Below are 71,610 nucleotides of genomic sequence, written 5' to 3'. Positions count from 1 at the left end.
TATTTAAGCTGCCCGCTGATTGAAGAAAAAAACTAGAATATAAAAAACTGAATTTCAGCACAAACACATTAGAATCTTGTGGACGTATGCCTTTTACATGTTGGTAAAATGTTTAGGGTGAGATGGAGATATAACACTCATGCACCCTGAAAATTATGAAGGTCTAAATATGTATCAAAGGGACTCACTGAACATCAGTGGATTTCTATGGGGCAAAGGTACTTAAACCAGCCACTGTGACCATTGCTACAGAGCAGAATGAAGAATACTGATGGGGACTGTGAGGGTTTGTAGTTAAATTCCTGCTCTTACAGCATCAGTGAGTGTCTGTTTAAAGAATATTATCATACTTTTACATCACTATGGAACACCAGCATTTCTGCAGAGGACAGAACCACCTGCTTTAAACTACCATGATGCTCTGTGTTGTGTTGTCATGGCAATATGAAGTCAAATAAATACAAATGTAGAAAAATGCACATTTGAAGGAGGACAAGAAGACAGGCAACTGGAAGAGCTTTTGAAACAGGAAAACTTTTTGGGATTTCTCTTAATTTACCTGGAAATTTTGCTAATACAAGTCAAGGAGGAAACAAGGAGGCAGGTTGGATTATATTTGAGGACAGGACGCATGAAGGAGAAGCATGAGGAGAGAGAAAACAGCAGAGCGACGGTGAAGAGCTAATCATGGATCAAGTCAAAGAAGCAAGCATCAAAACTGTGAGTAAACATAACACACAAAAATTTAAAAATTACTGTGCTGATTAAGGAAACATTACATTTGGTTAGTTTGGGGTCTCGAGCTTCAGGTTTGTGGGTTCAGTTGCTCTCAAAATTGAGGAAAGACAAAAAATGTTTCTTTTGAAAGGTTGTTGGGGGATTCTTACTGTAAGAAATATCTGGGTGTGCATTTGCTTTTATTTTAAAAAAAAAAAAGTTGAATTTTATTTAGTCACATTGAAAAGGGAAAATTGGAGGATCAGGACAATAATGTAGCCAAATTTACTGTTTCCTTAATCAGAACAATAATTTTAATCTGAACTAGAAATGTTGAAATGGGTTGTTTTCTTTCTTCTCTACTGATCACTGTGTTACATGTTTAGTTACTTGTCAGTCTACATGGTTAATGGTACTTTTAAAAAATGCAGTTTATTCGTAATTTTGTAGAAAAAGGCTCTGCACCTGTGAAAAACAAATCCAAACCCCCAAAATCACTGTAGATCAGAGTAGCTAAGCTCTGGTTAACTGCAATTATATTACAGGAGATTAAAAATATTAGAATGATTGAAAGAAACAAAGATTGCTTTAAGGTCTGAAGATTTGACTTTCTTATTGAAAGAGACGAAAACTAATCCATGTGTGACACTGAGAAAAAACTGAAAGCTAAAAATATCTGGAGGTCCAACTGTTGTTATACAAATGTGCAAACTTGATTCAATGATATTAGAAAGCAAATCAGATGTTTAAAAAGGTAATATATAAAAATGATTTTTATATTACTTGAAAAATGATGTTGGTTAGTGCAGCTGTATTTGGAAAAAGTGCTGGGTCACTAGTAAGATGAGATTTAATGTGATAAACTGAGGGAAGGTAATATAATCTGCACACTCGCTATTATTGTTGTAATCCACACACCACCATTATTGTTGCATCCATACACCAGCTAATATTTTATCAAACATTAATCATAATTGGTGATCAATGCAAGTTTTAAGCAATTATATTTATTTGCATTCAAAACATATTTACAAAATATGAAAAGGAATCTTGTTTTTTTTTAAAGACAAAAGGACGTTTCTAACTGACTTCAGTTAGCTGAGCTGTGGAGGAGATTGATGAGCACGCAATAAAGTGAACTTGTTAGGGACAGTTTACCATCAGCCTGGATAAAGTTTAACTTCATTTGTATTGAAAGACAGACTTGAAAGAAGATTCTTAATTGAAACTGGTGATAAAATCCAGGTCAGATACAGTTACATACAAGCATACAGTACACACTACTGCTCAAAGGTCAGAGGTCAGTTAGAAAAGACCCTGATTTTAATAGAAAATTGGCGTTAATGCAAAATCACATCAAGGTTATCAGTAATGTTTCACAGCTTTTAATCAAATCCTTCATCATCCATTTATTGTTTCTTTAATCACCACAATAGTTTCAGTTTGTGCAAAAATCTCTTAAAAAGCTGTTTTGAGTGATAAGTTAGGCTTTAATGTGTTAAGCTTGCATTAGATAAGACAATGTATCACTGAACACAGGAGGGATTATTGCTGAAAATGGGTCTCTGAACACCTCTGTAGATATTCTATTAAAATCATTCATGATTTGTGATCAGTGTTAATATTAAGCATTTATATGATTATTTTGATAAATTGCTGTGATTCAATCGGAAACCAAATTTGAGTCTATTCTGAAAACAAGACATTTCTAATTCACCTCAGACCTTTGAGCTGTAGTCTACATTGTAATGATAGTGTATGGTTATTGATTAGAGCAGATGATATGAGACTATCAGGAGAGACTGTTAAAAAGTTATGAGCTGTCTTGATGCAGAGAAAGTGGAGTTTGTCATCCTGGAGCTGCTGCCAAGATTGAATGATGCTCTGCCTCTGTGGTCAAGTTCAGACATAGGCTTTAAGCAACCATGAGCCACTGATAAGCGTGATAGATTAATAAGCATGTATAAAGTGGACTGTTGAACAGCTCTGATAGGAGAAAGTCAATGAGCACGCAATAAAGTGGACTTGTTAGGGCCAGTTTACCATCAGCCTTGATAAAGTTTAACTTCATTTGTATTGAAAGACAGACTTTAAAGAAGATTCTTATTTGAAACTGGTGATAAAATCCAGGTCAGATACAGTTACATACAAGCATACAGTACACAGTACCGCTCAAAGGTCAGAGGTCAGTTAGAAAAGTCCCTGATTTTAACAGAAAATTGGCTTTAATGCAACATCACATGAAGGTTATCAGTAATGTTTCACAGCTTTAATCAAATCCTTCATCATCCATAAGTTGTGATGGAAAAATGTCTGCAAGCGTGCAGGAGCCCATTTTTAGAGACAATCACTCCTGTGTTATAATGTTCATTGAAGTTTATCAGGTCAGACGACCAACAGATGATAAGAAATATAATCTTACTAATTATTAGAGTCACAAGTACTTTGCTAAGCAAAATTCAATGAGGTTAGGCTGGAGATTGAGACGTTAACATAAAAGGTTCAGTTGGTGATGCATGAAAGAAAATAATTTTCTTCTAAAAATCTGTTGGAGAATTCTGATTGTAAGAAATAAAAAATATTAAAAGAGTGAAAATGTTTCACACAGTAGAAATTTGTATTCATCGTTTATATTGTTTTTTTCTGATTTTAGTGTTTATTTGTGAGTGTAGTTTTTATTTGCATGATTTTATTCTGTTTGTATCACATTGTTTCAGTGTGTTATTTTACATTGTTTTAATCCACTGTGAATTGGCTGGCAATGGGACAAATTAGCTGATAGTGATCACATGTTGAGGCATGGGTGTGTCCAGAGGTGTCCTTTCAGCTGTTTAAAGATTGTATTAAAAGGAAGCAAGCTGAGCACTGGAAGGAGAGAGGCCCTAGATTGGAAGAGGAACGCATGAAGGCCAGGTAGAAAAGTGGGAGCCGCTGCGTGATCGTGGGGGGTGCAATGCCTCGTCTGGAGACCGGTCAGCGTGATGTGGTGACCCAGTTCCGACAGCAGGAACGGTGACAGTAGGAGACAACGTGTGTGATTGACATCAGGGCAGATGTATACCACTGCCTGCATTTGTGAGTAGTGTCTCACTGTTGTTCACTGGGTGCAGCCGTGTTGGGAGAGGGTCGCAATGGCTATAAGCCAGGGCAGCTTCTGGGATGATGGTTCTGGCTCCTATTTGTTTTTACTTACAAGTGATGACGTGAGGGGAGCCGCGGTGGTATCGAGTGACAGACTCCAATGCAGAATGCGAACTGGGCTGGGATGTGATGGGCCCAGTGGACGGACGAGACTGGGACAGGAGGCTCCTCGTCTTCCTGATACGAGGCTGGCATGGACCCCGCTCAGCAAGAGGAATTTCTGTCCAGCTCAAGAACACACAAGGAATATTTGTCCTGGGTTGTGGGACTGGGTGGGGTTTCTGTGCATGAAGAGAATTGTATTTTGACCAGTTTTAGAATAATCTTATCCAGTCTCAGTGGGAATTTTAGCATATCGAGAAAATTTCATTGTATACTTTATTTCTTAGTATCTGGCTTGTTTTATTCCTGCTGTCCACCTCGTGGAATAAACATGAATGAAACAATACTTTCCTGTCAAAAACAATATTTTAGTCAGGGCTAGCGAAAGGTTTCCTATATATCATGAACATCTTTCCTCTTTGTCTTCCTGTAGTTTAGTTTCATTTTCTTTCCCCAACCGGTGGAGGCAGATGGCCCCTCCCTGATTCTGGTTCTGCTGAAAATGGAGTTTTTCCTTCCCACTGTTGCCAAGTTCTTGCTCATAGGGGGTCATTTGATTGTTGGGGCTTTCTCTGTATTATTGCACAACCTTTATCTTACCATATATTTCAAGTTTATATGTTGTGAATTGGCTTGATTTAAATCAAATTGAACTCATTCAATTAAAATCAAATATAACTTGTAATCGAATCAATTCAAATGTAAAGTCATCTCACTCAATTTGGACAACTAGCACTGAAACATACACTGACATCCTCTGCTTCCCAATTAGCAGATCATAGGTTGCTGTTTTATTCATGACTCAATACTTGAATGGTTTTAATAAACATTTAAAAAGGACATTGCTTCATTGTCTGATTAATTCTTTGTCTGTGTCAGTCCTTAATACACACACATGTATACAATAATTCTAGTTGCCACAGTCTCCGGAGATCCTATGCTCCGTTTTCTCATACTTTTCTTCACTGTTTACCTCATTTTGCCCAATAAAATGTACTAATTTTTGTAAACAATGACTTGTTTTATGCCATTAAAAAAAACTGTCTCCATATGAGGACGTACTTGAAGAGAAAAAGTCACCACTTTGCATTTTACAAATCAAGTAAACAAACACGGGCTATTTATCATATAATTAACTTTAGGTCTGTGGGATGGAAGGATGGGAGCTTTAAATGTTGTGCCTCCATAATTATTCTAGAGTCTTTACAGTGTTCAGCCCCTGCTGTGATTTGGTGCTACATACATAAACTTGAAATGAATTAATCCACCTGTTCACAGGAGATCACAGGAAGATGACACCAAACATCAGAAGATCTTATTGTGCGCCACAGTAAAAGGGTGGTTTCTTGGGGCTAAAAGCACATAATAAACTACAGCAGAAGCTCACATAAAGCAGGAAATAAGCAGGCACCACTTGATCTGCTAATGCACGTTTCCCACTTTTATTGTTGCCTCATTCACTAACAGTTCAATGGTGCAAGATTACCATACACAGACTTAGGATATCTGCATGACACATCTGGGGTTAACTGATATTAATTGTCAGAGGGGGGAAATATCATGGCTAGTTTTGTTTGAAAGGCATTAACAGAAAAACAAACACACACAGAAAAAAGTGATGAGGTGAAGAAAGACACAATAAGTCTGCTGTCTTTGTTTTAGATGTCACCAGCTACTTTGTATAGTCCTATATCTCTGATATTAGAAAAAAGTTAAATGAGTTAAAATACACCTTTATTTTGATAGAGTTCAGATGGATGCCTTGCATGACTAATAAGTAGATCTCCTCCAAAAAAATAACAGACTTCTAATTCACTCAAACCGCTTTCTAATAAAGAGGAAGCACTAATGTAACTCACCTCCTCAGTCGAGCTGCAGGGGTTACATTTTAAGTCTCCTTTTCCTTTTTCCACCTCTCTCTTACATTCAAACCCTCTCTTAGTTCACACTAGAACAGGCTGCCACACCATCATTTGGTTTAATATGAGTGGAACAACTAAACTGCACTGACTTTATTTGAGCAGTTAGTTCAACCTTTTAATAATATCAGGGTTCATACACATCTTTCAGGGTCAAATTCAAGCACTGTTTAAGCACATTCAAGGTCCATTTTCAAGCTTTTCCAGCACATTACCAAAAAAGAAGAAAGCATGTTTCACTTTGCATCACCTCAGTAAGACCATGTAGAAATTTAAACAAATCATCTTAGGTCGACTTAAATGTCTTTTATGTCTGTTTTTTTGTTAAAACAGAGGAAAATGCACCTCACAAAATACTGAAAAAGGAAACGTTGCCTTACATGCATATAGTGTACAAACTCAACAAACACATTCCTCTTAAAAATTAAGATGTGCAAATGTGAACAAATCAACTTGTTAGAGATCTTCATCTCCACTGTAAATAAACAACAACCCAGAAAACAAGAAAACTGCACCAAACACCAACAAATGAATGTCTTCTCATCAGATATTGAAGCTTCTTTCCTGTGTGGTGTTTGTTTGTTTTTTTGTTCTTTTTAACTAGTTAAGCACCCACACCCAGAAAAATGGGGACATTTCATTTTCGAGCAGGAAGCTCCCCCTTTTTGTTACCCTTTAGATGAATAGAGTTTTTTAATTAAATGCATATTCTGTAATAAATGTTATGTTTTATAAAAAGTAGGATAATTTTAAAAAAAAAAACTTGTATTATAGTTCTATTGCGTAGAAAAAAAACTGTCTTGTTTTCTGTTGTCTGTTATATAATATTAGGGATGTTTGTGACAATTAATTTCTTAATGGACTAAACTAACCAATAGTCCACAACTAGGAAACACTGAAATTTTAAGTTAAGTTTGAAAACAGTTTAAAAAAAAACGCCGCCTCTCCTTCCTGGTGTGGCCGGCCAATTTCCCCAAATGGCGTCTCATCCTTCCAAAGGGCATTAGAGGAGAGTAGGAAGGAAAACTACCATCTCCAGAAAAAAATGCAACAAATTGAAGAAGAGAAACTTCAACTGGAGGACAAGTGTAGACGAATGGAAGCCCCAAATAAAGAGCTGGAAGACAGACAACAGCGCCAGCCGGACATAAAAATTATTAATGAGGGCTGGGGAATCAAGTTTGCTCAGACCCGAGAGCAAATTGTGCACCTCATTAAAGAAAACAAGCAAAAGAGTGCAGAACTAAAACAAATGACCAACCAGCTCCAAGACAAGAAAACGATGACTGATAAGATACAATGGGATCTCCAATACATGGACCGAAGGAATCAGCTCCTCCAAAGACAGCTCCATGAAGCTGTGGAAGAAAAGAAAGAAATCCTCCAACAGAAGGAAGAGCATGACAAAAAGCAAAGAGACATGCAGCACGAACTGAAGAGCATGCAGGAAAAATACCGAATGCTGAAAGAAAGCCTGGATGAAACACTGCGCCAAAATGAAGACCTTCTTCAACAGAAAGAGCAACAACAAGAAAGACTGAAAGAAGGAAAACATATTGTCCAGGACTTTGAGTCTAAAAATCTAAAACTGCAAGAGTTTTGTAATCAGCTGGAGGACAAAGCAACTAAAGTGGAAGAAGAAAAGGACAAACTGGAGAAATGGTGCTCACAGATACAGAAAAGGATCGAGCAAAATGCGAGAAACAACTCCGAGCTCGTTAAGGGGATTTTGGTGGAATTCAATAACTTGAAGCGTGAAAACACTCAAATGCAGGCGCAAAAACAACAACAAGACAAAATACATGAAGACCTGCAGCTCACGCTCCAAGAAATCCAGAAAAGAACTGAGCACTTAGAAGACAAGCACAAAGAAGTACAACAGAGAAATGCAGACATGCACAAGGACAAGCTGATACAAGAGGCAACATCCAAACAACTCAAAGACAAGCTTGAAGAACAACAAGCAACATTAGAAGAGGTGGAACAAAGATGTAAGAAACTTGAAAAGCAAAACACAGAAACAATTGATGAGTTGAGAAATCTCATCCTGGAGAAAAAAGCGCTCGTGGAAAAGTGCATGAAAACAAAGAAAAAATGGTTCCACTTGTTCCGGAGGAGAGACGCTACTGCTTCCTCACCTGATGTAGCCTCGTCTTGCTCCACCTCTGTTAACCCCCCCAACCAGTCCCGGCAGTTGACTGTCCCCTCCTGAGCCTGGTTCTCCCGGAGGTTTCTGCCCGTTTAAAGGCAGTTTTTCCTCCCCACTGTCGCCTAGTGCTTGCTCAGAGGGGATTGTTGGGGTTTTCTCTCCTCTACCTTTTTTCTTCATTTACTTGTTTAACTTTTTTCATTATTACTCCATTTTACCTTGTTTCTTTATTTGCTTGCTTGTTTAACTTTTTTTTCAACTTATCTAAAAAATAAACCAATTGAATTTATCCTTTGAGTATTTTTCATCTCATCTTTACAGAATTTCTCCAAAACATTTTCAAACATTCAGATCTGTCTTTTATTTTCTTCTTGAAACCTCATGAATGGTGAACTAAAAACCCAGGAATATGGTTTGAAACATTGTTTCAGCTGAAACTGGCATAACATGCTTGAGTGTGTGTGTGTGTGTGTGTGTGTGTGTGTGTGTGTGTGTGTGTGTGTGTGTGTGTGTGTGTGACAGGTGACAGGGTATCAAAAGGTCAGAAATATAAGTGCCAACATGAGCAGTGTCCACAGAAACCTCTGAATCTCAGCTCAAAGCTCAAATAAACCATTTCTACAACCACCAAACAAAGCAAAGATACCAAACAGTTAAAAGAGCAGTGACGTCACCACGAATCTGTGGTCAGGTAATATCCATATTTTGATTGATGATTTTCTGGAGTTAAATGTGAACCGAAGCATATTTTCAAAGGTGTTATATGCTATGAAATACTTTTAAATAAAATAATCTCTAATTAATTAGGTGTGGGAAATAAAAGAAAATCTAATTTTTCTATGTTTGAGTCACAGTAACTTCACTGGGCTCACATTTTACTGATTCCATTCTTTACTCGCAGGTTTTAAACGCTTAAAGCACTTTCACAGGTTTTTATATTCTTTTGAAAATTCATGTGAACTCAAGCTGTCAGCTTTGATAATTGTCCACATTTGTCATTTTGACGATTATCCGTTTATTTTAATGAATACAGCAAACAGAAAAAAACTAACAAATTAACAAACGCGGCTCCTAATAAGACAAAACCTGATGATGCTGCAAAACGCAGTTAAGTGAGAGGAGGCTGTAAAATGGAATAACTGAAAAAGTGGCCGTGTACAGAGGTGGCGTTCCTCACCCTCTCCGTAGAGGTTGTCAACAAAGTTGGAGATGGTGTAGTCGAACGCCGCAGCTGAGATGCCGTCGTTGTCCTCAATGTCGTCCACAAACTTCAGCCCCTCTCCCTGGTTCACTCCTATTAGGATGTCATAGTTTAGGAACTCCCCCTGGTGGAGAAAATAAGGAAGAACATGCTGAGTGCATCACAAGTCTACAACAGGAAGTGCAGCTGAAACACAGCTTTGGGAATTGGCAGCATTTCATTTCCCAGTAAACAAAAAAAAAGATTAGCTGTTGGCTAAAATCCCTACTATAAACTGTAAATACTGCAAATGTGTGCAAAGAGCTGCAAACTAACATATATACATTGCAAACAATAAATACACAATCCAAAATAAAAACACCTCTGAAAATGCAGTGGAAACGTTTGCTCTGGCGGCGCTTCGCATCAACATGTATACGAGGTACATTGTACTTTTGAGACTTGATCTGTGCATAGGTGCATCTTTGATGTGCAGCTCAGAGATCCACAATCCAGCACGTTTCTGTTTCTCTGACTGCCAGGCTGGCTGATCCGAGGTCACGTCAGAGCTTTCTCCCTTTTCCTTTCCTCATTCAATTCTGTCCCGTATCTAGCAAGTGAAAATAAAAAATAAATAAAATAAACAATAAAAGGTGAATCAAATAGACCATTACGACAAGGCTGGGATGGTCAGTTTGGTAAAGTAAATCCGTTGGGCATCTGTCTTCGCCTTTAGACAATAATTCTGATGGCAAGAACCAAACGGGACAGGCAAAAAACAACAACAACAACAACAACAACAAAAAACGTAACACAAAATTAAAAGGGAGTAACGTTAAAATAACGAACAAATATACACACTTTTTAAAATGGCCTATCCCCCCCCCCCCCCCCCCCCCCAAGTCAAAGAAATGCAATTTAAAATAATTAATGGATATTACCCAGCAGCTGAAATGCTTAAAAAAAGGTTTGGGTTTGAGGTGGAGCCATGTGGATTTTGTTTACAAAATGAAGAAAGTATTGATCATTTGTTTTTCTTCCTGCTCAGTAACGACTGACTTCTGGCAGGATTTGGTAGACTGGTTGAGTGTAAGAATAGATGGGATGACCCCACTGACTCTAACACAGGTTTTATACAATAATGGCGATCCGTCTAAGGAACTTGCCATGCTCCACAATATGGTAATAATTATGGGCTAATACCACATTCATAAGTGTAAATGGCAAAACAAAAGACCTTCCCTAAGTGCACTGAAGATTGAATTGAAGTCTTTTTTGTCATCTTTAGAATTAGTGAAGGATTCATGTAAAGATGCTGCTTTGATATGTGAAAATGGGACCCAGTTTCTATCCTTTTAATGAATATGTTTCGTTTGGTGTACCAAGTAAGCCGCATGTATGTTAAAGTGTTCACGGAAAGGATATTGTTAAATGTCATAAGAATGGCCTTCACACATATTTATATTGTTTTTTGTTTTTCTGTTAGTCTTCTCCTATTTCTTTTGTTTTCTTACTCAACATTTCAAGATGTTGTTGCAGCAATGTTGTCTCCCAATGAGAGATTGTAAATGTGTGCAAAATATAAATAAATAAAAAAAAAACAAAAAAAAAAAAACAAAAAACAAATGACGGCTCACGGAGGGGGGGCAAGATGGCGGAATAAGCTGTTGTACAATCTGCAGGTCTGATTAGGAAACGTGATTTTGATGTCCTGAAAAGTACTTTACCGACAAACAGTTACTCCAAAAGGAAGTAGAAGGCAAGCGAAAACCCCCTGGAAGTTACTTTGAAAGACCCTCAAAAAAAAAAAAAAAAAAAAAAAAAGACGGTCACGTGACCCGCTGTCCCCTTCCTTATCTGATCATGTGATTAACAGAGCTAACGAACGGAGCAGCCGGATAGACTACTCTTCACTATTTCAGCTTGAAGGTAATGGGAGCTTTATTAGTCCTTTTCTCAATATGAACGCATTGAGACGGCTACCAAAGGCACCGTTAGTCCTTTTTACATGGCTGATAGGCACGGAAATGGTTTTCTGTTGTTTTTGCAACACAGGGAAAAAGAAATTAGAAATCCTGGGTGAAATTAATAGTTTTTAAACCAAACAGTATACCTCGCTAGTATAGTTAATATTGCTAGTTTAAATGTAAGATGACAGTGTTATTGTTGGCTATTGTGGCATAAAGTTATCTCTCTAATAGACTTTGGTCATCTAATAATAAGTAAGTGGTGTTATTATGGGAAAACTAAAGCCCCTATGGAGAGAGGTTAAATTCAAAAACCTCACAAATGTATGTGATATAAACTATGGTATTAAGTTATGATTCACATCAGACAAAGGAATGCTCTAATTTACACAAAAATATACACCGATTTCAACAAAAAAGTCCCTTTACACACAATTTTTAATGTGTAACTTTACAAATGTGATCATTTTTACTTTCAAAAAGCTTCCAATGAGTGTAAATTTCTACAGATATTTGACATGATGATGTCACATGTGTGAGGTTTCGAGACACTTTTTGCCTGTGGACTATGTTCTCTATGCTTATCTTCAGCTAGATTAACAAATGTACATAATGGTAAAAAAAAATTGTCTTAAAAATATTTTTCAGACTCACTGATTCTTCATGGATTTAATGGACGCTGCATTTATTTTTTCGAACCAAGCTCAATTTTTCCGATGTTTTGCATCCAAATAAACAGATTTGACCAATTAGATAGCTGCCTTTGGCAACAAGCAGTCTCATAGCTCAAATCGGGCACCCCCAGCTGCCTCCTCTGGCCACTGGGGCAGATGTTGAGACCTGGCTGTCCTCACCCTGGGCGGCAACCCACCTCCTGAATCTGGTGCAGTGGTTGCAAAGCAGACAGTTTCACTTACAAAGGATATAACTTTCTTTACACTTTTTACTTAAATGTGTGGAAGCTGCAACAATTTCTTTTCTCTCTGAAAAATCACTGAGCAGTAAACCCCATGAGAGAATCATGTTTGTTTTTTATAGGTGAATATTCTGTATTTGTTTCCAGCTTTGTCTCTTACATACAGAGATTTCTCTGGACTGTGTGTGTTTCAAAGACACTGACTTCCTCTAATGTTATTTTCAAAAATGTTATTTCAAGTTTCTTTCACAACAGTCATGAGCCCTTCCCCATTTTTGTTCCAAGTCAGCCTCTCAGTGGTACACTTTTTACACCCAGTCATGTACTAAACAATCAGATTTATTTAGGATTTTCCACCTCTTTGTTTTTAAATTGCACCACTTTTACAAGCTTGTGTTGCCCTTGTTTCACTTTTCTGTTATCCCACCTAAAAGCTATTCAAACTTCTAAAAAATGTCAATTACAGTCATATTATTACAGTCACAATATTTTTGCAGATTTAAATACAGACATATTTGCATAATTCTACAGTTTCAGTACCACCTTTACACTTTAAACATATAACTATAAACCAAGAATCCATTAATCTTTTTTCACAAACTAATTTTAATGTTCTTTTTGAACAGGAACAATGTCAGTGGTGACGCTTGAAAAGTGTCGAGAGAATATTCGAAAACAGTTGGACAATGTAGTGGACTTCTGGCTCAAATACTCTCTTGACAGAGTACATGGGTACTGCCTTTACACTGGAATATGTTTCTACTGCTATATTGTCCAAATCCTTGTAATGAGTTCTTTTGCTTTCTATTTTAGAGGCTTCTTCACATGTATTGGAAAGGATGGGAAGATCTATGATGAGCTGAAATATGTCTGGCTGCAGGGTAGACAGGTGAACCTCGACAGTGATTGTAATAATCTGCTGCGACATTAGGTTGTTCACTGTGAAGATTTTGCTATACATGTGTCTCACAGGTGTGGATGTATTGTCGCTTGTACCGAACCATGGATCGCTTCCACAAGCCTGAAATCCTTGAAGCAGCAACAGTTGGTGAGTGTGAATGTAATGCTTGACTATACAGCTCTGTATCATGAGCGTTGTGTTTTTCTCAGAAGTGACAGCGTCCAGTCGTTGTTACCAAGAAAGAGCAGCACATAATAAAGGTTTCGTGCATCTTTTTTAATATGCATTTACTGTGTATTTATATCACAAACGATAAATGTTAATCATTGACTTGACTGACTTGAAAGGTCTCATATCTTAACAATCAATTTATTTCTGCTTTTATGAGTTTGTGTTTTTAACATTCTAGGCCAGCGGTCTCCAACCTTTTTTGCGCCACGGACCGGTTTATGCCCAACAATATTTTCACGGACCGGCCTTTAATGTGTCGCGGATAAATACAACAAAATAAAACTAGTACCAGTACAGAAAAAAAGATTTATTCATAACACAAGGGAAAAGACCCAGGAAAACCGAGTTAACGATAAAAACGATAACAAAATAACGCTGAAAACCGATAAAAACCCTGAAAACCATACATTTCACACCTGAGCCTCAACTCTCGCGGCCCGGTACCTAACGACTCACGGACCGGTACCGGTCCGAGGCCCGAGGGTTGGGGACCGCTGTTATAGGCAACAAGGTATAAAGTATGACCTGTGATTAGTGGATGTTACTTCTAACACTGAAGCACCAAGGCCTCTGTTGAACAAAGGGGGGCGTGTCCAAACGAAGCCCATGTTGAAGCCCAAAGATAAGCAAGACCTCGTTTCTCTGAAATGATGCGACTGCCCTGTTATGTGATTGGAGCTGTTTTGTGAACTGGATCTGAGGATCATCAAAAGCTTGCAGGGAGATTGTAAGCACATTAAAAAGGTGAAAAATATCGGCAGTTAGGGAGCATTTTGACATCATAGCTCCCAATAATAACAAATTATTATCTTCTCAAATCAGTTTAGAGAACATATCTATATAAAGGGTAGCACAATGGTGTGGTGGTTAGTCCTGGTCCTGAGTTTGACTTCACCACCTTGCTGGGCCCTTTCTGTGCAGAGATTGCACACTGGCAACCCACTCACCAGCTCTGTAACCTTTAAGGGAGATAAACTTGGCTTTTGTAGGCAGAAACTCTTTCCCCAGCCCAAAGACTTTTTCCATCTTGAACAAACTTATTTCCCTTTTGTTGGGCTTACCCCCACCAGAGCTGCTTCCAAGCTCGCACTTCATACTACTCCTCTTCAATCCTTTTGTTGGTGGAGTGGTGGCCTGAGGATCAGGACCCTGTAACTGCTGCACTCCCTATTCCTTCATCCAGGAAGAAGTGGAGCTCCTGTTTCGGGCACTCAGCCTGTACCTGCCGACGTTGACACCAGCCAGAGCCTGCAGCTCCATCCGCTTTCCTTGCTACACACATCCTTTAGGTCACTTGCTGGGCCTCCCGGGGAGTTCAACTAAATGCTGATAAAACGGAAGTCATTGTCTTTGCTCCTGAGAAATTTGTTCCCCATCCATTAGGAACCTTGGTGTTACATTTGATCCAGCTCTGACGCTGGACACACACGTTAAATCTTTGGTTCGCTCTTGTTTTTACCATTTAAGAAATATCGCTAAGCTGAGTCCCATTGTGTCACGTTCCGAATTGGAAATATTATTCATGCTTTTGTTTCATCTCGCTTAGACTATTGTAATTCCTTGTTTACTTGCTTAAGTAATGCCTCCCTGGAACGACTGCAGGGTGTTCAGAATGCTGCTGCTAGGCTTCTGACAAAGCATCACAAATACTCCCATGCCACTCCCCTGCTGATTCAACTGCATTGGCTCCCTGTCAAGTTCAGGGTCCAATTTAAGATCATAATCATGACTTATAGGGCCCTGCACGGTGTAGCTCCAACTTACTTAAGTGATCTTCTTCTTTCCTATCACCCCAGCAGGTCCCTGAGGTCTTGTGACCAGGGGTTGCTGGCTGTCCCGCATACAAGGTTAAAAACAAAAGGTGACAGAGCGTTTGTATCAGTGGCTCCCAGACTCTGGAACTCACTCCCTTTGAGTTTGAGATCTGTGGACTCAGTCATGTCTTTTAAAAAGCAGTTAAAAACCTATCTGTTTAAACTCGCTTTTGGTTGATTTTGTTTTGTTTTAGATTTTAATGTCTGTTTTCTGCCTCTGTAAAGCACTTTGTGATTTTATCTTGAAAGGTGCTATATAAATAAAATTTTATTTATTATTTATTTATTCATCTCTGTAAAATCTTAGGTTGAGGTGACTGCTGCTGAGCCAGCCAACTCTGAAACTGAGTTTTACATCGCTAAAGGGGTGATCGTGGCTCCAGAGTTGGCAGTTCCTCTTGTAATCGGAAGGTTGCCGGTTCGAGCCCTGGCTCGGACAGTCTCGGTCATTGTGTCCTTGGGCAAGACACTTCACCTACCGCCTACTGGTGATGGCCAGAGGGGCCGATGGCGCGAAATGGCAGCCTCGCTTCTGTCAGTCTGCCCCAGGGAAGTTGTGGCTACAACTGTAGCTTGCCTCCACCAGTGTGTGAATGTGAAAGTGAATGAATAGTGGAATTGTAAAGCGCTTTGAGGGTCTCGAAAAGCGCTATATAAATGCAATCCATTATTATTATTATTAAAGCATCTCAATCAGAAATTGAGTTTTAGAGACTGTTGCACCACCTAGGACCTCACCAAAGATCGTGTGTCTGATAAGGACTGAGCATCTACTCATGGCTGCTAACATCCTTTGTACTTGGACTGGCCAGCTTCATGCCTGCAGTATGGTCTGAGCTAGGACCTTCTGGAGTCCCAGTTGCCAGGAGAGCCTACACAGCCTGCGGTGCCACAGTCTTCAGCCTCAATTGAGGGCCTTCCCCCAAGTCTAGGCATTCTACGATTCAACATTCTACGCTGCCACGGATCCCCAACACTTCAAAGTCTCGAGTGCATGAGGGTCTCAGTCTTCACAGGGGGTCACTTGGTGGGCATCCTGAGGAGATCCATCTCCTCCATCATCACTAGCCCCCAGACAAATAACTAGCTCCCAGCCTTTAGAGAGTTTCCTTCATTACTGGCCTCCAGAGGGTTTCCATGGCCTTTGTCACTGGCCTCCAGCAAAGGCACCAGAGGTACTCTGTACTCTCTGTCGCCACCAGCCTCCAAAAGGTTTTCTTCACCTCAGGTGCTGCTGACCTCCAGCCAAACCTCCTGAGGTGCTCCTCCATTGTCACTGGCTGCCTCCTTGGGCACCAGAGTGATTTCATCACTGGTCTCTTGGACATTCAATTCAGTTCAGTTCAATTCAATTTTATTTATATAGCGCAAAATCACTGCAACAACAACGCCTCAAGATGTTTAATATTGTAAGGTGAGGACCCTACAATAGTACAGAGAAACCCCTTATGAACAAGCAATTAGGCAGAAGTGGGAAAGAAAATCTCCCTTTTAGGAGCAGAACCGGTCTCAGGAAGGGGCAGTCTTCTGCTGTAACCGGTTGGGAGTGAAGGGAGGAAGACAAGACATAAGACATGCTGTGGAAGAGAGCCAAAGATTAATAATAACTCAATGCAGAGGGGATGTATAAACAAATGGTGAATAAAAAGGAGTGAGAGAAGGAGAAATGCCCAGTGCATCATGAGAAGCCCCCTGCAGCCCAAGTCTATTGCAGAATAAATAAGGGAGGATTCAGGGTCACCTGATCCAGCCCTAACTATAAGCTTTGTCAAAAAGGAATGCTTTAAGCTTAATCTTAAAAGTAGTGAGGGTATCTGTCTCCCAAATCCAAGCTTGGAGTTGTTCAAAAGATGAGGGGCCTGAAAGCTGAAGGCTCTGCCTCCCATTGTACTTTTTAATATCCTGGGAACCACAAGTAGCCTAGCAGTGTGAGAGCGAAGTGCTCTATTTGGGGTGATATGAGGGTGTAAGTCTGTCTGAGTGATTTCCTTTCTTTTATCTTTTGCTGCTTGTTCTGGGATAAAGCTTTCATTTCTTTATACAAGTTAGTAATGTTGCCACAGTAGAGAATTTCAAAGGAAAAAAACTGTCTATAAATTGTCAAATTAGTCCAGAATAATGTTCCTCAACGTAAAATGGCAAAAAATATCTCATCATCTATGGTTCATTATCAACAATAGAGTCAGCTAATGTTGAGAAATCTATGTTCCCGATTTGAATGTCTGTGATATTTGGACCCTCAGGTGGCACTGCAGTAAAACTAGGCATGATTCTGTCACAGAAATCACTGCATAGGATTGGGAACACTTCCTGATTAAAGTTAAAGATTAAAGTTTAAAGCTCTATAACACAAAGAGGAAGCTACCTTCTTCTCTTGGCCAAAGATTATTTGAAATGAACTGAGGAAAAGTGGAAAACTGTTCATTTCAGATCAGTTGAAATTCTTTTTGGAAAACACATCCTCTGACCTGATGAAGTGAGAGACCATCTGTCTTGTTATTGTCACTATTTGCAGGCTAAGGACTCGAATGCTGACTCAGGAGACAAGCTGTTTAATGAGTTGTAAAAATCCATAAAAGTAAATACAAAGTCTAAAGCGCAAAGCAACACAAAATACACAGGGACACACAGAGAATCACAAAGGGCTAGAAAACTGACTAAACAGAGCTACAACCCAGATCTAATTCACTAAAATACAGAACCCAAGAGGAGTCAAAATAGAAACTAGAATTAAAGAATATAAAACAAGCTAAACACACTTTATGAAATTCAACAAGAAAATCCACAGATCCCGGGATCATGACAGTGTAGTGTAGCAGATGTATGATGATGCCACTGTTTAGGACTTTGTGAAAGGACAAAATTAAACTGATTCAGCACACTAGCATGAGCATAAATGCACTACAGGTATGTTGGTATATAAAGGTATGTTGCACATATCAGGGCTCTAGACTAACTTTTTGCCATGGGCGTACCGGTATGCCTAACTTTAAAATGTCTATCACGGACAAACAGTATCCAACAGTTGTTTATGTTTTTAAACCCATTTTGCACAGAGAGCCATTTTTTTTTAAAAATGTATTGATAGAAATGTTGAATATTATTACACAGGAAAAAAACAACTACATGTAAAATAACATTTTTCTTGTAAAACAAAGGGGGGGCCCAGCAAAAAAAGTTTGGGAACCACTGGTCTAACCGATGGTGATGTGCTGCCACCTGCTGCCAGCTTCAGGTGGCACACAGCCCCATTGATGGCTGATCTGGTGACTAGCACCTCCGGTGGCTGAATGATCCGCGACTCATATCGCTGATTTTCTGCACAATTTCACTCTTTTTGTTTTTGAAGTCTGAGAATAGATGTTCTGAAATCTTAATGAATGATTCTTTTATATTTTCTCTATCAGTGAACAGCTTCCTGTGGGTTCATACCAATGTTCTGTTGTTCTGTCTGAATCATAGGAGGAGCATTCCTGAGAAAGTTTGCTCGTGTGTCCAATAGCAGCGGTCAGTGGAAATGTGCCTTCTGCCTGACGAGAGATGGTAAAGCGCTCAAAGTTCAGAGAACCATATTCAGTGAGTGTTTCTACATCATGGCTATGGATGAACTGAGCAGGCTAACTGGTGACAAGGATATGCAGGTATATGTAACTGTTAGTGTAATTTTCTTTAGTTGTACCATATGTTTGCCACCTCTCTTTGTTGTCTTATCTTAGGCCTATTGACATTTCTGTCTGAGTTCCTGTTCTGTTGCCTACATTATAGAGGGTGACATTAACTCCACACACTGATTACCCAAATTTCCTTCTGGGTCAACCTTCAGGATCACTAAAGTTTTATTGAATTGAACTGAATTGAATCTAAACAGGAAAACCAGTGCAGTCAGGGCTTAAAGTGGGATTCAGAGGAATCTCAAAATCAATTGTAGTAGCTCAGTGTAGGAAAAAGAATCACAACTCACAACTCATCTTGAGGCGACTTTTGTTGTGATTTGGCGCTATATAAATAAAATTGAATTGATTTTTGTTTTTGAGCTCCAGTAGTTTCTTTGTGTGATCAGCTGACCTGATGCTCTTTGTCAGAATTTTACAGAATTGAATTCAGCAGACTGTAAGCAGATGTTTCACGAGCTATCTTTGATCTTTATACCAGACCATATACAGCTGCTGTAAAGGTGGAATTTATTGAATTAATTAAGGGGAAATAAACCAACTTTCCAGCAGTATAAGATTTAATGCCAACAAACATTGTTACAACAAAGAAATAATCTGCCAAACACTAATTTTTTTGTGATTGTTAAGTTTAGTTTTCTTCTGACATTCATTCTGATCATACAATTGGCACAAAAAACATGCCCACCTCAGAAGCAGGGTGTTTGAGTTTGGGTTATAGCTGTGTTACCATTTCTACAACATTATCTCTCACCCCTCTTATGTGTTTCAGCTGGAAGCTGAGCAGATGATGGAACAGCTAATTTACTGGGTTCAGGTAGACCCTTCAGGCCTGGGCCGGCCCCAACTTCCCGGGGAAGTTCCCATCAACAGTTTGTCAGTTCCCATGATGCTCATGTGCCTGGTGCAACAGTTAACTGAAGGCCGTGGGCAGGAAGTTGCTCAGAAGTACAAGGAACTGGGAAATTGGTGTGTACAGCAGATCCTACAGCACATCCAGGTTTGGACACAGACAACACTCTGCTGCTTTTTCTGTCACAGTTGTATATTTTATCAAGTACCTTCTATTCATAAATACAGTTATTTTTCCTTCTCATCTTCTGCATCTTTTAATGCAGAGAGCTGGCACAGCTATCTTAGAGAACGTGTCAGTGGATGGATCTGAACTGCCGGGTTGCCAGGGCCGACTGCAGAATCCAGGTAAACGCTCCACAGCCTGCTGACCCAGATGGCTATGAGCAAAGTCCGTCCCTGTGGAAGCAGATATTACACTCTTTTCCTCTCCTTAGTTGCTCACTTCATCATTTTCCATGTTTTTTTTGTCCTTCCCACTAATAACTGGTGCTGACTCAGGCCATGCCTTGGAAGCAGGCTGGTTCTTGATGCTGTACGGTGCACAGTCCGGGGACAAGGAAATACACAGAACTGCCATCAGAAACTTTGTGGAGCTCCCTTATCAGTATGGCTGGGACAAAGAACACGGTGGCCTCTTCTACTTCCTGGATGTGGATGGTCACTGCCCCACACAGGTTAACCTGTCATCTCTACACATAATTATGTTTTTATTAGACACAAAATTCTGTTTCAATTTGCATTCAATAGTAGTTTGCATTTATCACTTTATGATCAGCCATGTTGCTTTTGTGTCTGAGCAGCTAGAGTGGAGCATGAAGCTTTGGTGGCCACACTGTGAGGCTCTCGTCGCGTTCCTCATGGCCTACAGTCACACCAGGAAGCCTGAGCTGCTGGAGATATTCTCAGAAGTTTACCAGTACACTTTTAGCCACGTGAGTTGATACTGCACTGACCACACGGCATAGCAAGAGCACTGTGTGCTTTTGTCATTAAATATTTTGAGTATTTAAAATTTTTGAGAAATAAGTCATTTCCTTTTGATATGAAATATCAACGACTACCTGATGTTACAGAGATTAGTTTAAAGACTGGAAGCAGGCAGGAAACAGCAGCTTCCTCTTTTTACCTTTAAGGCTCTACGATTTTTTTGTTGAGTAAAGTTTTAATGGAACAAAACCTAAAAACACACAAAAAGCCATATAGTCCAAACAAAACAGTAAACAGTCTGGGTGGTTGGGCTGACCTAAATGGTGGAGTTGTAGCAGTTCAGGCCATGGAACAAGGCAGTTAAGAGTTTTCTGGCTCAGGGTGAGCATGAAGAAGGTGGTTGCAAAGACCTGGGGTTTGGTTGATCTCAGCAGGGCTGCAGGCTTAGATGAAGATCAGGGTCAGGCGGAGGCCCTACACAGGCTTGAAAGCAGCCTCTGGTAGTAGCGAGGAGTGCCGCCAATTGGAGACCCGCTTCCTTCTCACAAAGGGGCAGAAGTGGTACAAGTGTTGGCAGGCTCCTCTTCTGCTTCAGCTCACAATTCTGACACCATGGAGGTAAGTGAGATGCAGACTGGCTGTGGTGGTAAAGAGGAGATTTGCTGCTGCATTTAAGTAGCAGCCGGGCCGGAGAGGAGTAGCTGCAAGAAGTAACAATCGCTGAACCAATGTGAGCAAATAAACCTGAAAGTGAGATTCCTGAGCCGTGTCGGGTCTTTTAGTGTTACAGTCAGCAAATGGATATGTCTTTATAGTCTTTGACAAGAAGAAGTCTTCTGCTTAGATCAAGGCCATACCTCAGAGGAGTCCAGTAAGGTCAAAGAGTTTGAAGGACCATCCAAAAAAGAGCGAGGTACGAATGTGAAGTCCAGGGAGCACTGGAGCAGAACTCTACAGCACTGATCTAACTCTCCCATGAACAGTTTCAGAGACAGGAGGTGCCATTATGGAACACCACTGTAGTGGAAGTAATGAAATGAATTCAGGGAATAAGCAAAGGATTCTAAATCATTACCAATCGAGGTACTATGACAATCAGCAGTGTTAGGAAGGTTACTTTTAAAATGTATTCCACTACAGATTATAGAATACATGCCCCAAAATGTATTTTGTTATGTATTCCGTTACGTTACTCAATGAGAGTAACGTATTCTGAATACTTTGGATTACTAATATATTATCAATTTTTTTACAACTACATGAATGTCCTATTGCTGTGTGATTTATTACTTTTACTGAAGGTTACCCTCCATACCAACGCCAACTAGATTTTTAAATCTTAATATAAAATGAGTAACAGTAGGGTGGACATTAGGTAAGGCTGCACTTTTTGCAGCGATCTCGTATAGAAAACTATTCCGCGCGTATATAAAACAGCATGCTTCCATCTCCTGTTTCTGCTTGGTGACAACTCGTACTTTTCCACTCTCTTTTTTTCTCCCTCCCTCGCTCTCAGGCACATAACTGGTATGGCAGTCCATTCTCCCTGCAGCACGGACTGCACTGCCCATGAGGCTACATTATTTAGGTCTATGCCTGTAACACTGCCTATTGCCCTCTTATTAAATAATTTTTGAGAATTTTTTAAAAAAATATTTCTTCACGTCATTTTGCGGGCCGCAAGTAGAGGTGTCATGGACCGCAAGATTGAGACACAGGCATTAGAGCCTCTTAATGCGTGTTTTGTTTGGGTTTCCACCGGCGTGGAATTACCCCCCAAAAATAGAGAAAGCATAGCCTAATATATGAAACAGAAAAAGACCGCCGTGTAATCCATTTATTTCAACAAAGTAACTGTATTCTAAATACCACCCTTATAAACGGTAACTGTAACGGAATACAGTTACTCATATTTTGTATTTTAAATACGTAATGGCGGTACATGTATTCCGTTACTCCCCAACACTGACAATCGGGCAGCAGCTGAATGCTGGATTCTGTCCGTAAGTAAGGCAGGTGATGAAATGAGGAAGAGTAGGCATGAAGAATGGAGAAACTGGAGCCCAACACCCCCAACCACAGCCTAGCTGGGCGGAGCTTAACCTACTTGAAACAGAGAGTGTTAGAAAATGCAGAAAACAAGATTGACAGGCTATGACGAGGTTATGTTGATGTTGTAGATGGAGAGATATGTATAAATATTGTATAAATGAAGATTACGAGTTATATTAAAAAGAATTTACATTTATAATAATTCAGTTTGCATTTTTTTTGTCTATTTCTAAATTGCAGGCTTTAGGATTATTGTATTTTTTAATTTGACTCCAGTCACTGAAATCCTCACAAATGCCAGGAGCTACACAGGGTCATATTCACCAGCAGGAAAAGAAAATGTGATCGGACATGAGCAGAAACTCGTCTCACTGTGATAACCATTTCATTTTACTTTAAAGGGTATATGTGTACTCCTGTTTATTTAAAATGACTATCCTGAAGTTCTGTTTTTCACGGGGGGAAACAGTGGACAAAGTATCAAATTAGCTCATCTTTCGACACTGTAGTTTCACCACAGCAGACACAAGTCACATTATTATGGAGTCTAGTATGAGTGCAGTCTGATTCTCTGCACACTGAACTTCTCTTTTCCTTTGTCCTTAAAAAACTGTCCCTCATATCTTTCTCTGGCTTTGATGGAAAATTTCATAAAGGAAATATGAAGGGCAATTTATAAAGGACAGTCATGTTTGGAGTTTCATTATTAGATTAGACCAGATTACAATTAATAATTGACCTCGGATCGCCTTGTTATGGAAGGTTTATTAGGAAATATTTGTTTGCATTCAGCATATTCTGATCAAACAAATATTATTCTAGGGTTATTAAGGTCTCCAGCTGCGCAAAGTTTTATTTTTAAAATCCATTTTAATTTGACTCCAAGATATTGTTTTCCCTGCTTTCAGTCTTTATGCAATACTAAACTAACCATATCCCAGCTTAAATAGTGCTGAACTATGACTTTTCAAGTGTAAAAGGCTAATTTAAGGCTCTTTGACCATTGTTGATTACTTCAAAGAGAGACAACCTTTAAAGAATGTAACGCGTGCGTGTTTCTGTTTTCAGTTTCCTGATGCTGAGAATGGTGAGTGGTTTGGCTATTTGACACAAGAAGGGAAAGTAGCACTGGATTTTAAAGGCGGTCCCTTTAAAGGTAAGAGCATAGTTAAGATGTAGCAACAGCAGGAAGTTCTGAAATGAGGGAAATAAATGACAGGAGAATGTAGAGTAGCTTATAAAATGGGCTTTGTATGTTTTAGCTACCTGCACAACACTCCTTCATCTACACTCAAACTTCAGTGAAGATGTTGAGTGCTGCGTATTTTAGGCCCCAGGTTGTAAAAAATGAGAGAGAATGTATAAAGTGGAACACATATTTCTGTAATGTTTAATAATTTGACACGGATGTATTGATGGTGTTGGGCATGTCTATTAATTCTGACCGTCTCTGGGTAAGCTGGAAGACAATAACAGTTATGTGATGGAAGCCAAATTAATTTTTTATCAGCATCTGCTTGCAGCCATTACCGCATGGCATGACAAACACAAGGAAAAAACTGAATTTTGTCCCTAGTAGTTATGGGATCCATTGTTTCTGCTATGAAATGAGTGGCATTTCTACAGGGTGGGCCATTTATATGGATACACCGTAATAAAATGGAAATGGTTGGTGATATTAAAGTCCTGTCTGTGGCACATTAGTATATGTGAGGGGGCAAACTCCTCAAGATGGGTGGTGACCATGGTGGCCATTTAGAAGTCGGCCATCTTGGATACAACTTTTGTTTTTTTTCCATAGGAAGGGGGCCATGTGACACATCAAACTTATTGGTAATGTCACAAGAAAAACAATGGTGTGCTTGGTTTCAACTTAACTTTATTCTTTCATGAGTTATTTACAAGTATCTGACCACTTATAAAATGTGTTCAATGTGCTGCCCATTGTGTTGGATTGTCAATGCAACCCTCTTCTCCCACTCTTCACACACTGATAGCAACACCGCAGGAGAAATGCCATAACAGGCATCCAGTATCCATAGTTTCAGGTGCTGCACATCTCGTATCTTCACACCATAGACAATTGCCTTCAGATGACCCCAAAGATAAAAGTCTAAGGGGGTCAGATCGAGAGACCTTGGGGGCCTTTCAGCTGGCCCACAACGACCAATCCACTTTCCAGGAAACTGTTCATCTAGGAATGCTCGGACCTGGCATCCATAATGTGGTGGTGCACCATCTTGCTGGGAAAACTCAGAGAACGTGCCAGCTTCAGTGCATGAAGAGGGAAACACATAATCATGTAGCAATTTCAAATATCCGGTGGCCTTGAGGTTTCCATTGGTGAAGAATGGACCCACTATCGTTGTACCCCATCTACCACACCAAACCATCACTTTTGTTGGTCCAACAGTCTTGGAGGGATCCATCCAATGTGGGTTAGTGTCAGACCAATAGCGGTGGTTTTGTTTCTTAACTTCACCATTCACATAAAAGTTTGCCTCATCACTGAACAAAATCTTCTGCGTGAACCGAGTGTCCTGTTCCAATTTTTGTTTTGCCCATTTTGCAAATTCTGTGTGCCGATCTGGGGCATCCTCGTTGAGATGCTGCAGTAGCTGGAGTTTGTAAGGGTGCCATTTGTGAGTAGCTAATATCCACCAAAGGGATGTTCGACTAATGCCACTCTCCAGTGACATGTGGCTCTTGCTACGCTCTGGGCTCTTGCTGAATGAAGCTAGGACAGCCACTGATGTTTCTTCATTAGTGACAGTTTTCTTGCGTCCACATTTTGGCAAATCCAACACTGAACCAGTTTCACGAAACTTAGCAAGCAGTTTGCTAACTGTAGCATGGGAGATGGGTGGTCTCGTAGGGTGTCTTGCATTGAAATCTGCTGCAATGACCCGGTTACTGCGTTCACCAGATATCAACACAATTTCGAGCCGCTCCTCACGTGTTAACCTCTTTGACATGTCAATGGCTGTGAACAAAGAGAAACTTGTAAATAACTCATGAAAGAATAAAGTTACGTTGAAACCAAGCACACCATTGTTTTGTGTCACATGGCCCTCTTCCTATTGAAAAAACAAAAGTTGTATCCAAGATGGCCGACTTCTAAATGGCCACCATGGTCACCACCCATCTTGAGGAGTTTGCCCCCTCACACATACTAATGTGCCACAAACAGGACTTTAATATCACCAACCATTCCCATTTTATTACGATGTATCCATATAAATGGCCCACCCTGTACAATGATTTGATTCCAAAGGCAGCACAGTGGCATAGTGGTTCGCCCTGTTGCCTCACAGCAACAAGGTCCTGAGTTTAATTCCACCATCAGGCCGGGGTCTTTCTGTGTGGCCTTTGCATGTTCTCCCCATGTTTACGTGGGTTCTCTCCAGGTACTCTGACTTCCCCCCACGGTCCAAAAACATGCAGTTAATGCGACAGACTAGCAACATGTCCAGGGTGTAACCCACCTCTCGCACTGCAAACCTGAATTGGATAAGCAGAAGAGAATGGATGGTTTGGTTCCAATGATCTCTTTAGAGGAAAGGATCACTATAAATGAACACAAGGTTGTTCTGAATCATCACCTTGATGCTGCGCTTCTCCATTGCTCCCTGTGAAAGCCATTGCATACAAATTGCATTATTTTCATACTTCTCAAACCATTCAGACCTTAGACCTCAACCTAGCTGAATGCTTTGAGAGATACTGGACTAAGATGTTTGGTCTCCACAAATCATCAGATGAAATACCTTGAAAGATTAGTACTAATTCCTCCAACAGAATTCTAGAAACTTGGAAAATTAATGCCAAGCAGCACTGAAGCTGGCCTAGTAGCACATGGAAACCAAACCAAACAAGTTTTTTTCATTTGTCATCTATCAGCATGAAAGAGCCTTTCTTCTGTGTTTTAGCTGCATCAATTGTTTTAAAATCCCAACAATCATTTTATTGTGAAATACTTTTCTGTTTTAACATAATGGTAAAGTAGCTGTTTCATCTGTTCCTCAGGGTTCTTCCACGTGCCTCGTTGCCTGTACATGTGTGAGCGCATTCTGGATGACTTGCTGGAAAACAAGGACTGATGATTCTGACATGAATGCTCTGATAAAGGGATTGAATTTGTGCATTACTTCAAATCACGAATAATCAAATTATAAAGCAAAATTGTCTGATTCTTTGTGCATTCATCCAGGTTTCAGTTAAAATCTTACCTTTGTATGGGTTTCTAAAACACCCAATGCTAAGGGTGGGAATAAAAAAAAGAACACATTAACCTTGAGATATATATTTCCAATCAATCAATCAATCAATCATGTTTCATTGAAGACCTTCAGCTTTAATTCAATGTTTGAAAGTAAATAAATGGTTCATTTGACTGAATCTGGGTAGAGTAGTGACCCAGTTCCAATGGCAGCTCGCACAGGTGATGTGTAATGCTTCAGATCATAAGCGGTTCCTTCCCATCATTCTGGTACAAGTTCATTTTGCTTTCTTCGGTCCAACAATGTTTTTTTCAGTAGCTGTCACCAGTGATGTCACAGTCACAGCAGTGCAGCAACAATACATCACAGGCTCAAGGGGCGTCAGTAACTTTGCCCTTATTTGCATCAGGAACATTTCAGCTGAATAATTTTGATGAAGATAATTTTTCACCACAGTTGAAGTTTTGCAAAAATGTGGATGAGATTTGTATTTAACTCCCCTGTGCAAAACCTGTGCTTCACACTTGGTATTTACACCTCATAATTTACTGAATTTCCCACAAAGCACTCCACAGATGTACAACAGCTGGTAGTACATCCATCCAATTTTCTTCCTCTCATCCAATCCCAGCGGTCACAGGAGAGGGAGGGTAAGCCTAGGACAGGTCACTAATCTTTCACAGGGCTAAGACATATAGACATATGTTTTTATGCTCATATTTTTACAGAAAATATGGGTTTTAAACTGGAACCTTCAGGCCTTTTAAAATGTTATTTTACTACTGTTCTATGTGATCTATACACTTCCATGTCAGGAAATAAATTGTATACTGAAATAATAAAGCTGCTGATGCAGATGCTTTCACTCAGCTGAGTTATAATTATTATTACTAGAAATGGAATGGAAACTTCCGATAGAACAAATGACAGATGATGAGCCAATGTTCCTAGAAAGCGGATATGTTTCTAATTAACAAATAATTATTAGAATCTAACCTTTGTCTGTCTATCTGTTAGCAGTCTAGCGTCCACTGTTCATTTTTCGATTTTGTGTGAAGGTAGATACCAATAACAGGTGGGGCTGGTTTGACTCAGGTCAAGGTCAACCAAATGTTAAAATCTGTAAAAATGTTGTTCTTTAGAATTTTTATGGATTGTCTTCCAACAACAACAATATACTAGGCTTTGGGGCACATGAGTACCTAGGTTGGCATTTGACCTTGATCTTCATCATTAGTTCCCAAGGTCAAAGTTGATCTTAAAAAAAAATGTAAAGAAACAGGTCAGTTAGGATAAGTGTTAGTTTCCATTAGATCATCTCCAAACTTTAAAGCAAAATGTCCTCCCTTTTTACATTTCCTTGTCTATTTTTCCCACTACTTGCGTCAGTGTATTTATAAATTTGTCATGGGGTGATATGGTTTACCAAAATGTACACTGCAAAATTAATTAACACCAATCCAAAAACCCACTGACAACATTGGGTGTCATGTTTAAAGGAGACAGAGCCCATCTCCACCATGTGTCATGTTCAGAAATGTGCCTCTTCATGACAGGTTATCTAAATATCAAACACACTTAATATATAAGAAAATATATAAATAAATATGCGTATCACAAAACGGAACCGGAAGTGGCCAAGCGGAAGTTGGTAAAAAGGGACAGTTCAAAAGCCACAAAGGCTAACAATATTTAACTCGTCTTGTGGTGCGTGAAAAATAAATAATAGTAAATAATAAGAATAATGAACCCTGCTAAAACACGACAGAACACCACTATATTCAACCTAAAGTCAGAGTCTGCGATTAAAACAAACAAACACAATCAACACAAACTTAAAACCGGCTTGCTACGTTGAACACAACCTCGTAAGAAACCGGAAATAATGTGACAGAAGGGCTGAAATGATGGAAACGAGATTCCAACTTATTACATCTATTGATGAAAGGCACCAGGGCGAAAAATGTGCAGTCAAAACATTTATAATGGCAATTAAACGAGAGTATTCGGAGGTTAATAGCGGCGATTACACATTTGGACCAAGGCTAGCTTTCAAGCGCTGAGGCTACGATGGTGTTTGGACGTTACCAGTAACTTATAGCTATCGTGTAAACGGAGCTCACACCAATAATTATGTATCTAATTTAGTTTAATGTCATTTTTCGTTACGGCGGCTAAAAATTGCATTCAAGCGTTCGTCTTTTCACCAGAGGACAGATGGATACGATTTACAGGTACTGTGGTTTGATGGTTCAGTGCCTCCCAGTCCCTTATTGATGGTTTGTTCTTTTAAACATAACGGGAGTCATGACAACACTAATGATGGCTCCGAATAAGAAATCATAGGCTGGCTCAGTTTGCTGTTAGATGGATTAGATACTAAATATATTAATACAAAGTATAAATATTCTAATCATTATTATTAATTGCAATGAGCTAATCTTACAAAATATGAGATCGATATCTGTCATTCATATAGTCCCACATTAAAGTTTTAAAGTTCTTATTAACTTGTTTGAAACAGTATTTAAATATTTGTACCTTTGTGTACTGCACACCTTGTCAGTTGTAATGTACCCTTGATGGTAACCGCGAATAAGGCACAAGTACCCTGTACTTACATGCAGTTTCGTGTACCGAGACAGGTTTTTGCAGGAAACTATAAAATAATTACATTGTTAGACCGCAAGTATCTTGTATTTCCGTGTAACACGTTTTGTACAGGAAACAATAATAAAATAACACACAATAACTTGTTACCTGCAAATGACACCCAAGTACTGGGTACTTGCGCCTTATTCGCGGGTCATGTTATAAAGTGTTACCCCTTGATTATTAAAAGAAATATAATTAATCTCCCATTGTAGTATATCAGCTCTTCCCAGTTATTAGGAGTAAAGCAAAAATTAAGAATTTTGGGAAAACAGTAAAAATAGTACAATAATGACGTATAATGTACCTCATTTTATTTTTCCAATAGAAAAAAAATACAGCATCAGATACTCTGTTGCCTCTAATTATGCTGGTGGAATAACTTCTTTGTAAAAGAGTGGGGATGAATTTCTTCTTTAATGCATGTGACACCTACATATGCTCCCGAGTGCCTGCTTAAAGCCTTCCATCCACTCTGAGCAACAAGAGCGAGTAATACAACTAATATTGGCTTAGAAATGCAGGCAACTGTCACAAATTCAACAAAGGAAATCAGATAAGTGGACTCTCTGCCACTCTGGTAAAGGTTTAGATCTGTACTGTTTGGAGGTGTTAGAGTTCAACATAATAAAGTCATAACTGTATAAAATTCATATATTTATATTTGTTTTAATTCCGTTCTTCCTTCCGTTCTCTCAGTGGCCGAGGTGTCTTCTACCAGGCAATGCCTGCAATTGGAGCTGATGGAAAGAACATCATGAAACTGATTCCTGTCCAAATGGTGAACAGACAGTTTTTCCAACCACAGACAAGTAAGACTAAAAGGGACCCAATTTCCCAGGAGGCTGTTACCATAAATATCAACTCAGCACCTGTGAACATGGTCACAGATACAGCTTTGAGTTCTTCTGTCTCTCAGCAAATAATCAGGAAGCAGGTTTCAGTTATGAATGTCTTGTCCAACCGTGTACATTCAGTCAACAACCATTCGCTGCAGCAGCAGACTGTTAATTTAATGGCTGAAGTTCCGTCAGTGGCAACTTTTAAAGAAAAATCTGTAATGCCAGTAAAACTTTTTAATCCGCTCCCAGTTACTGTGAAATCTCCAGCACTCCCGAGAGGACAGTATCTTCAGATTCCCCCCAATGCACAAGTCCAGACCGTTCCAGCATGCAGACTCCCTGCAGCTATCCAGAAACAGATTTTTACTTCTTCTGCCAGCTCCTCCTTGGGGTCAGCATTACCCAGTGTAGTGTATGTTACTCCTGTCACCACTATAAATCAGGGCGGGACTCTGCCAACGGACACCGCTCCACACTCAGTCCGAATGTTTTCCAATGCATCAACACTGACTTCTTATGGATTTCACCCAAAGCAAAGAACACAACAGTTAAAACTGATTCCAAAGGTTTCACAAAGGCCCGACAGCCCCACACGCTGGGTGATAGAAGAAGTGGATTGTTCATCAGGTCCAAATATAAAACCTCTTAACTGTCCGTCTGTAACTTCAGAGATTCTTCAAGCAATCGCACAGAGAGAAAATTCTTCCACACAGCTTAGCACCTTCAGAAAAACAGCCTCTCAGCTGAGTCAGGACAATGGTGCACAAGGGCAAGAAAATGCTTTGGTCATGTGCAATGGCAAGGTGTTCTTTGTAGCTAAACGGTGCACCCCGCTATCTAAGACCACAACAACAACTAAAGCGTCTGAACTCAGCAAAAGCATTCTTCCACCATCTTCTTCTTTACAACAGTTTATTCAGTCAGCTGTAACAAGTCAAGATGTTAGAACGCAAAGGGAGTCAGATGAGGTGATTGATCTATGTGACGATGATGAGTCACCTCAACAAGCAGTTAACAGGCCTGCGGTCTCTCATCTGGATGAAGACAATGTCATATTTGTATCATATATTCCACCCAAGTCAGAGTCCTGCTCACCACGCTGCACAACTTCAAACATGGCTTTGAGAGGAGCAAAAGCCTGCCAGGACACGTCAGATAGAAATGAAACGTGTGTTTGTGGCTCAGACGTGCTTCACAGCACCTCTGCCCAGCAGCTGCAAGACGTAGAGGTTGATGCAAAAACAGAAAGTCCAACAGAGGCCAGCAGCAGCTGTGAAACAGAGAGCAACAGTCAGATAACTCAGGTAAGGCTAGTTCTGATGCTTCTGGGACTTGTTAGTGTTTTAATAAAAATGCTTTTAAGGTGTGATTGTAGACTAGATAATATAACATTTCACGTAGGTCTGCAGCTAATCATTACAGATCTGTGGTTTGGTCTATGTTCTTTTGAAGGATAATTCAAGTTTATTTGTTTGTAATTGTTTTTTGTATTGTTTTCTGTCTGGTGAGTATTTCTGATCACACCAGTGTTAGTTTGGAAGTTCAGCCTCTTAACCTTGTCGGTTTTCTTGTGTGATGTACAAAATGAGTATTTATTTTCTGAAGCGTGGATGATAGAAAAACGTGGATTTATTTTCCTTTTCCTTTTTTGTAATTTTGTTTCTGTACAGCACCGTAGCCAGTTTTCATTAACATGTGATTAAAGTGCAGACTTTCAGCTTTCAGTATTCCATTAACTGTTGTTTACACTGGAACATGCTACCTATTAAGCTTCACAGCATTTGGCTGAATCTGAGCAGATTGTACAGCCCTGTGCAGCTCAGATTCATCCCATTATGTCTCTGAGAAGGCAAATGATCAGCAAATACTTTGACCTGGTAGCACTGGCAACCATACTTTAGCTTTAGCATTGCCTCCACCATGTTTGACAGGTGGCATCTGCCTAAGCAGGTTCTTTTCAGATGTTTTCTAAATATAATCTGGACTTTCTCTTCTTAAAAGTAACCAGTGGCACCCTGTTGTAAACCCTCTGAAGACCTTGTAGACCTTGACAATGACATTCCAACCTCTTTAAGAGCAATTTTGACTTTAGAGTACAAGCCACATTTTTAACCATGTATTAAATGCATTGCTTTATTTTTTACACTTCAAGCACTTTATCTACCTCACATTCAAGGGTAGTTTAGAATCAACAATTAACCTGACATGCATGTCTGTGGACGGTGGGAGGAAGGAACATGCACACAGCACAAAGGCCCCAGCATAAACCAGGAACCTCAGGTCATCTCGTCCTGTGAGGTGACATTGCTAGCCAACACAGTGTTGCATGTTGTGAGTGGGTTTTTTCTCAGCCATGGAAAGAATTCATTTTAGTTGTCTTCTGTAGTCTTTCAGACCTTTGGTGTTGCTAGTACATTGCTTCTTTTAAGAATGTACCAGATTGTTGATTTGACCACTAGAGTTTTAGCCATCTCTTTAATAATGATGGCCTCCTTCACTTGCAGTGACCTCTCTTTGGACCGCCTAGTAAAAGTTCCCATAAACAGCTACTAAATGTACTTGGATCATTTGCTTAATGTGTGATAATGGTATTTTATATTTCCCTATTTGCAGGGCTCTACAAATCTTGAGTCAGTGACACCAAAGCCTCGCAAAGTGTCTGACCACCTGCTGAGGCAGATATTCGGGATAACAGCTGAACTTAAACTTTGCCTTCAGAGGGTTGATGAACCATCAGTTGAGTCTGTGCCTGCAAATTTGCTGCACATAGACTCCATTAAGTCAGTGGAGGATAATGAGGAACCAGTGGTAGATGTTTTTCGATATGAAGGTAGCGGTTCAGAAGAACCCAATATGAACAGTGGTCATACTGATATCCCGAGAGTAAAAGGACAAACTGGAAAGGAATTACCACCATCACCTGACACAGGTGTTGGAGCTCTCAGATGTTCTCATGTCAAACTGGACCAGAAACCTCCTTTTCCTTGGAAACAGAAGTTCTTTTCAGGTCAAAGTTCACACAACAGAGCATCATGTGACTGTAAAAGTAAGCAAGAGACAGATTGTTTGGAACCAGTTGGTGAGGATGTCCCTACCACAAATGAAGGCAGTATCTCACAATCACAGTATGCAGATGCCCATCTTCAGACTCAGACTTGGTTGGATCTCAGCAGAAACACAAGGAGAATAGGACGGACCAGGAAACGCACTGTGTGTCCATGTTGCATGCCCACTACTCTGGATCCTGCAGTCAAGTCCAGGGCAAGGCTAGAAGAGCTAGACAAGTGGGACTTTACAGCAGAGCAGGTGAGTAAAAAAGGGGGAAGAGCAAAGGTTCCTCGAAAAGAGCTGTGGAAAAGTCACAAACAAGCAGAACTGTGTTGCCCATGAGGGCTATAGTAACATTTTGTCAACAACGTCCACGGACTGTGATGAACTTAAAAGACATGAACGGATCAAAAGACTCAAAGATTACCTGACAGAGAAAGAGGCAGCGTTGCAACTAATGAAGAGAAAAGTGAGCTGATTGAAAATGTCCAGTATTTTTAGCACACACGTGTCCTTATAAAGTTCATCGATTAATGGACTCAAAAATGGCACCTCCTCATGCACATTCACTTTCTGAGACTCAAAGTGAGGCATGACTCCATCAGGCAGTTTCCTCCAGCTCCCACTGGAGCGATTCACAGACAAAATTGAAGCCGTATTAAGGAAAACTAGTATTTCCAAATCTGAAGATATGGTGTTCTGCTGGATGAGTTGTTACTCTAAGTCACAGGTGTCGAACTCCAGGCTTCGAGGGTCGGCGTCCTGCAGGTTTTAGATGTGACCTTGATCCAACACAGCTGATTTAAATGGCTTAATGACCTCCTCAACATGTCTTGGAAGTTTTCCAGAAGCCTGGTAATGAACTAATCATTTGATTCAGGTGTGTTGACCCAGGGTGTTATCTAAAACCTGCAGGACACCGGTGCTGGAGCTCCATGACGATTGTTAGTACGCACAGATAAAAAGCTAGCAACCTATAATGGTGTAGTAATTTACATATCTCATTAATGCATTAATGAGTCTATGTTATTCATTATTGATGAATGATGTGCAGAAAGGTTTCATGTAATGGTTTCCAGACATATCGCAGATTGAATCAGCAGTTTTACTAAATTCCTGGTTTTTCCATCAGTTCCTGCCAGTAAGTGTCTCTTTACATACAAGGAGATAACTGGACTCCATTAGGTTTGTGAAGATGTTTCACCTCTGAGGCTTCTTCAGGTCATGTGATGGGGGCAGTATTTCCAACCTAAAATGAAGGTGAAATAAAGGGGTTGTTTAAAAAAGTGGTTATGCAACACAATGGGAAACTGTTGCTGTCATTAATTAAACATTTTAAATGAATATTTATTTTCTTACAAAAGAGTTTCAATATTTGAATCGTTGTCTTTCTGCTATTTATAGTTACACAAAGGTTTTAATTGAATACTGTATTATTTAATTTACATTTTAAACTGAATCACAATATTTTTGTAAACAGGGTTATATGATTTATAGTTAAGTTTGCTATGGTTTACCTTGTGCTGTGTAGAACAATGCAATAGCATGTATCTGCTCAGTGATGCACTTTTTTGTTTGTAAACCTTAATTCTTCACTTTTAAATAATAGATTAAATCACTCTGTTCCAGTTCAGCTTGTAAACTGCATCCTAAACATTACTTATGTTTTCATTTGTTTTCCAAACACAGCCTAATATGTACTGAATCATGACAGACAGTGTAAGCTTTGTCTTTACAAAGTGGATATTTACAAATGGTATGAAACATAGTTGTTCTGAATTGGACGCAGTGAAGCGGACATCTCTGACTTCTGTTGGAAACATGTGACCATCAGTTTTAGGTTTCTTCATGTTTTTGATTAAAATATGTATTCATGATTTATTTCATTCCATTTCCACTAAATGAACATTTATTTAAAACTTGCCTTCTTGCTGTTTTCTTGTCTGTTATCTGTAACATACATTAATTACAGTTCAATTGTGTGTGGATCACAGTGTGTACAGTGATTTCTTTTTGCAAATGAACACAGTGTCATAATTCATTGTCTGCTTTTTATTACCATTAAATGCACTGTAATTGAAGGAAGGATGTACATGCATTTTAACTCTGCAACTATCAGTACATTCCTGATTACAGGAGGAAAGACTGTTTTCACTCTTATACATTTTACACATCTCAGAAGGTTAATCAAAAACATTACTGAATTAACAACTGTGAGGGGTTGCCCTAATCAGGGCTCTAGACTAACTTAGGCCGGTACGCCTAACTTTAAAAAGTTAGGCGTACCGGCACAAAAGTTAGGCGTACACAAATTTTATAATAATTTATATAATATAATGTGTTTTTCTGGATACACTGTGCTTTTTCAGCATTCAAAGATTGATGACACCGTGTCAGAGCACTGGCTATGAATTTCAGAAGGATCAGGCTTTAACTTAACAGAAAAGTTAGCAATAGTTCTTTTCCTATTACAGCTACATCCACTTCTGTCGTGCCTAGGCTGCTCACTAGGGCTGGGTATCATCACTGATTTCTATAATCCATTCGATTCCGGTTTTCAAAGTCCCGATTCAATTCAACTTTGCCTCAGACAGTCAGAAATATTATAATTCTGATCATTTATCAGTACGGACTTCATCAGAATTGTGAACATCACAGCAGATGCCTTTGTGTGAAAGTAACTGAGAATAAAACACAGAAAAACATGAAGATTTTCCTGGTCTGGCTTTTTATAGCAGATAACCTTAAAAATATTCTACAATGTTCTGCATATAAAGTTTAAATTTCTTCAGTATTGAACAACAGAAAAAAATTGGCTTTCTTGTCCGAGGTCATTTAAGTGAAAAAAATAAAAGAAAAAGACAGCAGCCGACAGCGCCGTAAACAACGGTAGACTGTTGGGTAATAAGCGAATGAATAATACAGAAAACAGAGATTGGAGACGAGAAACTGTTCTTGAAGTACAGAGAGAGAGAGAGAGAGAGCTGTGCATGAAGTGTGATTTTAATAGTTGTGGAAGTAAAACAGCAAAATTCATGATGACATTGATCAAATGTGAAGCACAGTTTGCTGCTTCTTTTGCTGCTGGCTCGGTGAATTTTGGTTGGAGAGAGACAAAACCTGCAGCTCAGAATCAGCGCAAAAAGACGTAATCACAGCACGGACCGGACGCATCAGAATAAGCTCCGACAGCGTGTCCGTCTACGGGCCGTCGGGTGAGAAAGCCGAGAAAGACAAAGTTGGTTCTGATGCGTCGGGTCCGTTCTGTGTTTACTGGACCACGGCCAATCAGAGAGGTCCCGCCCCTTACTATCTCTGATTGGTTTAGTCCACGATAGGGGCATAATGTGTGTCTGTTGTTGACCACAGGGAAGGTTGCAGTTTTTTTTTTTTGCTACCCGAACAGTTGGTCGCACAGGTGCAACCAAATATTTTTTTTTAGTCGCACCACTGAAAAATTTGGTCGCATTTGCGACCAAATTGGTCGCACTCTAGAGCCCTGGCCCTAATTTCAATTAATGATGTACATTAAAGTCATGTGTGGCATGGTGTGAGTAAAGACGGTCAGCTGCAGGTAGAGGAGTGGAGCAGCGGGTTCAGCCTTTGGAAACTCTGGCCAGTATGCTTCTGGAGCCACTATGCATCAGGATCAGACAGCAGTGCATCACCAGCAGCTTGACTGGCTGTAGGACCAGGCCGAGTGCTTGTGCTGGTCACACTTTCCTTGCCAGCTCGGCTGTCAATCCCCCCAGTCCCAGTTGTTATGCCTTCGTGGAGGACATGGCTGAAGCGTGCCAGTGGCCGGCTGAGGAGCGGTCCTTGGCAGAAAAACACCTCCTTGCCTCGATAATTAATTCTGATTAATTTCTGGACATTTTGTTCGGAGTTCTTTGGTCCACAAAATAGCCTGACTTTTATGTGGTGTGATGTGTATACATGCTACAAAAAGACCCTCTGCGCTCTACATCAGTCTCAATATTTCAATTCAGTCATAGCACTGAATGAAGTTTCTGACCTTCAAAATCGTGCAGCACCAACCCATAATGAGCATATGTGATGTGTATATGAAAATCATAAAAAACATCTTTATTTAATCATTTTAATCCTAACAGGGTCTGCTTTAAAGATGTCCCTTGGTTGATACCAACTGGGACTCACACTAGAGGACCACTGCACAAGGTAGCTGGCGGGGCCAGAGAATCGGCCCTTCACCTACGCAAGGCAGGTGCATGACCCAGCGGCCGAGCAATGCCAGGCACTCACATAAAGGAGAGGTTTGGCTGGTGGACCTAATTGGCCTTGAGCAATTCATGGATGGGCTCCCAGTAGACACAGCAGAGTGGGTCTGCTGCCACCGACCAGCCAATCCGCATGCTGTGGTGAAGCGGTCGGAGAACCACCTGTCAGTGCAGCTAAGAGAATCAATGAATCGGCCAAAACCAGCAGTGGCAAGTCAGCCAGTCCCAACTCTAGGGAGGCAGCTCTGGGTCTGTGTCATTGCAGGTCCCAGTTGCTATGGACAATGCACTCCACTCACTGCAAGCCACACAAGCATTGGGGCTGGAGTGCTGGAGATGAGAACGACTAGGACACGTCAGTCGAGAGTCCCGTGGATGGAGGCGGGACAGGTAATGTGGACTCGGGCTGCACGCTGACTCTGGTCCACCATACCCTTCATTCAACCCAGGATTTTGTTGGAGGCAGAGTAGGTGATGGTTAGGTGTGTGCCCAGGGACATACACAGGCTCTGCCTGCTCCAGTAATTCACTCCATCTGAGATTTCCCACTAGAGCAGTCTTGTGATGACGCTCTACGCTCAGCCTTTGACCAAGAGATGTAAACTGATGATCAAATGGTGCGCTCAGACGTAGCGCTGACCTACCCTCTTTCTGTGATGGTTAGAGACAGATTGTATTGAATGAGTCATGACATACCCAGTTGTTGGTGCCAAAAAGCAGCTGGAAAATAATTTTCCAGGCAGCTCATTGTAACCCCATGGCAGGGCGTATGGGATATACCAAAACTCTGAGAAGAATAATGGTCTGGTTATTGACTGGGCATTCAAGGGGATGTATGCCGATGATGTGCATTGTTGGGTCTGTGTTTCCACATGCCCCGCTAGTTTAGAGACTTATTCCTCATGAAGAACAGAAAACAAGATAGAACATCTTCAACCGGTCTTTTCACTCGTTAACGAGGGAAGTTTGGGTCAGAACCAGCTCTTGGAGCTCACGCTCCTCACCTGTCTGTAGCCCAAATCCTTCAAAGAGCAGCTTCCCTCGTTGCCTTTTTATTGACAAACTGTTACAATACACATCACAGCAAAAGCACCTCCCTCCGTAAATTGAATCGTACTTGTTATTAATCTCTGTCTCTCTTCCACAGCATGTCTTTATCCTGTTTTCCTTCTCTCACCCCAACCGGTCGCAGCAGATGGCCGCGCCCCTCCCTGAGCCTGGTTCTGCTGGAGGTTTCTTCCTGTTAAAAGGGAGTTTTTCCTTCCCACTGTCACCAAAGTGCTTGCTCATAGGGGGTCATATGATTGCTGTTTTTTCCTCTGTATCTATTATTGTACGATCTACTGTACAATATAAAGCACCTTGAGGCGACTGTTGTTGTGATTTGGCGCTATATAAATAAAATTGAAATGAATTGAAGGGGTGAGTGTGAGATCATTTCACATTTGCCATTTCTTTCTTTATTTTTCTTTTCTTTTTATGTGTGTGCAAACATTTCTGTGTTTTTGATTTCTTGGGATTTGGTATCTTTGGAAGAGTTTATCTCTGTATGTGTGCAAATGTATGTGGATTCATTTAATCCTGCAATCCTGAGCTTTAAGGTTGTATCGAGCTCAACGCAGGCACACCGAATGGGCCACGCATGATCAGGAAACATGTGGAAACATTTCTGTGTTTGGATTGCTTGGAATTTTGTTCTGGTGGTTTCTTTGGCAGTTTCTATCTCTGTATGTGTGGAAATCTTTGTGCATTCCCATGTTCCTGCTTTGAGATCTAAGGTTGGCTGAATTGGTTGATCTCTGTGGATAATCACATTTGTGCACAAACATTTCTGTGCTTGGATTTTTAGGAATTTTGGATTGGTAATCAGTTTACCAATCCAGATGTGTAAAGAAGTATGTGCATTCATGTGTACATGTGTGGAGGTCTGAGGCTGGTTTCTAGGGTGGACCTCTGCACATAATCATATGTGTGTGCAAACATTTCTGTGTTTGGATTGGTTGAAAATTGGGTCTGTTGGTTTCTTTGTTAGCAGTTATCTCTGGTTGTGTGCAAGTGTGTGCATGCGTTATTTCATTATTTAATTAATTCATTAAATTCATTTTACACTCGTGGCTCTCCTTAGCCTGGTTTCCCCTTTTGGCAATAACCTCCCTGGATTTGGAGAAAACCCTTTCACGTGGTACTGAAGAGGCAGCAGTGCACAAGTACCCCACAGTAGGCTTATGTTAGGCGTCATCAGCGACGTCACTCACCCATAAAGGAGCAAGCCAACACACGATTCGTGAAATACTTCCTGGACTTCTCAACACACCCTCCGAAACCTTCCCTTTTTTTCAGCACTTATCATTTTTATGTCAAGTATGCATTTTTAACGCAGCATTTGTATTATTAATATTATTGTTATTATTATCATTATTGTTGTTGTTTTTTTACAGTTTCAGTTAAAATCGCTGTTAGGCTAAATTAATGTTTTATTCTGAAATTCGGCCCGGAAGTCCGTTCGCCTGTGGCAAAGTGAAAATCATCGGGGTTTTTGGAGAGAGGGCTGCTTTGCTAAGGTATGTGTTACTGCGTTTGACTTGCATGTTACTAGTATGTTATGTGTGTGTTTAACGTGAACGGCGATCTTCGGCACTGTGAAAATCCGCCTCCGCGTTTTGAGGTTTGAGTTGGTTTCTCGTCCCTCTCGAATGTGAGCTGAGGTACGACACCCAGGTGTTGACGAGCTTTTTGGAAACAAATGTGCTAATTAGCAGTCTAAGACTTGTCCTTGGTTACAAAGCCTTTCCTGCTGTTGTCTAACAAAATGGTGTCTGTGTAACAGGAACACCGGGCTCGGTCTCTTTCACGGGCGAGTTTTATCCCGGTGTGCGGAACTGGGTGGTGCGTTTCAGCGAACGTCATGTTAGACTTTTCACACCGGGACCTTTTTTTTTTTTATAAACATGGCTGTTCAAGTCCTTTGCCAGGAAGTATACGTCTGGTATCATCAGCATGGGCCAGAGAGAAACTGTGGGTACGCTGGGAAAGGAAGTCCAATAACGCTTAGATGTCGGTAAGACGTTAGCCAAGCAAGTATTCACATCATTTATATGTGTAAGCCGTTTCACATAAGTATTAATGCCAAAGTTTCACTTTTAAGCTTTGAAAGTTCAAAAGTAGTTTTGTAACATTTTAGTTTAAGAAAAAGTGTTAAAGTACTCAATGCAGAAGAATTTCCCATGTTAACGTTACAGTGGGGGAATAATTATTTGCTCTTCTGCTGAATTTGTTTGTTCACTTACCAAAAAAAGAACAGTCTCAAATGTTTATGGTAGTTTCATTGATATTCTCTTTCTCTATTAAAATGAAACACACGCACATTACATAAAAGATGGAATTTATTATCAGGTCATTAAGTCAGATGAGTGTTTGAGCCCTTGTAACAAAGTCAGAATACAATCAAATTATTCAATTAGATACTTCTGTTCTCAACTTGTTTTGTGCATTAAGCACACATAACAAGATTCCACAGAATCAGTTTCTTTCATTCCTACATCTCCACCACCGTGGGAAACACCAAAGGACCTCGTGGATAAGATTGTAGACTGGCACAAGGCTGGACTGGGCTACCAAGACCATCAGCAAGAAGCTTGTCAATCACCTGAAGGAAGCTGGAGCCACAGTTAACAAAACATACCTGGTAATCCACTATGCAATAACGGATTGAAACACCCACAAGGTCCCGTAATCAAGAACATGTATAGGCCTGTCTGAACTTTGACAGTGAACATCTTAATGATTCACAGGAGGCCTGAGGAAAACTGCTGAAGTTACATGAAACCAGAATCAAGCTCTTTGGGGAACACCATCCCCATACTCGAGCACAGAGATGGACACACTGTACTTCTACTGTACTGCACACATTGTGATTGGTACATGGTGAAAATTATATTAGGGTAATTTACTGGTTCACTCTGGGCTGTTTTATTGGGACTGACAAAGAGCCACAGATGAGCAGCTGGCACATTCTTATTCTTTGACCTAAGCATTCGTGTTGCATCTCAATTACATCAAGGGGACGCTGGGACGCGTTGCTATGATAATGACCATCCACATCAGATGGTACTAGATTTTAATGGACAAGCAGTCAATCCAAGTAGGTACTAATGGAAAAGGGCTTTGGTTGAGGTTTGTGCTCTTGGAGTGCTTATTGTTTATTGCATGTGGCTGCCTAGACACTGTGGATGATTCTTCTGATATGACCCAAAACATACTTCCCAGGCAACAAAGGAGTGGCTAAAGAAGCGCATTAAGGTCCCCGGCTGTCCTACCCAGACTCCAGACCTCAATTCTATAAAAATCTGTGAGACGAGTTGAAGCCTGAGAAAGAAACCTTTAGAGTTTCTATAAAGAAGAGTTGTCCAGAATCCCTTCTGGGATGTGTGCAACCCTGATGGCCAACTATAGGAAACATCTGTCAGCTGTGCTTACCAACAAGGGTTTCTCCACCAACAACAAAGTCATGTTTTGTTCATTCCCCGATTGTGTACTGCTGGAAGCTGAGGTGGAGCTTTTTCTTCAGTCTGTGGCTGTTTTCATCATCTGATTCTTCTATTTTTTTATGTGTCACTTTATTAAACGATTGCTTATTGATGAAATTATTTGTGTACACAGATCATGGATCTCCTCAGCAGTTTGGAAATCTACATCCCTGCGGAGGCTGAGGTGAAAAACATCCCTTTGTCGACCTTGCCAAAGTCTGTACTCAGAAGAATGGGCCTCCCTCTACTGAATGCCTCCAGGAATCTTGCAGACTCTCCAGAAGGCATATGGATTTCTCCAGCAGTTATACGTAAAAAAGGCCAGAGACACACAGGAAGTGCAATAGATAACATGACCTCAGTGCTGGGCAAAGAGTTGCGCACTTCAAGGGGTCCTTTTCGAATGTCGTTTGTTTCCTCGAACCGTGCAGCTCATGAGGTGCTGAAGGGCACCGTTCCCAAGGCACCTCTGTGTCAAACCTCTCAATTCCCTTCGGACTCTGCCCCGCGAACCGGTCGAGATGCTGTCGTCATCTACCGTGGACAAGTTTACTTGTCCATCAGAATGCCTAGTCGTAGCCATAGTCAGCGTGGGAAACAGATGACTTCTCAGCCTGTCACTCCTTCAACGTCCCACTTGTCTTCAAAGAAAAGGAAAAAGGTAACACAACTTTCTTTCTGCTAAAACGACCAGTTTAAAAAAGTCTAGCGGAGGTCGTATTTACACAGAGCGGTCTGTTGCTGTTCCAGAAGGGAGAATGATTCAATTCAATTCAACACAGTTATATATCATTGAAAAGAATCATAATGAATATATTTATGTTACTATTAACCTAAAACACACAAATGCTCTCCATTCTTTTCTCTTTTCACATGGTTTAGCCTGATCACTCGGTGTAAACTCTTGATTATTGGTCTCAGCCTTTATCTGAAACCAACCTGACATCATGTAACAGAAACATGGTCCAGCGCATGCAGAAATTATATTGCTGCACGCCGCAGGAATATAACAGCACAAGGTCATGATATATTTAAATCCACAAACTCTGTATTAAACAGAAAATGTAAGAAGTAGAAATGATTAAGTTAGCTTTGGAGAGACAAAGTGCGACATGGACACAGTGGTCTGGTATCTCTGTTACATGCCTTGCTGTGATATCGAGTTGCTGAAAGGGGTTGATTTCAGCCAGGAACCGACATCTGGTGAGAATTTTATGTTCAATACACAGAGACAGACAACAATTCACACCTGTGGGAATTTACATTTAACCTGACCCCACTAACTACATGTCTTTGGACTGTGGGAGGAAGCCGGAGTACCCGGGGAGAACATGCAAACTCAACACAGGAAGGACCCGGCCAGGGGGTGAAATCCAACTAGGCACCCTCTTGCTTTGAGGCAGCAGTGCTAATCTTACTTAGCACTTAGTTCCTCCTAAACCAAGTGGCGCATCAGGCAGCTAATGATCTCTATCGACGTTGGTCAGCAGCAACTGCTACATCTTTGTCTCAGCGATGTCGACGGTTTTCAGATCATCCATAAACGTTCAACGTGATTAGCACTGCTTTGACAGTGCTAATCACCACCAATAATAATTGTTATTATTATTAATTTACAGAATATAAAGTTAAATCTTATCTCTAGTATCAAGATGCAAATAGACATGCATGTATTAGGAGGCCCCTACAAATGTAAAGCTACATGCTGCTGCCTGTAATCAACCTATTTGACTAACAATTGAGCCTTAGGGTTCACCAAAAGTATATTTCATAATATGCTTTTGGTGGGTTTTTTGGAATTCATGAGATTCCACAAAAAACTGAACTAAATGACAGAATAGCATCTCCTAGAAGCCTCTGGATTATGTTTATGTTCATTTGTATTTTAGTCCTAGAATGCTACTTTAAACTCTAATTCTGTGACTTTTTTTGTACATCCTTTAGACGATGCTAAGCGACAACAAGCCCAAGAAAAAGCACAACATATGTAAAGTAATGCATACAGAAAACAAGAAGGATGACGCACACAGGACAAGAGATGTTCACTTTCTGCCGAAACCCACTGAGAGTGAGTGTGAAGTGGGCAGCCAATGTCCTGCAGATTCGAGAGGAGAGCCGCTCTCAGAGGCCCCCCTGAAAACGGCTTGCTTTCAGCCTCACAGGGAGCCAGAGGAGGATCTGGCTGCCGAGGATGCAGACGGCCCCCGTGAGAACAATGACAGAGGTGGTAGTCTACAGATGGACATCAGGGAAGTTGACCAAAGTAGCAGGGGCAGGGTGGAGCCCTTGGGTGCAGCTGCCGCCTCCACATCACTGCAGATGGACTGTGACTTTAACGAGTTGGCACAGGAGGAGAAGATCGCTCAAATGAGAGCCAAACTTAGACAGAGCGAAGCTGCTCTAAACCTGCTTTCTTAAAGTGACCTCACATTTGATAGCCTTTTTGTACTGAATGTTTAGAATAGACTTTTATACATTTGTCTTCTATGAACACATGCACATTAATAAAAGTGGTATCGATGGGCTTATGTGTTTGGTGATCCTTTTTGTTTTATTTAGGCGTCCAAAAACAAAGAGATGTTGTACTAGTGTGGTGTTCTCTTCTCATTAGGTGCAGTTTATAGCAATGTCTTCAATGTTTGGATGTTTTTGATGTGTTAGTTCTGGTCAAAAATCATTTCCTTTTGATAAAACCTCAAACCATAACAGTGTATGGTTTGATTATTTCAAGCTGTAGTTTGGTAAGGTCCCATTTACAAAGTGAACCAAATGGTTCTTTGTTAAAATACTTATTTTTTCCAGAATATATGATGCGTTTTTTCCTGGCTCAGTAACTAAGACTGTTTTTGCCTTTCTTTCTTTTTCTTTTTTTTTTTGTAATCAAGCATACTAAATCTACACTTTTGTTTTTGTTTAGTATGATAGTTTCCCTGATCACCTTGAAACACCTCCACAGGTCATGAGTTGGTCTTATGTCTGTTGGAAGTGCTCCAGACCATAAACAATAAATATGACTAATCTTTGTGCATATGTTTCATAATGTGACTTTTAATACTAAGACCTGTGAAAAATCATTGTTATTATTATTGTTATTTGGTGACCTAGTGCTGAAATGGTTGTGGCGTGATTGTTATCCTTTCTACTCTGCTTTCTCACTCCTTAAATTATTTTTCATATGCCGGTCTTACACTCTGGGCCTGACAGTGTGGAACAAGAAAGTCAGGACTTGTGACATAGTGACTGTGCTCACACTCACCTCTCTGCTTTGGTCCCTGAATGATTCAAAATGTTTAGCATGAACTCATCTAGTGTTAAAGGTTTTCATTTCTCTGTGTTTGAAATTCATTTCTATAGATGTATTTCTGTTAGGAAAATATGTTTGCAATAAAAGCATTCTGTATGGGGCTTTGACTTTGTGTTTTAAAGAAGCATCTCACCACACCAAAGGGTCACAGTGTATACTGTAACCAGGGTTGGAATCAGAGTTCAGAATATTGTAACTGAAGGAAAAAAATTGTAAGTTTAAAAAAAAGTGAGGTTTGTTGTATTAGTGTGAGTTATTGGATTGTCCCAGAAAGTTGATTCTATTCATCTGGACGTTCTCATTAGGAGAAATGTTTCCTCATCAGCTGACTGCAGGTTTCCAACCGTATAAACAGGACATTTGCACACTGACTGAAACTAACACCACTGATTTACAGTGGACCGTGAGGTCAGTTTCATGATCATTAATATGGAAATTGATCAAAGCCCACTGATTAGTGGTCATGAGTACCATTCACAGAGAGTTGTGGATTGGCTGCAATCACAGCATTGTAAGATGGTGACAGATGTACCCTTAGGCCCTCTCCTCCATTCAGAGATTGTCTTTCCTTTTCGCGCTCAAACCAGCGTTCCTCCCTGTCCAGGATGTGTACATCCTCATCATTAAAAGAATGTCCACTGGCCTGTAGGTGTAAATAGACTGCAGAGTCCTGGCCTGATGAGGTACAGTCAGGTCCATAAATATTGGGACATCGACACAATTCTAACATTTTTGGCTGTATACACCACAATGGATTGCAAATGAAATAAACAAGACGTGCTTTAACTGCAGACTGTCAGCTTTTATAATAAAAGCTGACAGTCTGCAGTTAAAGCACGTCTTGTTTGTTTCATTTGCAATCCATTGTGGTGGTGTATAGAGCCAAAAATGTTAGAATTGTGTCGATGTCCCAATATTTATGGACCTGACTGTAGCTCTTCTGTGTTGTGCCATCCTCTTAGCCAGAGATTGTTTGGTTTCTCTGATGTATAAATCCTGGCAATCCTCCTGGCACTTAACAGCGTACACTATATTACTGCATATTATATCATTTAGTACTGAGGTTGGGGTTGTTTCAATGCTCATGCTTCAATACTGTATGCATACAATACCCATAGTCCACCAATACACTGCTCATAACTAGATGAGCATAGACACATACACAGAAACTATCGTGAGTACAAACCTCAGTGCAGACGTCTGCACATACAGTCATGTCGGAGGAGGATGTAAAGTTTTCAGTTATGTTTAAGTTTTAGACTGTGTTTTTTCAGCTTCAGTAATGTCAGCTGAGGCAGATGTGCCTGCTGCATCAGAAGAAGCTCCCAAATACTTCAGTAATGGTCCTGATAGGTTTATACATTAGATTATTATTTGTAAATATGGGCTTGAAGAAATTACAGAGGTATATTGCACATATCAGGTCTATACACGAACCACACAAAAAATGCAATTTTTAAAACTTTTTCAAATGAGCTTGTTCTAATGAAAAATACATAAATTAAATAATAAATTAATTACTTTCCAGCCAATGCTTGCCAAGTGAAAATTTCTTTGCCCAGACCTCCCTCACCCCAGCCACCTCCTCCAGCTTGTCAGGCCAGCCGAGAGATATAATCTCTCCAGTGTGTCCTGGGTCTGCCCCAGGGTCTCCTCCCGGTGGGACATGCCCACTTTCTATGCCTATATTCAATTTAATTTGTTCAAAATGAAAATCCAACCGTAAGTTGCAAAACAACAACAACAAACACAAAAAACTGGTAAGTAGCTAACAACCAGAACTAACCATACAGTCAAAGAGGTTATTTGGTTAATAATTATGTTTACAATGCATCTTGGGTTGACTAACAAGCTGATATTTAAACAAGCATGTCCTCAGAAAAAATGATTTAGACTCATCAATGATGAGCCATTATCTAAATCTATTATGTGTAGCCAGCAGGTCAAGTTAAGAACACTGATGTAAGAAATTCAACTGTCAAATTTATTCAGGTTTATTCATTCAGGTTCAGGTTTATTCATTTATATAGCACATTTACAAACAACAGGGTTGATCAAAGTGCAAAACAATCAGCAAAAAAACCAGCAAGAGATTAAAAGTTAACAAACAAACAACAAACACACCAACAAACATCAAAGGTGACAGACATAAAACAGGCCTGATGATAGTTAAAACTAATTTGATCCAAAAGCCAAAGTAAACAAAATGAGTTTTAAGACACGATTTAAAAGAAGGTATAGACTCAGAAGTGCAAATAGAAGCGGGGAGACTATTCCAGAGTTTAGGTGCTGCAATTGCAAAGGCCTGATCACATCTGGACTTTAGCCGGGATCTAGGTTGTTCTAAGAGCATCTGGCAAGATTATCTTAGTGCCTTCCTGGGGTTATACAAGCGGAGGAGTTTGGCACCCAGTTGTTTAAAATTTTAAAAGTAAATCTATACGGTGTTTGACAGGGAGCCTGTGCAAATTAGCTAGAACTGGGGTGATATGATCATACTTTCTAGTACCTGTCAGAAAGCGTGCAGCAGCATTTTGAACTAACTGCAAGCGGTAGAGGGAGGATTGTTGGAGTTGTTGTACGTGCTTCGGGGTTTGTACGTGTTTTGAAGTTCGTACGTGTTTTGGAGTTTATACGTGCTTTGTCTCTATGGGCCACCGTAAATATACTTTTATGTATTCACTCCACATAAAATGTAATAAATAAATCATATAATACAAAAAACAGCTATTTAAATTTCAACTTTTAACTATTTAAATTTTCTGCTTTTTCCTTTTAAACAAATTTAAAGTGAAACAACACAAAACACTGCAAACCACAACACAATTAAATATAAATTAAAATATGAAGACAAAAAGAAGATGCACATTCTCTGTCATATGGGCCTGCATGAATAAACTTTCTGAATTCTTTAACTGAAAATAGTTGTGGATGATTACTATACCTTTCTAATGTGACTTTGTTGTCCCTGGCTCTCTTTCTCTCTCTTTTCCTCCGGCTCTGTTCCTGTGCTACTGCGAGTGTAACTGCGAGTTTGGGTCTTAGGAGGTTAAGGTGGAGAAAGACACCGACTCAAACTGCTGAAAAACAATCTGAACTTGAGAAACAGGAACTTGGCCAGCCAATGTCGGCAAATATGGAGCCCTTAGGGCTAAGATTTTATCAGTGAAATACTTTAGGGAAGTTATCACAGAGTGCGGGGGAAGCATCTCTATGAGTAATGACATCAGGGTTAATTATAGAGTTAAAGATTTTAAAAAGGACTCGAAGGCTTGTGACTGTTTTTTGTAATTATACCTGACAGGAAGGCAGACTTGGCAGCTTTAACAGTCTTTTGATATTTTGATAAACAATTTTGAAGGATGTCAAAAGAGACCTGAAGTTTGTCCTTTTTCCATTTTCTCTCAGCGCGATGGCATTCGCGTCTGAGAGCGCAGGTAGTTTCGTTCATCCAGGGTTGACGTAACAGTTTAGTGCGCTTAGTCCTTAGAGGAGCCACGGTATTGAGAATAGAGGAGCAATGAGTTAAACAGATCAGTAAGCTCATCAACCGAAAGATCCTCATTACTGTTAGCATCATAAAGGACAGAGTTGGTAAAAGCAGTGGAGAAATGAGCAGTGGTCTGGGAATTAATCGTGTGCAGTTGGCGCAATGGACCCACACCGCTCAGCTCCACATTACACACTGAAACGTTGAACATGACCGGAAAATGATCTGAAATTCCAGAGTCTTTGATATCCATAATGGAAATATCTAAGCCATTCGACAATACCAGATCAAGCATATGTCCTTTTACATGGGTTGGTTCTCTCGGTCACCTCGTGAGAAAAGGCTCCCTAGTAAGTCAGCAAATTCAACGCTAAAATCCTTATTGAATTTCGGAGGACGATACACCACAGCACAAAGAATCGAGGGGACGGAGTTCAGCTCCAATAGCTGCACCTCAAAGCTGAGGTACAAGACAGGAGGCAGTTGCCGAGGCTAGCCCTCCGCCTCTGCCAGAAATTCTGGGGGAGCTAATAAAAGCATAGTCAGGAGGGAGAAGCTCTGAGAAGGAGAAGAATTCACCGGGACGAAGCCAGGTTTCCGTCAGGAAAAAGTAATCCAACTCCGATGAGAGAAAAAAGTCATTTAAGACAAAAGTTTTATTTGCCAGTGATCTTGTGTTTAGCAGGGCCATCCGGAGGGGGGTCACATTTTTGCTGGCTGGAACATATCTCAGTTGACGAAGGTTGTTGTGGTTCACACCGCCTCTGGAAGACCGTACCCAACTCCGAACAGGTGGAGGCTCAGTCGGCAGGTCCATGGGAGCGTGAGGTCCAACAGGGTGAATCCAGCGATGACAGAACAATCTGTGGCTTGAGTGATCCCAGTGAGCATGGGAAGGTGGTAGGGTGTCCATGAAAGCACTGTGAGTGGCCACATTATGAGAATTTAGAAAAGCCTTGATGCGAACACAGAGACCGCCTCATTTACCCCGTGCTTCTTGTGTGGAGGAGAAAAAGGTAAGAGGCGTAGGCAGTCAGAAAAGTCCGGTGGAAGTGGGGGAAGATTTTTCTGAATTCCACTAAAGATCAGGTGTTTGGTGATGCAGAGGCCTAAGATTCAGAAGAGTTTGACGATCATCTGTGAAAAACGTGTTGACATCAGGACAACACAAAAAAGAACAAATAACAAACAGCAAACAGAAGTCGAAGAGACAGCCCGCTGTGAACAATGGCGTCATCTTGGTGAGTTATTCAGATAGTCAATAAATACATAGCATCATCCTGTCCTATTTTTTCTTTCAATTTGCTTGAACCCTTTTAGGCACCACTTATGCAGTGTTGGGCTAATTAAAATTCCGTGTTAACATGTAGAGTTATGATGTCACTGTTCTGATCTTGCCCGACTATCGCTGGTTCTTCCCAACCTGCAGAATCACTGCCAAGTCTCCAGATCCTCAGGATTTAAAATCTACTTATGTGAACTGCACAGAGATTTATCTGGTGCTGACAGGGTTATTCAACAATATACCAATATGTGAACTCATCTAACAAGGGCTTAAATGTCACAGATCTTCATGTATATGTAAAAGTCATACAACCACAGTGTGTGCCTACATAGGCTGAGTCCTGCGAAGACCATGAAGGCTGGAAGTGTGTGGCTGTCAAATGGGATGGTCTAGCCTACAACACGCTGCTAAGGCTACCTAGCAACCATGACACTGTATGCTAGATATGCCACTGTTTGAGAGAAATTAAGGTGGGAATCTTTATTTTATCCAATTTGTCTTACTGAGATTTTTCATTGGTATGTGAAATGTAGTTGGTTGAGAAACCATGTCACTGTAAAAACATGATTCCACTGGTGAATTTGTCATGGTTTGACATCAGGGGTGGAAAGCCTCTGTTCCCATCAGTTCTCCCTCAAAGACACCACAGATGATGTGCAGAAGTGGGTTTCTCAGTTTCGCAGGTAAGTTGCAGGATCAAAACCCATGTTTAACTTATAAATACATCCACATACTTTGTATTTTGCAAACAGCACAAGCAGTATTTTCACATTTACCGTTTTTCATATTATTAGTACTAAATAAGACGAGAGCCAAAGTTGGTACACTGCCAAATGTTTGGCTCATGTGAATAAACCAATGACTGAACCGTCTTCTCATTAAAACAAACGTTAAATGTTGAGCTGAGTGAAAACCAGGCAGCATTCACAGCATGTCCACATGCTCGTGGATACATTATTGGTATTAAATATCCATAGAACGGTCAGTTCTATGTAGAGTACATTTTAAAGTACTAGTTCAAATCAAGTGGAACGTGAGCCACATTAAGTACTGACTAACATCACTAATGTCACTAATTTTGCTGACATGAAGCCAAACACTGGCAAGGTTCAACATGCCACGCCGATTACCAGTCATGACTCACCTGTCATTGGAGCCAGAATCCAGGAAAAGGTCACCAACATGTAGCCACACATCTGAAAGCATATTGATTTGCTCTCCTGATATTTAGACTGTAATATTGATATTTTAACCTTAACCTTAACATCACTAGGTTTAATGTTCTTAGCGATGGCTCAAAAATCAACCACAAACAGGGCCCCCCCATATCAGTGCGCGCGTCGCTATAAGACAAATTATGTGACCCATACAGCTGCCGTGTCATACACACTGACGTGGATGCAGTCATTGTTTGTACAGCGATCAGGGCTCGAATTGTGTTTGTCGGGAACTCCTTTGCATCGGAGCTGTTTGTGAGGTTATCACCCAGCACACAATGATCTCCACCTTTCACACACACCAGCACTCCCACTGTCACGAGGGCTTATATTTCCCAAACACTTTCACTTTGATTTCACGTGTTTCATTTATACGTCTTTGCAAAACCTATCTTTGAAGTCTGCATTTGACACACTGTATTAATCAGTCATATGAATTTGTTATAATTAAATTAATATGCACCTCTCATTCATTCAGTAAGCACTTATATAAACAGGACCGCTCATCAGTCAGGATAAATGAACAATGTTCAGGATGCTTTCAATAATTGTACATCCAGCAGATGTCGCTATGAAGCAGCACATCCACACAGTCGACAGAAGGGAAACGTTGGGAAACATCACTATTAGAACCTAAACATTTACTCCTCGCTCCATGATGGGTAATTCATTAAAAAAAAAAAAAAACTCCACCACCACGGCTGCGCTATGAATCCTGGGATAGGGTGGACCACGAAGGATACATCCAACCTGTCCTTCACACCTGGGAAAATGAGGCCACATTTGGAGGAGCCTTCAAACTGGGACAGCCTTCGTTGCCTCGCTGTGATGTAATTGGCCTTCAAGGATGCGGCCCCTGAACTGGGACACTGTATATGCCAGGGACCGGCCCTGGTACAGAGGCTAGGGGGCCTAAACGAGAAAACCAACAGGATTAGGTTGTGTAGTCCTTGTTAGAATTGGCTCAACACATTTATTTTTATTTATAATATAAATGGAATGCAGTATGATAGGGGAGACCGGGGATAGTTGTAACATTTTTGACATTTCCAGGGCTCTAGACTAACTGTTTGCCATGGGCGTACGGGTATGCCTAACTTTAAAAAGTTAGGCGTACCGGCACAAAAGTTAGGCGTACACAAATTTTATAATAATTTATATAATATAATGTGTTTTTCTGGATACACTGTGCTTTTTCAGCATTCAAAGATTGATGACACCATGTCAGAGCACTGGCTATGAATTTCAGAAGGATCAGGCCTTAACTTAACAGAAAAGTTAGCAATAGTTCTTTTCATATTACAGCTACATCCACTTCTGTCGTGCCTAGGCTGCTCACTAGGGCTGGCTATCATCACTGATTTCTATAATCCATTCGATTCCGGTTTTCAAAGTCCCGATTCGATTCAACTTTGCCTCAGACAGTCAGAAATATTATAATTCTGATCATTTATCAGTACGGACTTCATCAGAATTGTGAACATCACAGCAGATGCCTTTGTGTGAAAGTAACTGAGAATAAAACACAGAAAAACATGAAGATTTTCCTGGTCTGGCTTTTTATAGCAGATAACCTTAAAAATATTCTACAATGTTCTGCATATAAAGTTTAAATTTCTTCAGTATTGAACAACAGAAAAAAATAGGCTTTCTTGTCCGAGGTCATTTAAGTGAAAAAAAGAAAAAGAAAAGAAAAAGACAGCAGCCGACAGCGCCGTAAACAACGGTAGACTGTTGGGTAATAAGTGAATGAATAATACAGAAAACAGAGATTGGAGACGGGAAACTGTTCTTGAAGTACAGAGAGAGAGAGAGAGAGAGCTGTGCATGAAGTGTGATTTTAATAGTTGTGGAAGCAAAACAGCAAAATTCATGACGACATTGATCAAATGTGAAGCGCAGTTTGCTGCTTCTTTTGCTGCTGGCTCGGTGAATTTTGGTTGGAGAGAGACAAAACCTGCAGCTCAGAATCAGCGCAAAAAGACGTAATTACAGCACGGACCGGACGCATCAGAATAAGCTAAGACATGTCAGTCATTACAAGCAACGCAATGCTTTGGTTAAGTCAACACTATGATATTTGTGATTTCGGGGCATTCTCATTTGCCTTTTCTGTGTCATTTTTAGACTTCTGGCCCAGTTAATCAGTTCCCTGTATAAACATTATATGTTTTCTACTGTTGATGTAGAAAACATATAACATATAACTGACCGTCTACGGGCCGTCGGGTGAGAAAGCCGAGAAAGACAAAGTTGGTTCTGATGCGTCGGGTCCGTTCTGTGTTTACGTCTTTGTGTGGAATCCGTGTACCTGCTCTCATTTGCTGTTTGGTTGTTGTTGAAATGGTTTTGTGAACTTTAATCTGAGAATCTGGCATTTCTGGCAAAACACAGTTATATTTAAAAGTCGATTCAGGATTTAATGAATTGATATCGCTTTATTCAAGCTACTCACCTCTCTCTTCCACCTGCACTTTCAACTGGACCACGGCCAATCAGAGAGGTCCTGCCCCTTACTATCTCTGATTGGTTTAGTCCACGATAGGGGCATAATGTGTGTCTGTTGTTGACCACAGGGAAGGTTGCAGATTTTTTTTTTTTTTTTTTTTTTTTTTTTTGCTACCCGAACAGTTGGTTGCACAGGTGCAACCAAATATTTTTTTTTTAGTCGCACCACTGAAAAATTTGGTCGCATTTGCGACCAAATTGGTCGCACTCTAGAGCCCTGCATTTCTGTCTGTAAATTGGAGCTCTTTTAAGGTAGTGGATTCAAAATGTAATGCAAAGTATTTGCATGTCTTGGCTATTAAATAGTGCAGCTATTTTCTCTGCAGCACAATTACCCATTGCATGGTATGGTCTCAAACACAAAGAGTGAAATGTTACAATTAACCCCATAGTCTGGGTTAGTTGTAACATATCCTGGGGTGAAATGTAACACAATGAAATAAGGGTACTGACAAAACATTAACATGTAATCTTTGCTTATTCAACACATGAATGCACTTAGAGCCATTTATGTAACTATGTGTGTGTGTGTGTGACAGAATGCAGAAATCTGGCTTTTGAACAGATTCCAACCCCCCAAAAAAGACAAATTATGGAATTTTCTGCAACTGAATATTTCATTAATTTTGGTTGGTCTTCCTTGAGTTTGGCCTCATTGGCTCAGTGGGCATTATAACCTACAACTCTTGCACCAATTTTGAACATAACAATGAAGCTGAAAAAATGTAGTTGTTCACCAGCATCGCAATTCCATTACTGTTTATCATGGCTTACCTTGGTGTGGTTTGCAAAGTGCTTCAGAAAGATGAGGAAATCTGTTTCTTGCATCCATCCTGATTTATTTCCATTACCAGTACTTCCTACTGGTCCATCTCTGACACAGTGGTCTGCATAATGTATGTGTGGGAACACAAACAGAGGAGGAATTGTGTTGCCAATGGCATTAACCGCATATACAAAAGCGACCAGTGAACCTCTCTCTGCTGATGTCGTTGCCCCAACTTGCTTAATATAAGTTAAAGTAATAGTGTGGTAAGTTGTAACAGCTGCAGTCCTAGCCTGTTTGGCGCCCTGGGCGAACACTCCCTCTGCCCCCCCCCCCCCCCACACACACACACACACACAAAACATATTAAGGATTGTACATTAACATAAAACTGTTGTATACACACACACACACACACATGAAGAGAGAGAGAGTATGCATAGTATGCAAACGGCTATCAAACATCATAACATAAACAACAAATGTTTAACAACAACAAACATAAACCATCATAATTCGTCATACAATGAGAACAGGACAAATCAACAATTGACAATGACTAATTAATATTAAAATCTGTAACATAATGTATTGTTTGGAGTTTAGTCTGTTACTGTTGCTATTTTTACCATTTCTTTTTGGAGCAACTGTAACCCACATAATTTCCTTAGAGATTAATAAAGTATTCTGATTCTGATTGTTTCAGGATGATCTGCCATTATCCAATCACACATCTGCTTACCTGTATCTTTTGCTCGTTTCTCCTCCTCTTCTTTTCTCTTTTTTCTAAACTGAGCACCTGATGGCTTTGAACTTTTCTTGTCCATCTTCCATTGGTTTTAATTTTTGCACTCCAGTATGAACACAAATCCTCCAACTCGAGGATCACCACAGCATGATCTAACACACCTACACCTTAGTTCACAGATTCACTTTGTCTAAGGTGCATTTCTGAGATTTCACACAACCCAGGATTCAAATCATGAATACATGATGGACTTGGATTTACATCATTATAAATGAAATGTGCTCTATTTGGAAGCAGCAGGGCCCCCTCCCCTTTCGACGGCTTGTGTGTGAGACTTTAAATCATCAAACTGTAAATTTTCAATTGTTATTGATCCCTTCCCCGAGTCCTAAAGTGTATATTTATTTTCTTACTCTTCTTATATAAATTGTTTGTTTACTTGCAGTGCTGTAACTGGAGCCTCGTCGTCTCGTCTCTCTATATACTGGACTGTAGCGGAGATGACAATAAAGTTTACTTTGACTTCGGCAGCAAGAAGGCACACCGACGAGAATTTCGAAAAAACATCGGTGCAAATTATAAGTCTGTATCATGATGTCTGGTGTTTTCGTGTTGGTTGGTTTGTTTTTATTTTGTTTTACTTTGCGAGTTGGTTATTAGATGCTGCTCCAGCCGGTCAGAAAATCATCCGCCGCCCCGCCCTCTCCTCTCTGCGCTGCAAGCAGCAGGCGCACCTCGCAAACAAAGGGCGCCCTTACTCCCAGCAAATCGGCGATAGAAAACCGATCAGTGCTTATGCCATTCCCAATATGCGCTGGCTGACGTCGGGGCAGCAGAGTACGAACATTTCTTTTTTTTTTTTTTGCCGATGCCCGTGATGCCGCCCCCCACCACGATGCCGCCCCGGGCAACCGCCCGTGTCGCCCGTATCTAAAACCGCTACTGTTACAACTAACCCAGACTGTTGCTGTTACAACTGACCCAGACTCCTATAGCCATGAACTAGCTAACATTACAGCCAACGGCTAAAACATTAGCACTAAAGACCTACACAGAATATATCCCCATAGACATACAAATAAAATAATAATAAAGTTTGATGAGTTTAACTGCAAAGCAGATAATGCTATTAGAAATTGAAATAAAGTAGAAAAACTTACTTTTTGGCATACAAATTACTTTTTTTTCGTGTTCAATTGTCTGTGTTTGACAAAATGTGCTGATTTTTCACATGTGATAGCAGTTCTGAATTGGGCATGCACAGGATGAGTCACATCATTTGAAACTTAGCCCTGATTGGAGAAATTGGAAGTGTTACAACTGACCCACGTTACAACTATCCCCGGTCTCCCCTATCACTGCCGAATAAATTCTTTGATCTCAATAAGGGGGAGCAAACTTAGAAAATACAAAATATGTATGCACATATTTTACTTTACAAAAATGGCATGAACAGGAAGAGAGTTATGTTTACAGCTCAGTTTCCACTCCTTGGTGTGTTGCAGTTGATTTCACCCTGAGCATGTTTCATCACGTTTGTCATTCTAACAGGACAACAGAACCAAGTCATCTGCTACATTTTCAAGCAGAAATAGTTCTGTGAGCATAGGAGGGAGGCAACCGCCCTGACGCAGTCCTCCCCTCCTGCTGCCTTTTATAAGACTGCAGGTCTCCCAAAGCTGGTCTACACAGAAAGGATGTGCTCCTTGTGCTGTCTCCGTGCCAGACCACAGACACTCCAGGTAGGGCTTCGCCTCACTTCTTTTAGGTGGAACAGAAAAGAAACATACTGTATGTAGGTGGTGTTTTAAACATTGTTGCTTGTCATTATTTTATTTTGTTTTTATTTATTTTTTTATTTTTACAAAGAAAAAAAGTTGATCTTTCTAAACTAAATGTTGAAGTCTGCAGAAGCACTACATTCCAGGCATCCGTTATTAGCTAGTTATTAATTTCCTGAGTCTTAGTTAAAAAAAAAAACTGTGTCCATGGCATAATTTAAGTAGTAAAATAAGTGAGAAGTAAAAGTAAATGGGGAGCTATCTTTCCAAGGCCACTGGTCATGTTTCCTAACGCTCCCTTAACAATAGAGACAATAGTATAACCTGTCATTTAATTCTGCAGTCTACTCTCAACAATATCAGAAGATATGTGTTGGTTACTGAAGGTTATCTATCTGTACTGTACAGAATGTCTACTCTGACGTTGTGATTATATCAGAGATCATAGTGTTCCCACTTATTTGTTTTGTTGTCTTTGTTTAGTTAAATTAATCCAGTGGCCAGATTCAAACTGACAGTTTGGGTAGTGTGATTGGAAGGATGTTTGTTGTTTCAGTTCAACTATGGCCTAAAACAGCCCAAATGTTTCACTATTAATAAAATATTTAAGGATATCACTTTATTGTACAACAAAAATACCATTAATACAACATTCTGTTGTAAAAGATCATAAATAAATGTACAGCTGTAAGTATTTGGACAATTGTACATTTTTTGTAGTTTTGCCTGTGTACACTGCCACAGTGGATTTAAAATGAAATAATCAAGATGTGGCTGAAGTACTGCTGCTTTAATTCAACAGGTTTAACCCATTAATACATTTTCATACATACTGCCCATTTTCAGAGAGTCAAAAGTAACAGGGCAAACTAACATCATTTAGACTTTAATGATAGTTCTTAATATTTGAATTAAAATCATTTACAGTCAATGACTGCTTCAGGTCTCAAGCCCATGGACATCAGCAGATGCATTTTTCCTTTGAGATGAACTGCTGGACCTTTACTGCAGCTGCCATCAGTTGCTGCTTGTGTGTGGGTCTGTTTGCCTCTTCATTAACTGAAAAGCCAGCAGCCATCCATGCCAGTGGCACAAAGATGCCTCCACTACAATTGTGTGCTGTCCCTCTTTGCTGCCAATATTTAATGTTGCCAATATTCTATGCAGGCTGTATTTAAATTCATGAAGCCATGTCTTGTTTACAGACTTGGGTGATGGTTTGTCTTGAGTTTGAGTTCTTGCCTTGACCAGTGTGAAGTCGTTCTGCAGTCACCTGCTTAAGATGTCTTCTGTGGTTTTTTGGGGCATTGTGGTGTTACTAAGCTGCACAGTGTGTTCTTGCTTGAAGAGGTTCAAAAGTCACTCATGCAATGTCAACAGATTGTTGAATATCTATCATTATACTTTCAGTCTAACGATGTCTTCCTTTATTTGCATTGAGATTTCTTTGGACCTAATATTGAAACTTGCACTGGATGGTTATTCAAAGACAACATTCAGAATCAATTCCAGATCTTTTATCTGCTTAATTTGTCAGAAACTATTGATGGAACAGGCCTCTCCTTCATGTCAGTCAGTTTCATTTACTTTTTTAACATTTGGAGTGTCAAAAACAGAGGAATATGTATAAAAATGGCAGCATTTCCTAAACACCTTTTTCATATTCTGGTTTTCTTCTTGTCTTCAGGTGCTGTGTGTGCAGATCTGCATGTTTTACTCCAGCATTTGTCTGGTAACCTGGCCACTGTGCGCAGAGACAGCTAAAGTCCGATGTGGCTCTGACCTGCTCAGTGACCTCATGTTTGTCTGTGGGGACCGTGGAATCTATTTACGTGAGTCTGCCTCAAGTACAAGCTGTGGCTTTACTGTGAGTTTGATGCATCAAGCAGCAGGATGGGCCTACATTATTCAACTTACTTTAGTTATTAGTGAAACTGAGGAGTAGCAGCTTAACTTTTTTTTTAAACTAAAAGCTCCAGGTGTAAATCTGTAACGATGCACAGACACAAGTGCGCCAATGTGCTTAGTTTCCTTTTTTGAAGTTTTTTCACCTGTTTGTTCATTCATGTTTTGAAAGCTGCTAAGATGAGATACTAAATTAAACAACAAATTACCAATATTTTGAATGGTGCCACTATAACTACAGATTTATTATATGTATTAAAGGTTTGATAATAGGGGGTGGCTGTAGCTCAGGTGGTAGAGCGGGTCATCTACTGATCGGAAGGTTGGTGGTTCGATCCCTGGCTTCCCCAGTCTGCATGCCAAATATCCTTGGGCAAGATACTAACCCCAAATTGCTCTCTGATGCATCCATCGGAGTATGAATGTGTTACTTAGAAAGCACTTAGAAAAATGTGCTTGTGTGAATGGGTGAATGTACAAGTTGTGTACAGCGCTTTGAGTGCTCAGAAAGAGTAGAAAAGCGCTATATAAGAACCAGTCCATTTACCATTTACCATAATAGCTAAACACACTGTTATTCTCCCTATAATGAGGATTTAAAACTAAATACGATTAAACTTTAATTACTTCCACTGCACAGTACTCGTACCAATGCAGTTACCTACTGGACTTTTCACCTGGTTACCTTTGCTCTCTTCTAACCAAGGCAACCCTCTGCATCTGCTATCAGACTGGTGGCAGTGCATCAAAATAGCAGCATACTCACCAGGACACTGTGCTTCTGTGTGATAGTCTTATTGTTAAAACAGTGTTATCTGAGAGCAGTACAAAGGTACAGAGAGGGAGCAGAAGCAGCTGCAGATATGCTCTTTCAGAAGCACTGTGTTCTTTGGCCTATATCGTGATTGTGCTAAATACGTTTGCATGTTTCATGTTTTGTTTATGCCAAAAACAGCACGATAAATGTTCACAATGCCAGTACTAAACATGACTACATCTTGAAAGTAATGTTTACCATATTCACCAAGCTAGAGACAGTCAAAGGTCTCTTGAAGAAAAGAAACATTAGAAGTAAACACTGAAAGAGGTTTTAAATCAGCCGTGTGAAGATAAATAGTATCGATTATAATTTAGTCTTTTCAGGACAATGTGCTGCTTATCATTAATCCATTCACATACACGCTAATGCTGACGAACGCTTCAGTGCTCAGGCATGTTATGATTGAACTGTTTCTAATTGTGCACTGATAACGTACAAAGGACAGAATATTCTACTTCTACATTTTAAATATATATATATATATATATATAGTCTTATTGTTAAAACAGTGTTATCTGAGAACAGTACAAATATATATATGTTTTGTTGTAAACCTATCATTAGTGACATAACATTATAAACCATTTAAACAGAGTCAGTGTAATAGGTCGAGTCATTTGAGTCAGTCCTTCGCTTATATTTATTGATTTTGATTCAGAGCTTAAAAAAATGAAAAGCTGTAAATAATAATGGTTTAAAAATATTATCATTCACATTAAACAGTGTCACTGCTACTAAATAGACAGACATGAAATCATCTGTAGATTTCATGTCTGTGCTCCAGAGGATAAATCCTGATGATTTTAAATGCACTTCTTAAATGGCATCAGTAAAACACCAGGAAGGAATTAATCAGAGCATAAGTCATTAAAACTTCTAGGATGTTGATGTGGTCAGTCAGGTAGCAGAGGGTTTTTTATTGGTTTCAGTTGCTTTGGTGTTAATGAAATTAACAAAAGGTGCTCAAAGGTGCAGCAATAAGACAAGTCCCCAAACACAAATGGTTTCAGGCCACTGACATTTTTCCTCCTCATCTTTTCTGACTATTATGCCTTTGGCTAGGTCATTGTCACCACTGGTAGCGTGAGGTAATACCTGGCACCAACAGAGGTTGCACTGTTGGATCCAGGTAACGTGGTCTCTTGCATCAAACCAGAAGGTTTGATGTGTCTCTCCCAGAACGGTGTAAAGCACACAGAAGAAATTCTATGAGACAGGCATTTACTCTAGCAGAGCTGGACAGGGGTACAGAATGGTCTTTAAACCATTTGCAGGACTGGTATCAGCTCCTTCGTGCAAGCAGGAATAGAAAGAGCACTGTCAGAGCTCTACAAAGAGCAGGCCAACAGGCCACTGGTAAGTGATAAAACAGAGACAGATTTAATGGGCCTGAGAGCCACCATCCTCTAGTGGGCCCTGTGCTCACAGCTGGGTACCCCTGGGGTTGGCCATAGAATACCAGAATTGTATTTTTCACAGATGAGAGCAGGTTCACCCTGTGCACATGTGACAGATGTGAAAGGGTCTGGAGAAGCTGTGGAAAATGCTGCCTGCATCATCGTTCCACATGACTGGTTTAGTAGAGGGTCAGTGATGGTCTGGGAAAGCATGGGAGGGCCACACAGACCTCTACAGCTTAGACAACAACACTCTTGACTGTCAGCTCTTATGCTGGTGCAGTGGGACCTAGCTTCCCCGTGTGGTGAGACTATACATATAGTTGCTAGAGGATGAAGCACCTGAGTTGCTACAATGAAATTTCGGCTAAATGAACTAGCCCGCCATATATTTTTCACTTTGGTTTTTGGGATGTCTTTGAATTCAGTGCATCCCAACACATTATGGCCTGTATCTGTATAGCACTTGGCTTAGTCCCTAAGGACCCCAAAGCGCTTTACGCCCCTACGATCGCCCCCTGCGATCGCCCCTGCGATCGCCCATTAATATCAGTATAGATGATTAACATGACTTTTGTCCTGTTGAGAATGTGTCCTGATGTGTTTTCAGAGTTGGGTAGTGCATTATGTTAAAATAAAATAATAAATGGACTCGTTCTTATATAGAAAAGTGTTTATCCATTTAACACACACATAGACATTTAAACCCAAATGAACACATCAGAAACAAGTCGGGGTTCAGCATCTTGCCCAGGGATACTTTGGCGCACAGACTGCAGCAGCCAGGGATCAAACCACCAACCTAACGATTAGCAGACACGCTCTACCTCCTGCGCCGCAGCCACGGCAGTTCGACAATAACTAAACTGTCTGAGCACATTTACATTTATTTTCTGCAGAGGAGGAAGTTGTTATGGCCACATAAGGGGACACAGTAAATTTTAAGCACCACTGTACTCTGTAAAAGAGATTTTGTTTGACTGTAAAGCTATTGATAGATAAAGGAAAGAGAAGAATGTAGTGTGTGACACGTCTCTCTTCTGCAGGTAAAGGCTTGTGGTCTGGTTATGGCGCTCGGTCCAGAGGGAAGGGCATAGTGGATCTGTGTTGCCTGTCATCAGGTTGTGAACTTCATCACCTTGAGATGTACTGTGCTAAACCAAGGAGCCAGCAGACCACATATTCTCCATCCACAACAGTACATGCCACTACACAGCCAAATTTGGTAAGATCTCTGTTGTTTAAATAAGTTTATATACCTTGTATCCATCCATTGTCTTCACCTAATCCACTTCAGAAGAACAGGGAGAAGGTGGGAGCTTATCTCATGGCTAAACATGAGGATACACCCCAAAGGCCAGACACAGAGAGAGAACCTATCATGTGTCCTTCACACGTACAGTCGGTTTAGAACGACCAGTTAGCCTAACCCCCATGTGTGTTCAGACTGTGGGAGGAAGCCAGAACATCTGCAGTGGATTTGATCCAGGACCTTCTTGCTGTGAAGTGATAGTGCTGACTACACCACTGTGCTGTTTAAGTTCACACTTGGCCTTAAGATTATCAGAGGATTGATTATACTGGATCAAAGAGAAAAAAGCTGGGCCTTACCCTTAACTGGCTCATTGTATAAAATACAGTCAAGTGTGTGTCCTCAGTCCTTGCTGACCTTTACCAAAGTAGGTCACATTAGATCCCAAAGAACATTTGTAAACCAACTGTGGACTTAGTCTTCTCTCAGTGATCTGTGGTAGTACTGCAAGCATGTGATCCACAACTATTTCCATTTTTGATTAAATATCTAAAGATGGTGAAAAAAAATATGTTTATTTCAGAGCTGTGAAAAACACTTTCCTTCTTTTTCGTATAAGTGTGTTTTGTATAAGAATGCAGGAATATGTCCATATACCTACTGAATGTTGGACAGACTCAATATTACCCTTTAATAAATATATCAACACTTAGCCAGAAAATCAGGATTGGGAGTTGTATTTGTTTTATTGTGTGGTTTTCCTCTAACACACCTGTCACTATCAAAGACATGCCTAACAAGTAAATCCAGACATGGTTTCAACTGGCCACAGACAAAAAAGTTTCATTTTATTGAATCCAAAACCACAAAAGCCACAAAGAAAAAGGCAGCATACACTTTAGCAGAAGGTTATACTGTCACGAAAGAGGAAAACAACCAGTTGGCACTACAGCCACTAAAGACTTATAAATGGTAAATGGCCTGTATTTGTATAGCGCTTTATGAGCTTTGGCCTTATGAGATGAATACTTATATTCCTGGATTTGTAATTCTGCAATAGTATTGCCAAGCCGGGGAAATTCTCTGGTATTGTGGTGATCCAGCACAATTTGTGTGAAGCAACAGAATATCAGCAACAGTGACCACATAACACAAAATAACAGCTGTATTGGAGGCCTTAAGCTCCTCATTGTTTAATGAACTCTTTATTCTTATCTGTGTCTTGCAGTTCCAAGAAGTATTTCAGAAAAAACTTTTACAGTACCTGGGGCCTCCGAGCAGTCCGAAGAGGGAAGCATACAGAAGGAATTGGCAGCATTCGCCTCGGCACAAAGTCAAAGCTTCCCGGTCACACAGGAGGATGACTGCATATGAAACAACAAGTCAGCCGACTGCAGCCAATAAGAGCGCACTTTAAAGAATTATGGGTTTACAGTCCGGAGTTTGAAGATAATATTTATATTCCTCGAATTCTCCAACAGTTTTACCAACTCACAGACGTCCTCTGGTATAAAAACAATCAAACAGTGTATGTGTTTGAGTATGTGCAGCGACCCAGACCTCTTATATGTTCATAGATAAAAGGTCACCTCAGAAACTTTAGAAATGTAATCAGACAGCAAACTTCCAGTAACACCACAATAAACAGCAATCCATGTATGGTTAAGGACAATGTTTGGTTAACCCCTAGCCCCTTCATGGAGAATATTTGGTTGTTTGTTACACTGATTTAAAAAAAGAAAAAAGTTGATTTAGATTAAAACAAAAGTTAGCTCTAACCTCAGACAGGCCACCAGTAATTTGGTGAATAAGTAATGTTCAGGAAGAAGTTACTCCTTTATGTACTTATCATTATAGGCCTTCATATATCTTCACGTTAATGTGATCTGTGCAGCTAATGGAAATAACATTTGTGGGGAGAGAAACACAAATTTACAAGAAACAAATAACAGAAACAAAAGTGATCTACTCATAAATGCACAAAAATCTTAGATTATTATTTTTTTATCTATTTTGAGATGTTACCTCATCCTAGAGCACCATAAATGCTTTTTCTTCTTTACTTACAGTAGACTTAATTCACCCACATCTGCTCTAACCCATGAAAATATCTCCAGCTGCCCGATTCTTCACTATTCTTCTGTCTGTGCTCGTCTCTTGGTGTGGTGTCTGTTAAGAAACATGTCAGCCACTATACCGTAGTTAATAGTTCTTATAAGCTTTTTTATGCATTCAGAATCCGAACACTTTGTTATATACGCCACCTTCGTGGAGTCATTTGTAGTTCACACTTATTTCGATGGCACTTGACACTCTTGACTAGCTTTAATATTTGTTTGGGTAAAAGACAAATTTTATCCACTGTGTGTGTTTATTGTTTATGAACATATTTTGTGTAAATGTCTTTAAATGCATTCATTATTTATTTCACAATGAGCACGTAACTATAATAAATACTAAGCCTTATTCATCTTTGGTGCTCTGTTATGTTTTACATTGTTTGGCTGTAAAAGTGATTTCAGGTGTGACAACAGAGTATTTTCAAATCTCACGACATTTTACGTTCATATAATTCTAATCAGAACTTGACACAACCTCCAGTTTCAGCGTAATCTTAAGCTGCTGGCTCATTTTACTTTGACATAGCTACAGTTATCACCAAAAGCCCTGAAGGTCATCTCGGGCCTCTGTGGATAAATAAAGAGCTGCAAGTCTTACTGATAGATTTGTGATTAAACAAAGTGTGCTTTCTTTGAGGCCAAGCTGAAGTTATAACCAGGTGTTCTATCTGCACAGGAGTGTCAGGTGCCTCCTGCAGATTCCAGGAACAACATCGGGGCACTGTATCCGGAAGAGTGCAGAACCCTCAACTACACATGCCATAATACTCCCACCACCATTTATGATAGTTGCTGTTTGTCCTTCAGATTAGGAGCCACTTCCTTTCCTTGACAATACTCATCTCCCCAGTATTTTGGTATGAGTTATCCTTGGTTTCATCTCTCTCCAGAGGTTCTTTTAGATGTTTTCTTCTACTCTGGCCTTCCTCAAACTGAGGGTAATCAGCAGTTTGCACCTTGTTGTCAGCATTCATTAAACCTCTCTTCATTGTAGACTGACAATGATATGCCTGCTACCATCAGAGTGTTGACAGGTTATTTTTTCTCAACCAAGGAATGATTTTTTTAATAGTGCACATTTCAGGGCTTCACTTTTATTCAGTTTGATTCCATTCCATTCTTAATATCTCTAATCCCCACCAACATGGAACTTTAGAGTAAAGACACTAAAATACTGGGAGAACCAGGGAGAACCAGGCTTTGAAAAGCCACAAGTGAAGAAAAAAAAAAAACATTCCCCATCAGCCTAAGCCTGTTGTAGCTTAGCTAATAGTAGTGTAGTAGCAGTGTAGTCAAAGTCACTTGATCCAGCCCCTACTATAAGGTTTGAGTGTTGTCACATTGCCATTCAGTTTGTGGGTTACAAACAGAAAATGATACATGTATTCTTCTCATGTGTTATTGGACTGGATTATTTCAACAAATCGATGACATTTTGCCCGTTAATTATTTGTATCCTCCTGTAACTTTATTGTATAAAGGGCTAAAACATCCAAAGTTTCAGGAGTCATTATAAGTCATTATAAGAAGTGTTGTGATTTGGAGAGCCCAGTGTGTGCTCCTGACACAGGGGAACCACATGCTGTCGAGGATACCTACCTTGGCACGACACGGGAAACAAGTCCAACAAACGTCACAATAAAAGCATGCTATAAAACTGTAAGAATAAAACACTTAACATTATTTAAAGATATTTTATTATCACATGTGTGTAATATGCTTAAATTTGTCCATGCAAATACTCCCCATTTACATGATACAAACGTTAATTATGGAGTTCCACAGGGTTCAGTGCTAGGACCAATTCTGTTTACATTATACATACTTCCCTTAGGCAGTATCATCAGAAGGCATAGCATACATTTTCACTGCTATGCAGATGACACCCAGCTCTATCTGTCCATGAAGCCAGATAACATACACCGATTAGTTAAACTGAAGGAATGCCATAAAGACCTGGATGGCCGCTAACTTTCTGCTTGTAAATTCAGATCAAACTCAGGCTATTGTAGTTAGCCATACAAACTTTAGAAACATGGTGTCTAACCAGAGTCTTACTCTGATGGCCTCCAGTAACACTGTGAATGCAGAAACCAAATCGAGGAAGTCTGTCCATCCCTCTTTATACACTTACACCCTCTTATTGTGTCCCCCTTATAAGACACAACAAAAGGAATCCCTCCCCCATATAAGGAGTTGTTTAAACAGATAAACTAGTGGTGGTGAACGTGCATATGGTAAATGGACTGGTTCTTATATAGCGCTGTTCTACTCTCAAAGCACTTTACAGAACTTGTGCATTCACCCATTCGCACAAGCACATTTTCTTAGTGCTTTCTAACTAACATTCAAACTCCGCATTGCAGCGCAATTAGGGGTTTTTGGCATGCAGACTAGGGGAAGCCAGCCACCCCAATATGCATATGACAGGTGTGTGTGTGCTGTGTTTAGCTGGTTAATCATATGTGGTATGGCACAACGGACTTACAGAATTCAACTACTGCATAACTGTTCTAGCATCAATCTCTAAAATTAGAAACATCCTGTCTGTGATGTGAGTGATGTTAAAAAACTAGTTCATTCATTTATTGCTTCTAGGCTGGACTACTGTAATTTATTATTATCAGGATGTCCTAAAAACTCACTGGAAAGCATTCAGTTAATCCAAAATGCTGCAGCAAGAGTCCTGACAGGGACTAGAAAGAGATATTTCTCTGATATTGGCTTCTGTTCATTGGCTTCCTGTTAAATTTAAAATCTTTTCTTCCAATGTAAAGTCTTGAATAATCAGGCTCCATCTTATCTTAAAGACCTTATAGCAGCATATCACCCAAATGGAGCATTTCACTGTCCAACTGCAGGCTTACTTGTTGTTCATATGAAATTTAAATAGATTGGTTGGGAGAGCCTTTGACTTTCAGGTCCCTCCTCTATGGAACCAGCTCCCAGTTTAAGAGACAGACATCCTCTCTACTTTCAAAATTAGGCTTCAAACTTTCCTTTTCATAAAGTGTATAGTTAGGGCTGCATCAGGTGACCTGAATTAATTATTATTAATCTCTGGGTCTCTTCTACAGTTAGTCTTTTATCCCATCTACCTCCCATCATCCCCAACAAGTCCCGACAGAAGGCTGCACTTCTAGAACCTCCCTTCTGGATTCCCGCCCTTTGTTACTACTACCCGAGCGTTGAATTAACCATGTTAGTGAAACCAGCTTGTCACGTAGAAATTCTGATCCTGTTAGCGTTGGCCAAATGAAACTTTCTTTAGCACTGAAAGGTTTATTACTTGAAGTTTCTTAATGCAGTCCTCGTTGGTGCCATCTGGTTACCAAAAATATGAAGTGCAGTTTGACTCTGCAACTTGAAATGAACTGCTTGGTTATGATTATTTACTCTGCAGAGCTGAACTGACAGCTTCTGTTTAATGTCATGTGGCAGTTTTGTGTGATATTGGGCTACAGTTGTGGTGCTTTGAACGTGTTTTTTTGTGTAAAATTGTTATATCTATTTGCTTGATACGTCATTTACATGAATAAACTTTCTTTGTTTAAACATGGTCTGGTCTCTCTTTATTTGTGACTTCTTGACTTTTGTAAACATCATAGATTAAAAACAAACATTGTAAATAATAATGTACAACACACTCTTATCCCATAATCTGGGACTCTCCACCATTAACTCTGAAGATGCTTCTCAGATGAAACGTCTTCAAGAAACTTAAACAGGTCAGCCCTGAGAACCTACACGGACAACAAACTCTTACAATAGGTTGGGCGTATGCTTGCTTTTGTAATTAACCAGTGGACATACACCAATATATAATATATTATTTAGTGTATTTCTTGTGTATGTTTTTGACCTGGGGCTGGAGTTGTTGGTTCACTGCTGGCTCCATGTCTTTTTATGTCACACACTGGTCACACAAAATCAAACTACAAATCCTGCAAACACTTCAGTCCCTTAGAAACCATTGAATCAGGTATTAAAATAGAGATGAACCGAATGAAGCTTCAGACATCACTGATCACTTGACTCTAGCCAGACAAACAAAGCCTCAACACAGTGCCTCCAAAGCACCACGCTAAAGCTTCAGCTTCAGCTTCAAATGGCCCATCATCCTGTTTTTCTCAGTCCCTGCAACCTACTTGTTTTCTCCTCTGCCTAGAAGTCCTGGTGTTTTCCCTAAAAGAGAATTATCCCAGAAAGAACCTGTGGAGGAAATATCTGACCTGGTCCTGCACCAACTGGGCCATCACTAACTGAAGCTGCCTTCATTTACGATGAATAAACCCATGTTTGAGTCAGCCTGCACATTGTTGCCAGGGGTTGTTTGATTGTTGGGGCTTTCTCTCTATTATTGTGGGGTCTTTACAATATAAAGGGCCTTGAGGCGACCGCAGTTGTGATTTGGCACTATGTGAATAAAACTGACTTCAGTATTTATTTCATTCATGTATTATAACACATTTGGGTTAAGCACACAGCTATTCCTTTATGTTGGTAAATGGACTGGTTCATTTTCCTGCTCTGAGCACTCAAAGTGCTTTAAATGACTCATATAATTCACTCCAACACTTACTTCTTCACAAATGCTACCAATTACACACGATGAGAGAGCAACTCCAGGGTTAGTATCCCAAAGATATTTGGCAAGCCTGGAGCAGCCAGGAATCGAACCACCAACCTTCTGCCCTACTCCTGAGCTACAGCCACTCCATGTTGGACAGCTTTTGTCTTGGACTAAGCTCACCATAGACAAGTTTAATCTTGGAGGAAATTTGCTGATTAGACTATTTATTCAGCAAATTTGGCATAAATGTAGCTGTTGAATCGCTCATGCATTTATTTGCTGATGGTGTGCTCTCAACTGTAACCCTGTATTTGATACAACTAATTCAGTTTGGCACTGCCTTCTTAGAAACATGTTTCAGTGCGTGTGTGAGAAAAGGCTACAGTAGCAAATATTTTGCTGGAAACTTGAATAGATAATTAAACCAAATTTTTATGGTCTTCTATTATAGAATAAATAAATAGTTAAAATGATTTGAATATGTGGGTTTAAACCTCTGAGTGGATTCACTGTAGTAGAAGTAACACTCAAGACGATGTTAAAGTTTGTTCAAATGAGTCACAATGGAGCTGGGACAGGCTCCAGCCCCCCCCCCCGTGTCTCCCCAGAAGGCTAAGTGGAAGAGAGTGGATGGATTTAGTTACCATGGTCAGTGCTTCAGTGAACTTGCTGACCTGCAGATGGTGCAGAACAAACATCTTCAAACATTTTGATCATTTACAGGTTTGACAGTTTTTTGTGTGCTTGGCTTATGGAAACTGTTCCAAACACAGTCTGATACAAACAGTAGTAGAAGTAAAGTAAAATAGTATTATTTATTAAACAATTCAACAACTATATCAATATTTGTAGTATCTAATAATAAATGAACCTCGGTTATGCAACATTTAGCTTGAAAATGTATCATGGTATGTGCTGGAGTGGCTATAGTTTTTAATTCTGTCAGTGTTCACAATCTATTAAATATTGTTAAATTCAGAGAACTGTATTGTTACTACAGCAGGTGCTAGCAAGTACGCTTCTTTTTTCAGATAGGAGGGTGTTTGTGACCTTTTGACATCATAACACAGTAACAGTTGTTCACAGTCGGCCTGATAAGACATGGAGGGAGCGCATTCTCCTTGTAACCTGCGTCACTGACAGATAACGATATTCAGTCCCATCTCTTCCCAGGCCGCCTGTTTGATTTGATTCTCATGGTCATGAGGGAGCGGTTTTTGTGAGTGGAAGACAATTTATGTTTGTGACATTTTACACAGTGGACATGTGTGTGACCAACAGACATCTCACACATCTGCAGCAGTAAGAAGTGGTCACAGAAACATTGCTATACTTGAAGAGTACAATAAAAGTTTTTTCAGTGTTTCACAGAGCAAAATATTTTCTAAAGAGTTTCAGATTTCTCTCTCTCTCTGGCTACATTTATTTATTCAAAATATTTATTGTTGTATTATGTTTTTGTCTAAACTTCTTGAAATCATACCATAATAACGAATCACTGAACTGAACTCAAATTAAATCTTTATAAACAAACAGATATGGGCGTTAGTTTAGCTCGCTGCGATGAGCCATGTGGCTGAGAGTGACTGACCCGCGGCCTTCCTGTCTCTTCCTCTGCTCTCCTGTCAGCTCTTTGTTATCAATAAAGGCCAAAAAAACTGAAATGAGAAAAATGAACGTGGAAATTTCCAACCCAAGTCTGCTGTGTGAAATGTAGATAAACACAACTATTTTACAGCATCATACACATTTTTGTAAATATTTTATCATATCCGTTCATGTGACATTACTGAAGCTATGACACTGATATAATGTAAAGTAATCAGTGTTCAGCTTGTATAACAATGACCTCCTCCATAACACACTGGACAATCTGAAAAGCAGTTTCAGCAACAGGTTCCTTCAACCTGGCTGTCTGAGGGAACCTTACAAGAGTTTGATTCTGGTAACAGTGTAAATTTGATGTCCCCTCTAAATAACTCAACACACAGACATTAATGTCTAAACCCCTGGCAAAAAAGTGAATACACCCCTAAGTGAAAAGGTCCAAACTGTGCCCAGTTTGCCATTTTTCCTCTCCAGTGTCATGTGACTCGTTATATTATATTTCCTTTTTTATTAGAAAGAGGGACAATACCTATTAATTAACATTTTAACAAATGTAAATATGCCAGATTATAGCCGTAGACCCTCTGGCAGGTTGATGTTACACACAAGTTAATAGCAACATACAGAGACACTATTTATAGACCTTGTATATAGAGACAAGGACAAAAACAGTGATCACATCATATTAGAGCAAACAATGACAACAAGAATGGACAACAGAGGACAATATAGAAAACAATAATGCGTTAGCAGATCTCAGGTGTGAAT

The 71,610-nt window shown here is 40.0% G+C and overlaps 5 protein-coding genes across 8 annotated transcripts in view; all 5 read left to right on the top strand.

Annotated features, from left to right (window-relative positions):
- Window positions 1-8,560, top strand: part of LOC146494726 (uncharacterized) — a 10,811-nt gene extending 2,251 nt beyond the window's left edge. Inside the window, exons 1-2 of one of the 2 annotated variants that reach the window (XM_085144904.1) lie at window positions 280-3,792; window positions 3,914-8,560. In XM_085144904.1, the coding sequence (XP_085001030.1) occupies window positions 6,925-8,091 (1,167 nt within the window). In that variant the 5' untranslated portion in view covers window positions 280-3,792; window positions 3,914-6,924 and the 3' untranslated portion in view covers window positions 8,092-8,560. Of the gene's footprint in view, window positions 1-279 lie in introns of those variants that run through there. The other variant, XM_085144906.1, reaches the window with a different exon arrangement.
- A 2,462-nt stretch (window positions 8,561-11,022) lies between these two features.
- renbp (renin binding protein) lies at window positions 11,023-26,833 on the top strand. 2 transcript variants are annotated; one of them, XM_085144902.1, is made up of 11 exons: window positions 11,023-11,137; window positions 12,718-12,823; window positions 12,905-12,980; window positions 13,064-13,139; window positions 18,500-18,678; window positions 19,481-19,708; window positions 19,827-19,908; window positions 20,062-20,237; window positions 20,364-20,495; window positions 23,611-23,698; window positions 26,569-26,833. In XM_085144902.1, exons 2-11 carry the CDS (start codon window positions 12,723-12,725, stop codon window positions 26,640-26,642), a joined length of 1,212 nt encoding a protein of 403 aa, XP_085001028.1. In that variant the 5' UTR covers window positions 11,023-11,137; window positions 12,718-12,722; the 3' UTR covers window positions 26,643-26,833. The 2 variants fall into 2 exon arrangements, with proteins under 2 accessions (XP_085001028.1, XP_085001029.1); XM_085144903.1 differs by lacking the exon at window positions 12,718-12,823 and having other exon boundaries at window positions 11,087-11,137.
- Window positions 26,834-28,628: 1,795 nt separating this feature from the next.
- On the top strand, window positions 28,629-35,341 carry lrif1 (ligand dependent nuclear receptor interacting factor 1). The gene is given in 4 exon segments (XM_085144894.1): window positions 28,629-28,996; window positions 30,114-31,560; window positions 32,870-33,600; window positions 33,602-35,341. Coding segments are annotated over 4 exon segments (2,376 nt in total). The 5' UTR covers window positions 28,629-28,979; the 3' UTR covers window positions 33,783-35,341.
- Window positions 35,342-39,814: 4,473 nt separating this feature from the next.
- On the top strand, window positions 39,815-44,592 carry LOC146494723 (uncharacterized). 2 transcript variants are annotated; one of them, XM_085144907.1, is made up of 3 exons: window positions 39,815-40,103; window positions 42,202-42,729; window positions 44,013-44,592. In XM_085144907.1, exons 2-3 carry the CDS (start codon window positions 42,205-42,207, stop codon window positions 44,484-44,486), a joined length of 999 nt encoding a protein of 332 aa, XP_085001033.1. In that variant the 5' UTR covers window positions 39,815-40,103; window positions 42,202-42,204; the 3' UTR covers window positions 44,487-44,592. The 2 variants fall into 2 exon arrangements, with proteins under 2 accessions (XP_085001033.1, XP_085001034.1); XM_085144908.1 differs by lacking the exon at window positions 39,815-40,103 and adding an exon at window positions 40,627-41,227.
- Window positions 44,593-57,038: 12,446 nt separating this feature from the next.
- Window positions 57,039-65,009, top strand: LOC146494722 (insulin-like growth factor 1). The gene is made up of 4 exons (XM_085144910.1): window positions 57,039-57,128; window positions 58,855-58,999; window positions 62,336-62,514; window positions 63,770-65,009. Exons 1-4 carry the CDS (start codon window positions 57,084-57,086, stop codon window positions 63,956-63,958), a joined length of 558 nt encoding a protein of 185 aa, XP_085001036.1. The 5' UTR covers window positions 57,039-57,083; the 3' UTR covers window positions 63,959-65,009.
- The last annotated feature ends 6,601 nt before the right edge of the window (window positions 65,010-71,610 follow it).

The sequence above is a fragment of the Neolamprologus multifasciatus genome, chromosome 20 (assembly GCF_963576455.1).
Source record: "Neolamprologus multifasciatus chromosome 20, fNeoMul1.2, whole genome shotgun sequence".
Taxonomy (NCBI): Eukaryota; Metazoa; Chordata; class Actinopteri; order Cichliformes; family Cichlidae; genus Neolamprologus; species Neolamprologus multifasciatus.
The sequence above is the reverse complement of the archived record's forward strand: the minus strand, read 5'-3'. Positions and strand labels throughout refer to the sequence as shown.

What these genes read in the sequence shown, in the direction of transcription:
- renbp (XM_085144902.1), top strand. Translation starts at nt 12,723, where the DNA reads ATGTCAGTGGTGACGCTTGAAAAGTGTCGAGAGAATATTCGAAAACAG. An exon ending in CTGGTGACAAGGATATGCAG is followed by an intron (nt 18,679 to 19,480) that starts GTATATGTAACT and finishes TATGTGTTTCAG; the next exon opens with CTGGAAGCTGAGCAGATGAT. An exon ending in ACCAGTACACTTTTAGCCAC is followed by an intron (nt 20,496 to 23,610) that starts GTGAGTTGATAC and finishes TTCTGTTTTCAG; the next exon opens with TTTCCTGATGCTGAGAATGG.
- LOC146494723 (XM_085144907.1), top strand. Translation starts at nt 42,205, where the DNA reads ATGGATCTCCTCAGCAGTTTGGAAATCTACATCCCTGCGGAGGCTGAG. An exon ending in CTTCAAAGAAAAGGAAAAAG is followed by an intron (nt 42,730 to 44,012) that starts GTAACACAACTT and finishes TACATCCTTTAG; the next exon opens with ACGATGCTAAGCGACAACAA.
- LOC146494722 (XM_085144910.1), top strand. Translation starts at nt 57,084, where the DNA reads ATGTGCTCCTTGTGCTGTCTCCGTGCCAGACCACAGACACTCCAG. An exon ending in GGACCGTGGAATCTATTTAC is followed by an intron (nt 59,000 to 62,335) that starts GTGAGTCTGCCT and finishes TCTCTTCTGCAG; the next exon opens with GTAAAGGCTTGTGGTCTGGT. An exon ending in CCACTACACAGCCAAATTTG is followed by an intron (nt 62,515 to 63,769) that starts GTAAGATCTCTG and finishes TGTGTCTTGCAG; the next exon opens with TTCCAAGAAGTATTTCAGAA.